The sequence below is a fragment of the Quercus suber genome, unplaced genomic scaffold (assembly GCF_002906115.3).
Source record: "Quercus suber isolate HL8 unplaced genomic scaffold, Cork oak 2.0 scaffold_194, whole genome shotgun sequence".
NCBI lineage: Eukaryota > Viridiplantae > Streptophyta > Magnoliopsida > Fagales > Fagaceae > Quercus > Quercus suber.
The window spans coordinates 229,458-283,505 of NW_027069652.1; the positions used below are offsets into that span (position 1 = coordinate 229,458).

General features: G+C 35.1%; 4 protein-coding genes, 1 long non-coding RNA gene and 1 other non-coding gene across 6 annotated transcripts; 2 read left to right on the top strand and 4 right to left on the bottom strand.

Moving 5' to 3' along the window:
* Window positions 1-13,970: 13,970 nt before the first annotated feature.
* Window positions 13,971-15,466, bottom strand: LOC136069864 (uncharacterized). The gene is made up of 2 exons (XR_010631066.1): window positions 15,399-15,466; window positions 13,971-14,298 (listed from the first exon to the last, which is right to left on the bottom strand). It is a non-coding gene; the product is annotated as an uncharacterized LOC136069864 (long non-coding RNA).
* Window positions 15,467-20,447: 4,981 nt separating this feature from the next.
* Window positions 20,448-21,750, top strand: LOC112029440 (F-box/kelch-repeat protein At5g43190). The gene has a single exon (XM_024062123.2). It carries the CDS (start codon window positions 20,484-20,486, stop codon window positions 21,720-21,722), a length of 1,239 nt encoding a protein of 412 aa, XP_023917891.2. The 5' UTR covers window positions 20,448-20,483; the 3' UTR covers window positions 21,723-21,750.
* A 2,538-nt stretch (window positions 21,751-24,288) lies between these two features.
* LOC112029441 (mitochondrial outer membrane protein porin 2) lies at window positions 24,289-28,518 on the bottom strand. Its single transcript, XM_024062124.2, has 6 exons — window positions 28,288-28,518; window positions 28,154-28,221; window positions 25,744-25,854; window positions 25,573-25,659; window positions 25,274-25,482; window positions 24,289-24,881 (listed from the first exon to the last, which is right to left on the bottom strand). Exons 1-6 carry the CDS (start codon window positions 28,337-28,339, stop codon window positions 24,575-24,577), a joined length of 834 nt encoding a protein of 277 aa, XP_023917892.1. The 5' UTR covers window positions 28,340-28,518; the 3' UTR covers window positions 24,289-24,574.
* On the bottom strand, window positions 28,515-28,588 carry TRNAT-AGU (transfer RNA threonine (anticodon AGU)). The gene has a single exon. It is a non-coding gene; the product is annotated as a tRNA-Thr (tRNA).
* Window positions 28,589-38,220: 9,632 nt separating this feature from the next.
* On the bottom strand, window positions 38,221-38,883 carry LOC112029416 (uncharacterized). The gene has a single exon (XM_024062097.1). The coding sequence runs from the start codon at window positions 38,881-38,883 to the stop codon at window positions 38,221-38,223; it is 663 nt and encodes a 220-aa protein (XP_023917865.1).
* Window positions 38,884-44,617: 5,734 nt separating this feature from the next.
* LOC112029428 (U-box domain-containing protein 4) lies at window positions 44,618-46,977 on the top strand. The gene is made up of 2 exons (XM_024062110.2): window positions 44,618-45,926; window positions 46,581-46,977. Exons 1-2 carry the CDS (start codon window positions 44,937-44,939, stop codon window positions 46,662-46,664), a joined length of 1,074 nt encoding a protein of 357 aa, XP_023917878.1. The 5' UTR covers window positions 44,618-44,936; the 3' UTR covers window positions 46,665-46,977.
* The last annotated feature ends 7,071 nt before the right edge of the window (window positions 46,978-54,048 follow it).

Here is a 54,048-nt window from a genome sequence, read left to right on the forward strand (position 1 = left end):
TTCTCAGCAGGTTCAACATGAATGAATCTAAACCAGTGAGCACACCCTTGGGTAGTCATTTCAAACTGAGCAAAGAACAGTCACCGAAGACAGAAGAAGAAAGGGACCATATGAGCAAGGTGCCCTATGCCTCAGCTATTGGCAGCTTGATGTATGCTATGGTGTGTACAAGGCCAGACATTGCACATGCAGTGGGAGTTGTGAGCAGATTCATGAGTAGGCCTGGAAAGCAACATTGGGAGGCAGTCAAGTGGATTCTGAGATATCTGAAGGGTTCATCAGATACATGTCTTTGCTTTACAGGTGCAAGTTTGAAGCTGCAAGGTTATGTAGATGCTGATTTTGCTGGTGATGTTGATAGTAGAAAGAGTACTACTGGGTTTGTATTTACTCTAGGTGGTACAGCTATATCATGGGCTTCAAATCTGCAAAAGATTGTTACTTTGTCTACTACAGAAACTGAGTATGTTGCAGCAACTGAAGCTGGAAAGGAGATGATTTGGCTACATGGTTTCTTAGATGAATTGGGTAAGAAGCAGGAGATGGGCATTCTACACAGTGACAGTCAGAGTGCAATCTTTCTTGCCAAAAATTCGGCTTTTCATTCAAAGTCGAAGCATATACAAACAAAATACCACTTTATCCGTTACCTTGTTGAAGATAAGTTGGTAACACTTGAGAAGATATGTGGATCTAAGAACCCAGCAGATATGTTGACTAAGGGTATCACTATTGAGAAGTTGAAGCTGTGTGCAGCTTCAATTGGTCTTCTAGCTTGAGGACAGGAGGATGAGTTGCAGGGATGAGGGATTGCTTTTGGAGGATAGCGGCTGATGTTGATGATTGAACTAGTCTCCAAGTGGGAGACTTGTTGGGCTTTGTGGAGCCTAGTTTATTTTTTGGCCTAGCCCATTATAACCCTGTAAGTAGGATATAAAAGCCGCTTTTATAATTAGGGTTTGTTATCACTATTGTTGTTGTGTTTTTAGGAAGAGAGAAAAACACTGTAGCCGCACTTTGTATTTTTTCCTTGATAATAGTGAAATCCCTGCAACTCCGTGGACGTAGGCAAATTGCCGAACCACGTAAATACTGTCTTGTGCGTGTGATTATTTTTCTTTGGCGTGTGTTTTCTCTATTTTTTATTGTTTCTCACAGGTTGGAATTTTGGTTAAATTCCCAACAATCTCGTGATTGAAAGGAGGTAGTGTAGTGTAGGACAGTACGTTGTAGGCAAAGGAGAGTTGAGCTCTTTTTTTACCTCTTTATTCTTTAATATTTTTTTTTTCTTGTTTAAAAAAAAGGTGAAGAAGACCTTTTAAAAGAGGAAGAAAGAGAGGAAAAAGCTAATTGAATAATGTGTAAAGAGAGAAGAGTTTAGGCTTTTTGGTAATGGTCCCAAAAAGAGTGCCAAAAAAAAAAAAAAAACTATCCTGCTACTAAATTGAGGGTTTGAGATTTGAAAGTGACATTTTAATGTCAATTAAACAAAATGAAATCGTGAGATCCAACTTCAGTGAGATCATCTCATGATTGAAAGTGTTAAATTAATGAGAATTTATACTTTGCACCTACCCTCTCAGGAGCTCATATGATCAATAAAGGTGTGTTGAGCTCATACATGTGAGTTGTGACACTTTAATAAGCTCACTGATGAATTGCTGAATCATGCTCTGTCCTAACTTAATCTATAAAAATTCATGATCTTTGTGGGGCTAAGAAACTCAGACACACATTAACAAACTAAAATGTCTAATTAATTGACTTGCACAATTTATTTATCATAAACATAAGGTAGAAATTTCACAATGGGAGGCCCAAATAACTTACTAAGAAGGCAAGAGTGAAGATGAACTATTCTAAGATACATAAACTGCTTTCCCGAGGTATAGAGAGTAAGCAAGAAAGCAAAAATACAACGTGGCTCTACTTAGCTTATCCAATTTTCTCTCTCTTGTTCTTTTCTAGGGTTTTCTCTTAATATCTCCCAACCCCTTCTTTGTTACAGCCTCCTCCCATTTTATTGGCATTTTTCATTCCTTTATCTCCCTGGCCTGCTTCCAGCCGAATTTTTGGGATACTTGTCACATCACCCCTTGGTTCTACCCCCTTTTATCATGAAATAGGATTTTTGTGGATGTTTGCACTGTTCAAGTTGTCCTATATACATTTAATATGGAAGAGATTAGGTAGAGAACCTCTCATTGACGCGGAGGTGACTGTCTCTGTGATCCTTATCCTTTCAGGGTGCTTCCCGAGGTGAATTTGGTGGAAGTGGCATCTCAGATTAAAAAGGGAATCAATTGCCCTCGGTCCTTCTCTTGTTTGCCAAAGGACCACCTATGCTCATTATTTCGGATAAGAGTTTCGATATTGGTGACTAACTCGAATCTCCACTGGAATTGTTCTAGGGAGTTACCCTTTACTCTTCAAACACTCTTGCTTCTATCCACATTGATGGGCCTCACCCATCTCTTCAAGTATGACCTTTTGAGCTTTTCGTCCTCGGCTCAGAATTAAGTTCCCCCCCCCCCTCCCCCCCCCTTCCCAATAATCTTGGTTTATTACTTTGAGTTTGAAGAAACAAATTAATCATGTTTCTTTGCCTTGGGTGATAAATGTTCTTGAAGAATCAACTTTAATTATGTGTTTACGCTATGGTGCTTTATGCTTCGACCGCGCGAAGCTCTCTTTAGTTTTTCTTTAGAATCTCATTAATGAGTATTTATAATAGTTAAATCTTAGATTAACAATACTTAAAATTATATATAGAATTTCTTTACTTGCACTTCAAGTGAGATTAAGAAATTACTTGTAATTCAAATATGATTAGATACTCCGATAAATAAAAGATTATATATATATATATATATATAAATATAAAAGAGGATTCACTATTTGATTTTCAACATTTTACGTACTAAAATATCCTCACACAAATTCTTAAACTCTTTGAAGTAAGTTGAATAATTTTAAATTTAAAAACACAAACTGGTTAAAAAAGTAATTCACTATTTTTAAAAGTGTTTCCAACTTTTAAGTTTTCAAACTTTTATCAAAATCCTAAAAATTAGAATATTATCTTTATCTCACTTTTAAACATTATTTCACTAAAGCTAAAAATAATAATTAATAAAAAAGTATTATTGCATGCACAAAGCACATGTGATGACTCTAGTATGCATATATATCGTTTTCTGTTGAGGCTTATTGTACAAACAAATGATATTTTTATTGTTAACTCGATTATTTGATGTGTAATACTAGTAAGGTGACCAAGCGTGCATTTGGGAATTGCGATAGTCTGCATTTGCCTTTTTTTTGGCTGGTCTCATGGCATTGTTAATGGACCAGCCAACACCAAAAACGAGTGAACAGTGTGTTTTGACTTTTAAAAAATATTTTGCAATAATGTTTTCAACAATAAGTTTTCAGTTTTCAGCAAAATAAGCTATAGGACTCAAGTAAAAGAGTTTCGCTTAAAAGACTATGATGATAGTATTTTATGGGCACTATTGTCGATGTTTTGTGGGCACGGTTTTTAATTGGTCCATTGGATTAATGGGTGCAAATGCAATCCCATATGTACGCATGAATTAATATATGCCATTGCGGGGATTTAGTAAGCTTTTTTTTTTTTTTTTTTTTCTCTCTCTCTCTCTCTCTAGGGTTCTCTATGTTAGTAATCCAAAAAATAATAATAAAAAATTTTTTTTTTTTTTTTTTTTTCTCTCTCTCTCTCTCTCTAGGGTTCTCTATGTTAGTAATCCAAAAAATAATAATAAAAAAAGGAACAATATGTGTTCAATATTACTAAAATAATATGAATTCAACTGTAGAAGTGGAGATTTCTAATTAGATGAGAGTAACTTCAAGGGTGAGAAGTGAAAGTATACTTAATGGTGTATTATCTTATGCAATAGTTTTGGATGCTTAAGAATGAAAGCTGAAAAAAGTAACTTTTAATCTCAACCATTGAATAAAAAATGTTAAATTAAAGTTAGAAAATGGAAATGGTAAAAATTTTGTGTAAGAAGAATAAAAGTAATTGCACTCGATGCAACACCTAAAATATTGCACTGGATCCAAATCCTACAAGAGCATACCAATGTGAATGTGATGTGGTTGTAATACAGTATCACTTAGACAATTAATGTAGCCGGGGAAAAAAAAACCTTGACAAATAGGATTTGCTCGTCTTTAGCTTTCAATCATTCTCACAGTTTTGAAGTCATCTGAAAGGAGGTAGTGTGGTGTTGTAGGACAATAGGTTGTAAGCAAGGAGAGCTGAGCTCTCTCTTTTTACTTCTTTGTTCTTTAATTTTTTTTTTTTATTACTTGTTTTATAAAAAGGTGAAGAAGATCTTTTAAAAAGAGGAAGAAAGAGAGGGAAAAGTTGGATTGATGTGTAAACAGAGAAGGGTTTACTCTTTTGGTAATAGTCCCAAAAAGAAAGAAAACAAACTATTCTGGTACTAAAGTGAGGGTTTGAAATTTTAAAGTGACATTTTAATGTATTCTAAACAGGATGAAATATTCAGATTCAACCTCAATGAGATCATCTCATGATTGAAATTGTTAAATCAATGAGAATCTTTTGTTTTCACCTAGCCTGTCAGGAGCTCATATAATCAACAAAGGTATGTCAAGCTCATACATGTGAGTTGTGACACTTTAATAAGCTCACTGATAAGCTGCTGAATCATGCTTTGCCCCATCTTAATTTATAAAAATTCATGATCTTAATTATCACTTTTAGTTTGAAGAAATAAATTAATCATGTCTCTTTGCCTTGGGTGATAAGTTTTCTTGAGGAATCAACTTAAATTATGTGTTTACACTGTAGTGTTCAATGCTTTGACCGCAAGAAGCTCTCTTTAGTTTTGTTTGATTCCTCAACCAAGAAGATGATGAGTTGGCTGTAGACAAAAAAAAAAAATGATGATGGGTTGAGCTTTGAAGCTCTTATCTACCCATTAGCTTGTTTGTAAATGCGATGGACTTTGAATGTTTACTTAACCCAATATTGGATCCATTTAACTTGCACAAGGTATGTGACTTTTAAATATTCAATAAGCCATTAGCCCGTTAAGAATGAAAAGAGAAGTTGCTCAATTTTGCTTAATGACTTTTTATTTTATTATTATTTCAATAGATATTTTGGCGAGAGATTTGAACTCTTTACATCTTGTCAAAAACACTAAGAAACACCAAATAACAAAATAATTGTGGACTTTGAACGTTTACTTGTTTATAAATGCAATGGACTTTGAACGTTTACTTAACCCAATATTGGATCCATTTAACTTGCACAAGGTATGTGGCTTTTAAATATTTAATAACCCATTAGCCCGTCAAGAATGAAAAGGGAAGACACTCAATTTTGCTCAGTGACTTTTTATTTTATTATTATTATTTCAATAGATAGATATTTTGGGGAGAGATTTGAACCCCTTAACATCTTGTCGAAAACACTAAAAAACACCAAATAACAAAATAATTGTGAGTTTCAGTTAACTCAAATAGTAAAGTTTTTGGTCATCGAATAAGATATTTGAAATTTATTCCTTGCATACATAAAAAATTAATTGATATTTTAATCTAATGATAAAGAGTCATTATTATAGAACCATTAAAATACTACTCTATCTATCAAATGTCAAAACAATTAGTAGGATCTTCCGCTTTATGTTTTTAAGTTGAGAACACAGTTTCTTAAGTTTGGTTACCGAATTTGGCTCTAGTCTCCATTGATAGTCTTCTTGTTCCATTACCTCGCTCCCATACCATGTACCAAAATTTAATGTGGTTTTGTATAGTAAATTACACTGTTTCTAGGAAACACTCCCAAATCAAATGTACCTTTGCAACACTACATTCCCAGTTTCCCACACCGCGTGAGTGGTAGTTTCAACCTTGTCCCTTGCTGGGAAAGTTTAACCGATTATTATTTTTTAGGTAATAATTAACTGATTATTGTTACTTATATTATCGGGATATTAAATTTGAATATCATTTAACAAAGATCGAGACGCATGCATTATTCGTACTCTTTTTTCTTTTTCTTTTTCATTTAACTGATTTTTTTAGGTAATAATTAACTTATTATTATTTTTTATGATTAATTAATTAATAATTAACTTATTATTGTTACTTATGTTATCGGGATATTAAATTTGAATATCATTTAACAAAGATCAGGACACATGCATTATTCAAATCACAAAAAAAAAAAAAAAAAAAAAATAAAAAAAAAAGGACACATGCATTATTCGTACTTTTTTTTCCCCTTCCTAAGGCATTGTCCTTGCTACTTTACTAGTATATTAGTTGAAAATTCATGCGATGCACGGTTTTAGAATAAAATATATGAACTATTTTATTAAAGAAAAGATGAATAATATATTAAAGTTCAAACTTATTGCGTATCTCTCACAAGTCACAACTAAAGATTTTATTTATTTATTTTAATTTTCTTTGCTCTCACACGCAGTAACTGTGCTCACTGCGGTTTCTTCTTCTTCTTCTTTTTCTTTTAGGGCTCATTTCATGCAACTCTCCTTGGATGCATTTTCTCATCTTCTTTCTTCACTTTTCAAGATCAAACAGAGTTTCACAAATTCTCATTCACACACACACACACACGTGTGTGTGCGTGTTTTCAAATTTTCTTATATAACATTTGTATTGTGAAATCTAATTTGTGAGACCCAACTAATTTGAAATATAATTAGTAGGGTAAGTGAAATACGGTTTTTTGACAATAATATTAATGAAAGAATGTATTCAAAGTAGTATTTATTAATTATATGTATATAAATAAAAATATTTTATTAATACTCTTGATATTATATTAGTAGTTAGCAAATTACTTTGAAAATTTTAGTAGAGTTTAAACTTTAAACCTTTACTGCCAATTAAACCCAACATTTTTCCTTTTCAGAGTCCTAGTCTCTTAAGATTCCTATAAAATCTATTTTCTCGTTTTCTTACGTTAATGGCTTCATTTTTTGAATCAATACATGTTTTGAAAAAGATGAACCTACATTTTTAGAGGATACGAATATTTGAATTATATACATTAAATTAGTTATAATTTAGTCTTGTAAGTCTAAAAATTTTTGGTGCATAAACGCTTGCAAGCCTCAAAATTTTTTTTGCTAATGTAAATTAAGCCAACCTTTTTCGTAATTTTTTTTTTGGACATGTTCATAAAATAGTGCATTTAATTATTAGGCATGTTTGTAGGCTGATTGTAATTTGTCAATGTCAACAATGATATAGGTTCTCTTGAGCAAATAGCAAAAATATAGAAGACGATTTTTTGAGAATGTATGTAAAGTAAATAAGAATGTGAAAAAAAAAGAGATAAAAATGTTTATTTATAATCTAAACATGAAAAAAAAAACTTATTTCATTTAAATCTTTTATATGGTCTCAAAGAGCAAAATCAATTTTCAATCTCACATAATTAATTTCATTTGATTTGTCAAATTAAAATATTTTTACCATTCCTACCTCTTCTTCTATAGTAGAGAGTTGTGCGTCAGGTACTTGATTTAACTCATTCGCTTTTTTGACAAACACTACACAATTTGCAATTTTATTGTCTCATCAACTTGCATTTCAAGCTTGTATTTGAAATATTATTAATTCCACTTACATCAATTAGTATTTTTTAAGTAATATTTTAAACTTGAGAAATATTAAACAAATAGAGTTATTTACATAATTAAATCATTATATATAATGAGATATATAATTAAATTCATATTTTAAGATCACTATCACATTTATATTTTAAAAGAAAATGATAATGATTAATACCTTGATGCTACCATTTAGAGCCTCATCTTTCTCAATTGAGATTGAGCAATGCACCCGAAAACTCCTGAAATACTCACTGTGGAGAACCTATCAAAACCCTTAAAAATATAAAGGATAATAATTATATACTATACTATATAATAAAATTTTGGCTTAGAAGCCGTGATTGAGCCAAGTGACTTCACAAAATTGTAGAAATTTTTTCTAAACTATGGTTGCACCCAGTAGTTTCACCAAATTACATCAATATTTTGAATAAAGATATTTTTTTAGATAGAGACAACAACTTATTTGTTCTTATCAATTTCTTTAGATAAAATAATAATAAGTGTTTTAACATGCAACATGCCATCTATAAACAACAACTTATTTACTCTTATAAATTACTTTAGATAAAGTAAAAGGGCCTCCAAAAAAAGAAAAGTAAAAAGGTTTACACCAAAAATCGATTGGTATCTTAATCTGATTATAAAGAGTTATCATCATAAATGGATGTTATAGATTGAAACGCTCTAATATATATATATATATATAAAGTAAAAGGGAAATGTTAATGAATGCCCTAGGGGCATTGGTTTAAAAACTACTTTTAAAAATGTTTTTTGAGAAAATGATAAAGCAATTAATGTTGCTAACAACTTTTTCTATTTCCCATAAAAATTGTGTTAAAACTTTCATAATATGGTTTATTAACAATTGCCCTAAATACACCTGTTAACATGACTCAAAGTAAAAATAAGTGTCTTAACAAAACATGCAACATACATTTTAAATAAAATAACAATAAGTATTTTTATAATAAAATTTGAACTTAGAAGCCATGATTGCGTCAAGGCTTCACTAAATTGCAACAATTTTTTCTAAGCTGTGGTTACAACAAATGGCTTCACCAAATTACAACATTATTTTGGATAAAAACAACTTATATGTTTTTATCAATTTCTTTGGATAAAATTATGAGAAGTGTTTTAACAAAACATGCAACATGCATCTATGTTTCAGTTGATAGAGACAACAACTTATTTGTTCTTATTAATTTCTTTAGATAAAGTAATAATAAATGTTTTAATAAAACATGCAACATGCATTTTAGATAAAATTACAATAAGCATTTTACAAAACATACAACATGCATTTTAGATAAAATAACAACAAGTGTTTTAACAAAAAATGCAATATGCATTTAAGTTTTAGTTGATAGAGACAATAACTTATTTGTTCTTGTCAATTTCGTTAGATAAAGTAATAATAAGTATTTTAACAAAACATGAAACATGCATCTAAGGCTGTGTTTGGCTCAATGTAAAATAATTTCAAAGTGTAAAATATTTTCAAGTATTTGGTCGCATCACAAAAAATGCATTGAAAAATATTTAGGTGTTTGGTTGTGTTCCTGAAAATCCTTTAGATCACATCTCTCACATTTTTTGACAATTACTCTCTTTTTAGAAACAAACACACATGTTAATGTCTTTTTCTTATTTTAAGAAACAGACACACATGTCACAAACAAGGAAGAGAGAATGGTCTTTCAAACACAAAGTCACCACAAGAAACTTCACTCAAAATCTAGTGTGACTTTGAAAGAAATGTGAGGCAAACTATAGTACACTAAACATATCATTTTAAGGAATATAGGCCAATTATCTTTCTTTTTTGAAAAACAAACATATATACATGAAAAAAAGAGTGAATGAGGTTGTAATATACAATGTACATTTGAGGGTAATGTGTATATTGAAAAATAAAGATAAAGATAAATTACAAATTGTATTTCGTTAAAAAAATTATAAATTGAATCCTCTAATTTAAACGTTTCTCATTTCCATTCCCTTGATAAAAAGATAATATGTTACTAGCCTTATTGCACGCGTTTCGCGTGAGCGTTGATTTTTTTTTTTTTTTTTTTTTTTTTAAATTTAAACAATAAAAACCTGTGTTTTTAGTTTTATATATAATTTTTATTTTGAGAATTTAATTTATAAATGGATAAAATAATTTGAAAATCAACAGTAGCTTGTGCAATGAAGCTTTTTTTTTTTTGGTTAATTTAAAAAAATCATGTTTTTATTTTATATATATCATTTTTATTTTGAAAATCTAATTTACAAGTGGGGCTGTCCACGAGTTGGGTTTATGCCCAACCCGAACTTGACCTGAATGACTTGGGTGGGTGAAAATATGACTCGAACCCGAACCAAACTATCTGGTCGGATTTTTCGGTTCAGGTCTCGTTGGTTTCGAGTTGTATCGGGTCGGTCTCGGGTTATATCACTGGGTCAAAATCTGGCCGGATCCACGAGATCTAGTCGGATTCATTGAGATCGGACCGAAATCTGGCCAGATCCATTGAGATCGAGCCTAGATTTGTCGGATAACGACGATATCTCGCCGGATCTCGAAGGATTTGGACCAGATTTGGACGGATCTCGATGAGATCTCGCCAGATTTGGTCCGGAATGCTTAATATATCGTTGGAAATGTTAAAGCTTTGGTTTGGGTCGAGTTTTATTGGTTTTGAAATGAAAACCTGACAACCAACCACTGGGGTCGGGTTAGAGAAATCGGAACCCGCATCTGATCGCTGGAGTCATTAAAGTAAGTGGCGGCAGGTCGGACACGGGGGTCCGCAGGTCGCATGGACGCCCCTATTTATAAGTAAATAAAGTAATTGGAAAATTTACAGTAAAGTGATCTTATTTTTTATGCAATGTTTTAATGGGAGTTAAAATTGTATTTTTACTGGATTGTCCTTTAGTTTTGTGTCTACTTAAATATAGGAGTGTAGGGGCATTTTTGAACAAAAAAAATGAGGAATCCAAATAGGGAAGGCCCCTTAAATATTGGTATAGATAACAAGAGACACCTTTGATGATAATAATTTTTATTCATATATGGTCCCTCACAATCACTTTTTGCATAGCGTGCAGTGTTTCTTTTGAGTAGGTCTGGTGGCACAACTTATGTCACAACTCGCCATGTGATGAGTTGTGATTGATGGAAGGGTGTCTCCACATGGACCCACCATCACCCTTCCACTAACCGAAACTTGTCACATGGGCGAGTTGTAGCACAAGTTGTGATACCAGACTTTTTCATTTCTTTTGCCTCTTCTTTTACTTTCCATGAACGTGTCTGACTTGTTATAGGTCAGGGTGCATGTTGTTTACACTGTATTCGTATAATGTGATGTGAGCTTCACAGTAGCTTTTATTTTATATATCCAAAATGTTAGGTGTGTGTTGCTTGAAGGTAAGTTAATTAACTGGGTTAAATTTCTAAAATTTTATATTTTTTTGGAATAAGTAATTTAAATTGATATCAAACTGGTTTTTAATCAACATAATATGATTTGAATTTATAACGCCTGTTCTATAATTATTATTTTTATCATCAAATTAAAATATGAATAATTTTTAGTATAAACAAGATTCAAACAAAAGTTCATTATTTGATTATAAAAAATTTTACCAATTAAAATAAATATTGATGACATATTGTATAGATTCCAAAGAATAAGCTACTATGTTACTCAGAGTGTGGATTTGTATTTTGAGAAAGTCTATAAATAAATAAATATATATATATATATATATGCACATATGCTAATGTTGTAAATTTTCAATCATATTGATACGTAAAAAATTGAGTGAGGCCGATCTCAAATAAAAACAGTAAAAAGCTTGTGAACTCTACGTAGCACTGCTTTTTTGTCTTTTACAAATGGTCTCCACCTGTGTGGCCATTACAGGCCCACAGGCCATAGCTGGACGGATCTACATTGATAATTTAGACTACAGTACGGGTTCTTGGCGTTTTAGGAATTCCCATTGTATAATGAATTGGGCCCAAATGTGAATGCTATTTCGGCGTTTTATGTACAACAACCGGAATATGGTAAAAAGTAAAAACCAAAATCTTGATGATTCAGATACAAATTTACCAAAAATAAAAATAAAATGGCTAAAAGTACAAAAGGTGTGAAATAATTGTGAGAAAGATGAATGATTTCTTTTAGTTAAATCATATATTATATGCTCTAATTTTGTTTAAAATAGAATTCAGTGCAATAAGTTTTATTCGTTCAATTTAGTTCTTTAATTTTTATTTTTATTCAATTCAATCATTTAATTCACTATATTAAATGGATGTTAAGTTCTTTATAAAAACGATGACATTTTGTTATTTTTGAAGTTCTTAAATTTAATAAATAATAATAATACTAATGCTAATAATTGGGAAAAAATAGAAATTGATATATTTTTAAAAAAATAAAAGAAGAAAGAAAGAAGGGGAAATTTGAGCAAAAGTCTTGCTTGCATTGCATTTTTAAAGATCTTCATCTCTAAAAGATTTAATATTGTAAACATCTGTACTCTAAAAAATGAAATTATTTTTTTGGATTTTTTTTTTTTTTTAAGATTGAAAATTATTCGGATGAAGCTTCAATTTTAGGGGAAAGAAAAATCAAACCTATTAAAAATAAAACCATTAACCGAAAAAAAAAAAATCAATCTAAATACAAAACTACTACACACAATCTAATCTCTAAAATTTCACAAAAACATCAAAATTCATTATCTTCAAACACTCCATAAAAAAATATATATATATATATATATTGTGGTTACAAATAAACTTAGCAAAATGATGATGGATTCAACCAAAATTTTTTATAAAAAAATATCTATTACTAAATTCTACCAAATACATAGATCTATAAACAATTTCACCAATTTTGAAGTCGAAAACTTCATCTACCACACTAGATCGAATTTGTTTGCTAGAGACAATCATGTTCAAACTTCAACAACGCAGTCATCTTTTATCACACTTTTCCTACAATCCTTAACTCTTGAATCCACACTTCTCACTGAATCCAACCAATTATCAAGCAAATAAATATCTTATGTCGGATATGCTCCACTTTGGATTTAGCTGTGGTATAAGCTTTAGAGAGCACTACCGCTCCAAGTTAAAGTGCCTTGATATAACTATTACTAAAGACAAATATAGAGTTCTTGATCTAACAACACCATTTTAATCAACGATGCTCCTCCAAGATGGTTTTACTCCTCCTCAACAAACTTTTAGTTCTTGCCACAAATCTCCTTATTGTCGCTTTTAATAAAGGTGTCTACATAATTCACAAAGGTACATTGAGGAAGATTGTCTTCAAGGAGAGAGAGAGAGAGAGAGAGAGAGAGAGAGAGATTAAAAATGAAAAAATATTATATTTTAAAACCAATTATTTAAAATAAAAATACAAAAAATGATTTTTCGATATTGAAAATCAATGAAAAATATAACTACATCGTTTATGAGGAGTCTAATGGCACGATTTTGACTAAAATGATGAAGGGAGTGAATAGAATAAAGTTGAAAGTTAAAGAACTTGATAGAATGTTACCAGATTAGGTTGAATTTTAAACAAAGTTTGAGCCCCTTTCTTTAGAATTGTTGTTTTATGTCGTTGTGGTTCGGTTCTTAGTGTTGAGATTTATTAAACATTAATAAAATAAGCTCTTATTGTTTATTTGAGACTAATAAATTATAGATTAGAACCTTTAATTTTGACTTGTTTTTAATTCAATCCTTTAAGTGTTTATTTTGTGGTGAATTGCATTAACATCCTCTAAACTTTATATTGTTGCATTTAGACCCCTTGAACTATTTTTTTTTTTCCACAAATTAAATACAGTATTACTGTGCTTATACCAAATAGACCCCTTCTATCAATATTCCCTCAATATACCAACAAAGACAAAATGCAGGCATTTTTTTGCCAAATAGCATAATTTTAGGAAAAAAAAATTAGGAGAAACACATGTCACAATTTAGTGAGCATTGTGAGGAACGTTCCAAGTAAAGGAATGCACAACTCACAAGCAATTTGCACCAATAAAGAAGGTTGTCAAAAACAAGAAAGCAAGTTGAACTTTGTGGGCATCTTTCCATTGAACGATGATATAGTTGCACATTATGTACATGGACTGAAATCATGTTTTCAAAACACAATTTCAGTTGTATGTATAGTTATGTGCAAAAATAATGTTTGCTATTTCCCAAACTTGAGCAGGAAATTATTGCATAGGCATGCAACCAATGCAGCTTAGAAAGAAATTGGGTTCATGCACATCATGAAATCTAGAATAGAGGGAAATGGCAATAATGCAGTTAGTAAATTATGTACTGGCCCTCCTCAACTAGGGACACAATTACAAAACAAAAGAAAAGGCTGAACAGAAAGAAACACTGTTCAAGTAGGGTTATAAGGCCAAACAAATACACCTTTGAAACAACAAAAAAGGTTGTAGCATCTGTGCCAACCCTTATTCATGCATGTGCATCTTGCTTCCTGTGTAAGCTTATTCAGGCTTTCGGCATGTAATGATAGCAAATTAATTAGATCCTTCTTAAATCCTTCTATCATCAATGGCATTGCCAGTGCTCCTTTTATGGTTTTCCATCCTGATACACTCGAAATTAGGCACAAATTTAGCTTACCCCTTAGCACAAACTACAAAATTGGATTAACTGAAAGCTAATGCTTTTGTACCAAAACAAAATAGTGACCAAGGGCAGAACACATATTGCAAAATTATATGGTAGGAATTGTCTCAAATACGTATTTTGAATTGGTTAACTATTATTTCAGTTTTCTTAGGTGGAAATCGATTCTATTCATTGTTAAATAAAATATAACTGATATTGCTTATCAAAAAATAATGTTATATTCCTTATTCACCAAAGAATAAGTAGTAAAACATAATTATATATATATATATATAGGTTTAATGGCTTTGGTCAAGAATTTCTTTCATATAAGGAGAGCGAAAACTCATAGAAGAATATAAGTGAGTTTTCTTAAAATGTAGATTAATAATTATGTTGGGTGGAAAAAAAAGATTCTTGCATGTGTTGGTTGTGAGTTTGTTTGTTTTGTTAGGTTGTGAACATCATGATGTGTATTAGAGTTTTGGTCTATGAAAGTGTTAAATTTGTGAGTTAGTGTGGTATATAACTATATAATTTGATAGTTGGGAATGTGGAAATTAAACTCTAGATGTATTCTTTAGAAACACCAAGAAACATTAATTGAGTTACTGAACTCTTAATAGTTTGTGAGTTAATATTCAATCTTCTTTTTACGTGTGTCGGGATTGGGCTTGTATTGAGAGTTATTGTAATCCATATCATTTGACATAGATTATGGCATAACACATGGATGTAAGCATAAAGTTGGTCAAAACGTTTTAACTATTCATCATCTGTGTTAATGTTTTTATTTCTTATTTTACGCAAATGTGCTTTGTTAAACTCAAATTCCAATAAACTGGTACTGGAGCCAACTTTGTTAGTAAAGTTTAAAATTGTTAATAAGCAATGGTGTTTTCTGTACCAATTCCGTTTTAAAGTTATTTATATATAATAAAAGAAATGTTAGTGATACGCTCAAGTGTTGTTACTCCTATCATAATTATGACCTTGTGAGTTGTAAAAATATTTTTATAAATTTTGTGTCTATTGTTGCTCTAAATTTTAACTACCACAAGAATTGTCAAGCTTACCACTTCGTAACAGTGATGTGAGACCCTTCCATGTCAATGCTGACCGAATCACAGCCGGCCAAAACGGACACATACTCAGACCAATTTTTGCCTTAATATCCTGCCAAGACAAACTAGGAAATTATTGTCGTCACATGTACATAATTGAAGTTTTCCAATGACAAGATACAACTTTAAATGAGCTGTCAAAAGTACTTGCAAGTTGCCACTTGATCAATACGAGAACTCAAAAGTAGGTTTGAAAGTATTTTGTTTCTTATCAACTTTAGCCTTGATTTGAAGAGTTAAATAAATGATTTGGGCTCCAATACTAGTGTTCATGCCCTTCTTGTCGTACCAATTTGGTTCGCAACAATAATGCTAGTACTTCACATTCACATTTTGACACAACTATCTTACATGGTAGATATTTGTTAGTATATATGAACCTATTTTTTTTTTTTCACTAAACCAATTTGTCATGTAAGACAATTGATAAAGTATGTGGTGCTAGATTATTAGATTGAAATTACCTGGAGAGAGAGGGACTGCAGTAATTTTGACATATTCAACATGATAACACCATGCAGGAAGATAAAAGGAATCACATATCTTGTTCAAAAGTTATTTCTCCACGGCTGCAAAGATTCCTCAGTAGGAGACAGATCCCTATGACACCATGTTACTATTATTATCGTGCCTCCTGGGGCTGTAACTCGAGCCAACTCATAACAAACTGCCATCAGAGAGAGAGACAGAGAGAGAGAGACAGACAGTTGAAATCCAACATAAATTTGGAAAGAAATTTCAGGCATAAACTGGCTTCCAAGTCAAAACTAAAGGCATTGAAAAGAACTTATTGAGATGGAACTATTAAAGCACAAAGAACTTTGCTTTGTCAGGCATGTGTTCACCATTCTCCATGGACCACACCAGATCAAATTGCCCATCAGGAAATGGATGGTTTTTAATAAATATGTGTGTTCACTGTTCACCAAGTTTTGATCTGATGATAGCTAGAAACATAGAAGAAAAAGAGATGCCAAAAAAAGAGTAGTTTTGGTGACACAACTATTTGCATAANTAATGTGTAATGAATGCCCTAGGGGCATTGGTTTAAAAACTACTTTTAAAAATGTTTTTTTGAGAAAATGATAAAGCAATTAATGTTGCTAACAACTTTTTCTATTTCCCATAAAAATTGTGTTAAAACTTTCATAATATGGTTTATTAACAATTGCCCTAAATACACCTGTTAACATGACTCAAAGTAAAAATAAGTGTCTTAACAAAACATGCAACATACATTTTAAATAAAATAACAATAAGTATTTTTATAATAAAATTTGAACTTAGAAGCCATGATTGCGTCAAGGCTTCACTAAATTGCAACAATTTTTTCTAAGCTGTGGTTACAACAAATGGCTTCACCAAATTACAACATTATTTTGGATAAAAACAACTTATATGTTTTTATCAATTTCTTTGGATAAAATTATGAGAAGTGTTTTAACAAAACATGCAACATGCATCTATGTTTCAGTTGATAGAGACAACAACTTATTTGTTCTTATTAATTTCTTTAGATAAAGTAATAATAAATGTTTTAATAAAACATGCAACATGCATTTTAGATAAAATTACAATAAGCATTTTAACAAAACATACAACATGCATTTTAGATAAAATAACAACAAGTGTTTTAACAAAAAATGCAATATGCATTTAAGTTTTAGTTGATAGAGACAATAACTTATTTGTTCTTGTCAATTTCGTTAGATAAAGTAATAATAAGTATTTTAACAAAACATGAAACATGCATCTAAGGCTGTGTTTGGCTCAATGTAAAATAATTTCAAAGTGTAAAATATTTTCAAGTATTTGGTCGCATCACAAAAAATGCATTGAAAAATATTTCAAGGTGTTTGGTTGTGTTCCTGAAAATCCTTTAGAAATCACATTCTCTCACATTTTCTCAGCTTCCAAACAAATATTATAATAGGAAATCCGAATATATAAACCAAATCAACAAAGAACATAACAAAAAAAAAATAAAAATCAATCTTTCTAAAAAATAAGCACCAATCATGGGAGAGGGAGAGGGAGAGATGGATTGAGAGAAAGAGAGAGGTAAGGACCACTGATCGGTGGGTGGGTCTACAGGAGGCGAGATCGGCGAGTGGATTTGATGGCGGTGAGATTGGCAGGTGGGTTTAAAGGAGGCGACAGCGACAAGATCAGTTTGTAGATCGGAGATCATGTTAGCTTTTCAGCCTTTGTTCGTCAGAGAGAATGAGAGAGGAAGAGAGAAGAGAAAGGGCTTCCTTGATTGGCGATGTAGATCTATAGCGACAATGATGACAGTCCAATTGGGTTGATGCATGAACCTGCGGTGCAATTGACCGGCGATTTTTATAGGTCAAGGGGCCTTATTTTACAGTCAAATGAAAATATTTTCAGTTTGATCGTATTTTATATGTGCAACCAAACACGTATAAGGTGTAAAATATTTTCCTAAATCCATTTACACCTGAAACAAACACAACTTAAGTTTCAATTGATAGAGACAACAATTTATTTGTTCTTATCAATTTCTTTAAATAAAGTAACAATAAGTGTTTTTATAAAACATGCAACATACATATAACGCTCCATTTGTTTTGAAGTAAAACATTTTAAAACATAAAATATTTTACATGTAAACATCTTCAAGTGTTTGGTATGACAAGTAAAATTTTTCAAGCAAACTACCAAAACCAATGGCTCAACACCAAAGTCGGTTGTGCTAGAGGTCCAATGACTGAACCACTGGAACTTGTAGCAAGAGCGGTTGCTTCGGTGATTGAACTGCTGACACCGATCGCCGATGCAACGACTCTAGCCATTGAACCATTGGCACCGATCTCTAGTGCATAGTCACCATACACCGAATCACCGGCACTGGTCGCAGAGTGGAGTAACCAAACCAATGACATCAACCACCGGAGCAGAGTTACCTGCCATCGAATTGTTAACCTAGTGACCAAATGGGGGAGGGGAAGCAATTGTATGTTTTTGGAAAACGTTTTACCAAATTTTCAAAGGTGAAACATTTTATAATTTTTTTTATAGAAGATTTTACGGTCAACGAAAAATATTTTACAAATTTGACTATATTTTACCTACAAACTAACACCTAAAAAATGGGAAAACATTTTTTGAAAAATATTTTACTTCAAAAAAAATGAAATTTAAGTTTTAGAAATTTAAATCCTACTCAAAATAAAAATCTATTATCAAAATTTCAAAATGTATATATATTCACTAATGGTTTTTCCGTAGAATCCCTCTTATACCCCATGTTTTTTTTTTCAAGTTGCAACTTATGCATATGTATTTGTATTGGAAGGATATACATGTTGTATAGATTCATAGGAATTGATAAATTTATATGATACTTAGGAAATGCTGTTATAGTGAGGAAATGCCATTATAGTTAACTTCTCAAAAAAAAAAAAGATTGATTTTATCTCAATAATAATAATAATATAAAAGAGGATTATACATAAATATAACTCTCCAACTCAACGTGTCTAAATCTTCCTAGTTCTAAGCCTAATTTTTATTAATTTTTTTTTATTTATGGACGGTTTTTTTTTTCTTTTCTTCTTAACTTTGGAGAGGTAGGATTGATTGGCCTTGCAATAACACGTTGTCAATGAAAAAAAACGATATAGTAGTAGTTGATAAGAACAAATAAGTTATTTTTATCTAAAAAGTAGTTATTTTTATCTAAAAATTTATTGCTTTTATCCAAAAATTTGTTGCAATTTGGTACCACCACTAGGCATAATCACAACTTTTAAGTCCAACTTTTATTCTAATTTTTTTATAATCGGTTTCTTTTCTTAACTTATATACAGTTTATTTTCTTCACTTTGGAAATGTAGGATTGGTTGGCCTTGCAATAACATGTCATCAATAGAAAAATGGTAAAATAGTAGTTGATAAGGATAAATAAGTTGTTTTTATCTAACACTTTGTTGAAATTTCGTGCCACCACTTGCTGCAACCACAACTTTTAAACTCTAACTTAGTCATTTAATGCAACCACTTTGCGCAACCATAATTTTTAAGCTTAATTTTTATTATGTAGTATATGATATGATTTTGAGAGAAAAAATAGTATTAATATTAAGTACTAACTCCAAATAAAATATTCTAACACCCAACCCAAAAGAAGTGTCCTTATAAATTTTATTTTCGATGAATTAAGATTTTATTTTTATTTTTTAAAGAATCGATGACTTAAAATATTATTAAACCAACGAAAATGACAACTGCGTAATAGCAGGTCTATTTACAAGTTTTCTTTATACCAACCATGTCCATTTGAAGGGTTTTTCTCTAAAAGCGACTTATTGTGTATTAAATTTAAGAAGAAAAAAAATTGTCTTGATGTGGATTGGTAAGAGAATTTCAGAGACTTATATAGATCCGCTTATGATCCATGCGAATCTCATTAGGATCAGCCTGAATAAAATTCCAAATATAGATTGAATTAATGAGATAAGTAAATAAATAAATCATGCTAAAAAAATAAAAATAAAAATAAAAAACTAAAAGCTTTTAAGCTCTTTTTCTCGGTCATTACTTAATTTAGCTTTTGGATCCTTTGATTTAGGGGATTGCCCTGATGATTTTGTTAATATAATTATGGAGGAGGTTGGCCATTTTGTGTAAGGCTGTGCCTTCGTTGTTTGTCTTGAAGTATATAGTAAAGTAGTGTATTTTATCTTATATTTACGATGAATCTCACCATTTCATTATAAATGATGAAAAAATACTATTTATCGTGCTCTAAATAAACCTAAAAATTACTCAGTTTTTGTTTTTTTAGCTTCAATAAAGTTTTTTAAAAACTGCTTGATACATGTGTTTAAATATATAATTTTAATTCTTAAATAATATTACGCCTTTTTTTATGTACATATATTTAAAAAAAAAATTAAATGCTGTTTTTTAAATACAGTACCGCATTTATCAAAAAAAATAAAAGCTTTTAAGCTCAGAAAAGTAGTACAGGTGACAAGTTAGAGAAACCTAACAACTGTTGCAACACAGTCAATGTTTTCCAATACAAAAGGAAGAGTTGAACAAACTACAAAGAACAGGTTCTCAAAAGAGAAAAAGAAAAACGTCAAAAACCTACAAAGCACAAGTTCCAGTTCCAGTTCCAGTGCCAGTTCCAGTTTCAACAAGCAATTAGCAATGACCAAACCAGATATGGATCCTGAAATATGGAGCCGAATGCCTGAAGAACTTCTCGAGAAAATCCTATCTCTTCTTCCTCTAAAGGCCTTCTTGAATCTGAGATCAACCTGTAAGAATTTCAAGTCCCTTATATTCTCTCCATCTTTTATATCTAGACACTCTTCTGGTTCTTCTTTGCCTTTTTCTTCGTTTCTTTTGCTGTCTCATCCTCAGTGTTACAATCAATTCCCTTTGTATGACTCTGGCCTTGGAGCCTGGCGCAGCGTAGCTCTTTCCCACTCTGATTTGCTACCAGCAGCATCTAAAGCACCTTCTTTCTCTCTTCTCTCAATCTCCAATGGACTATTTTGTTTCTCTCTTCCCAGCTCGTCCTCTTTTCTTGTGTGCAATCTTTTGGCCAGGACCTCAAGAATCATCAAGTTCCCAGCTTTCCCTTTTGCTTTTGAGCTTCTCACTTTGGTTTCCACGCCTGTTGGGTGCAAATTATTCATGCTCTCAACTGGGTCCTCTTCGAATTTTTCTGCTTTTGTTTATGACTCAAATGATCCGTCTTGGAGAAAATTCGATGGCTTTGATCCGATTCTGAGTGATAATTATCACCAGGAGGGTGTTTCCTTTAATGGGTGTTTGTACTTTTCGACCCGAGAGCCATTTTCAGTGGTGAGTTTTGATTTGGAGAGTGGGAAATGGGAGACGCTTAATAGTGAATTGCCTGGGGATCTCACTTTTGTGAGGTTGGTTTCTGGTGAAGGGAAATTGTATATGATTGGTGGAGTTGGGAGCAATGGGATCTCGAGGGCTATCAAGATGTGGGAATTGGACCAAGCAAGGAATTGGGAGGAGGTGGAGAATTTGCCAGAGATGATCTGTAGGAAATTCTTGTCTGTTTGTTACCATAATTATGAGCATGTTTATTGCTTTTGGCATCAGGGGATGATCTGTGTTTGTTGCAATACATGGCCTGAGATTTTGTATTACAAAATGTCAAGGAGGACTTGGCATTGGCTGCCCAAATGCCCTTCTTTGCCTGTCAAATGTAATTGTGGCTTCAGGTGGTTTTCTTTTGTTCCAGCATTGTATGCTCCAGTTTGACAGGCATTTTCTCCTTGTCTTTTGCTTTCACTTCTGTATTTTATTTGATGGTTTTCACTTTTGTTTATTAATAAAGTGTGTGATTGTCATTTGTTTAACTTAAAAAAATTTCCTTTTNGATCCGATTCTGAGTGATAATTATCACTAGGAGGGTGTTTCCTTTAATGGGTGTTTGTACTTTTCGACCCGAGAGCCATTTTCAGTGGTGAGTTTTGATTTGGAGAGTGGGAAATGGGAGACGCTTAATAGTGAATTGCCTGGGGATCTCACTTTTGTGAGGTTGGTTTCTGGTGAAGGGAAATTGTATATGATTGGTGGAGTTGGGAGCAATGGGATCTCGAGGGCTATCAAGATGTGGGAATTGGACCAAGCAAGGAATTGGGAGGAGGTGGAGAATTTGCCAGAGATGATCTGTAGGAAATTCTTGTCTGTTTGTTACCATAATTATGAGCATGTTTATTGCTTTTGGCATCAGGGGATGATCTGTGTTTGTTGCAATACATGGCCTGAGATTTTGTATTACAAAATGTCAAGGAGGACTTGGCATTGGCTGCCCAAATGCCCTTCTTTGCCTGTCAAATGTAATTGTGGCTTCAGGTGGTTTTCTTTTGTTCCAGCATTGTATGCTCCAGTTTGACAGGCATTTTCTCCTTGTCTTTTGCTTTCACTTCTGTATTTTATTTGATGGTTTTCACTTTTGTTTATATAATAAAGTGTGATAGATATGTCATTTGTTAATAGAGCTTTGAAAAAAATCCCTTTGTTTCAGATTGGATTCTGTTTTACAGAAATCAGTTTTTTATGATTCTAGACTAATTTTTTGGTTACTGGATTGGGATTTCAGGCCCACCCCAAAAAAAAAAGAAAAAAAGAATACCAACCATAAAACAAGAATAAAATTTAGTTACAATTCCTTGAGAAAGATCATATATTTTTGTGTTGCATAGGTTAATGCAACCATGATTGAATTTAACCAGAGAATTTGAGCATTCACATCGGGTTGTTAAAAAATTTGTCACCTTACCTTCTAAAACAATACTTTATTTATTTTACGGTATAATTTCACAAGTCACTTACATCTTAATTTTTATTTTACTATATAACTTATTAAAATAATATAATCCTACCGCATCGCTGTGAATGTGAGAGAGAGAGAGAGAATGAGTGTGAGAAGTTAATAAAATAAACAATTTTAAGTATAGCAACAATGATCAGTAATGTCTAAAAATACAAATTTAATGTAGCTTAATTGTTAAATATTTTAAATATAGCAATCGTCGAGGGAAATGCTTGTCTTTTGGGTCTTGGAGGCTAAAATAGCAATTTGGGACCCCAATGCTAATGCACCTTAAACACTAAATTTTTGGCCCCTTTTTGTAGTCCATAGTAAATTTTGTGTGCAAAATATAAAAACTGTTGTTTTGGAGATTAAGGTTTTTGATGTCGTTTTTAAGTGAGAAAAATTATATTGCCGCACTTTGTATTTTTTCCTGAGAACAGTGAAATCCTTGCAAGTCCGTGAGCGTAGGCAAATTGTCGAACCATGTAAATATCGTTTTGTGTGTGATTATTTTTTCTTTGACGTATATTTTTCTCTATTTTTGCATCTCACGGGCTTGAGAATTTCATACATATTCCCATCACTTTCTTCCCATTAGTTGTTACATGTCATTTCGGATTAAGGCTTATCTTAATCTGTTTTCTCCTGCAATAATTATGGCTATTATCTTGGAATTTGTTCGCATTTACCAGTCACCCGGGTGGACTTGGAAACCCGTCTATTATTTGCTGTAAGTTCATATATACCGCAACTGATAAATATCTAACAAAATTAGAATTCAAAGTCGAGCATTCTAGAAAAGCAGGCCAACTTTACATGACTAATCCTTTTTTTACACCATTTCTAATAGGCCATGAAGATAGAAATTTGTAAGCGTCCTTTATTCCAAATCTATAGACTTATAAACAGAGGACTTTTCAAAGACGTCTTGGCCAATCAGAGACAACTCTGAAGCTTATAGTTGTGGAATATTTTAACTCAGAAAGAAAATCAAAGAAAAACCTGCATTTCACCATCCATTCATTTTGTGCTAAATAATTGAGTGTCCCTCTCACGCGTCATTCATGACTACGTTTTCAGCTTGAGCTAGGATAATAATATAACAACAACTACAAATATAATAACAACAGCAATAATAGTTAAATGAGAGCTTCCTAAGATCAAACTAACCGGCAAGATAACCCAAGAACTCGACTGGGGCTGTCTGTTTCAACTTTCAATCAATCCAATGACAAACATGAGTAACAGATTTGACTTTTATTCATGTTATTACCTCATCATTCTATCTTTAAGCCTCAAGTAACAGATTTTCCTGTTAATGGTCTTTGAAATTTTTTATTAGGTCATCCCTGCATTAAAGTTCAAAGCATTTTGTTTCTTTTTAGCTAAGCGAGAGATTGACATTTACAAGAGAATTATAGGCCCAAACCGAGAAGGTAACATGCCACATCCCAGTCACTTTTGATGGAATCCAGGCAATTGTTTATTGCATCAACAATTTGATGATAGTAAAAGACGAAGAATCAAATATATTCTTCCACAATAAGTTGAATAAGAACTATTCCAATGCAAGATGACAAGCAAATTCCTCACGAGAGAGAGATAGAGAGAGAGCTGGAAAAAAAGGGAGGGTATGAAAATTGTGACTCAAGCATCTAATTGAGCCATCAAGAAAACAAAAATATCTATAACACTAGTAATTCAATCTTTTCATTCTGAACCACATCAACAAATCATAACTGTACGAAACTAATCAAATTGCAATACCCCTATCTCAAATCAATATATCAGTTCAAGGCTTCAGAGAGAGTGCCAACCCAAACTTGGGGTTTTTCTCTAAGGCTTTGGTGTCAAATGCACCAGAAATTGTTAGGGAGGACTTGCGTGTAAGTTCATGTCGTAAAAGAGCCCCAAGATTACCGTGGTTGTTGAGCTTTGTCTTCACTACCGTGTGACGATCAACCACATACGAACATCCAACTGTTAAAGTGTTCTCATTAGAGGAGAACCTTCTACTAACCTCTCCCACTACAGCTCCTCCATTTAGCTTTTTTAGATGGTGCAAGTATGACACCCTTAATGAATCTCCTTTGTCCGCCCTGCAAAAAGAAATGAGAGCAGTCATCTACCACACCATAAAACCTGACTGGCTTCCAAGTTGTGCTCTAATATATTTTAAATTTAAAATATAAGTACAAATAGTGTTATTTGGTGTCATTACATTTAAGCACATTCTAATGCTATAACATAAATATAGAAAATATCCATAGAAATGTGGTCTCCTTAGTCCTATACTATAACCCAAGTTCCCTTCCAAGTTATTTCAAATTCTGGAAGTAATTACAAACCATATATATGGATCACTTTAAAAAAATGCATCAAGGGTTAAATTGTTAGTGGAAAATTTTCAGTTAATGACCTCACAGATTGACTTAACACTTAACAGAACTACTCAAACAATGAATTTGGCTCAGTAAAACAGGGAACTTACAATATAACTGAAGCTGTGGAATCTGGCTTTGCCAAGCTCACACCAGCATTATACTTTGCAAAGTTGCCAGAAGCTGTCAAGTACCTAGCTTCAGCTCCGAAGGCAATGCTGGGGGTACCAATGGTAGCCGAAAAATCTACAGAAGGGGACTGGTTGAAACGAACAGCTGTAGTGAAAGTCGCATGTTCATTAAGATACTGAACCTCTAACTGCCAAAGAAAGGATGTACAGCTATAAAATCTTTAGAGTTGCAGAAATTGTGTATTCACATCCTGTCCACATGCCAAGGAAATTGGTACCTTGCCAGACTTGTAATCAGGAAATTTTAATGAAGCAATAGTTTTTGTGGATGGAAGGATATCTGTCACAGTGAAGGTTGTTGAGACCTGCTAAACCAAAGAGGCTATTATTAGAAACAACACAAATTGTAATTCAAATTTTGAAGAGAGAAAGAAGGTGAGGATAAATACATTTGATGCTGTATCAACTTTGACATCAAGTGCAGCATTCTTATGTTTGTATTGTGCTCCTACGTCACCAGAAGAGAGACTTCCCTTCTTTGCCACAGTTGAACGAAGGGCCTGGAGTTAAAGAAATAAGATAATCACTATCAACTGATATCAATGCAAAAGGGGATATTAGAAAGTAACACATTCAAGGTATGACTCTAGTTAATGTAAAGCTCAAGGAAAATACAATGTAACAGTTATCTAAAGTAGGAAATCTTTAAGCACATTAAATAGACACAATTCACAATTAAAGTTATGCAAATCCACAACTGAATAGTGTTTACTAAGAACATTATTTGACCAACAATCTCATTACATGATTTTGGAGATGTAATTCCCAGAACCAGCCCAGAATAGCTTTAGAACAATATCAATTAAAAGAAAATGTCAGACAGAGTGGACAATCTGATCATCTATTCTTTTCAACAAACATAATAATTTGTCGAACCCATTCATTGTAGCCAGAGAACATAAATTTTCTGCACTAAGCATTGATCAAACCAATTCAAAGTGAGCAACATCAAAAGCTTTGCTATTTAACTGATACAGTTTGGAAATGCGCTATTTTATTTGTAGTTCACACTAACCATCAAATTTTATAATGATGCACTCTTTCCCCTATCAAAGTGACTATATGTGCACAACCAACCTAACTGCCTGTTGAAGACCCAATTATCATATACGCAAAATTGAAACCATGACAACCACATCCTTCAAAGTTAAAATGTTCAAGAATCTTTTCATTCTGAACCACATGGCCACAAAGTTTTTATCCATTTAACAATATCTAGGGCCACAATATATTTTCTCAAAGCCTCTTTTTTTTTGGGGGGGGGGGGGTGGTTGTGTTGGGGAACTTCATCTTCTACATAAACCTCATTTGAATTCCTGTTTAGTGATTTATATAACAATTCCTCACAGGGTAAACCCTAAAAAAGTGAGTTTTTTTTTTGTTTCTGTGAATGTTAGTACCTACCCCACTCCCCTTGTCCTACCCCCAACCCGGTCCCCCCTCCTAACCAAAAAAAAAACTAGTTAAAAACCAAGTATATTTTGAAAAAACATAGCTTATCTAACAGGTAGGCACTAAAAATGTTAGTTATTTGTTTCTGTGAATGTTATTACCTACCCCACTCCCCTTCCACCCCCAACCACCGAAAAGAAAAACTAGTTAAACCAAGTCTATTTTGAAAATTCATGGCATATCTAACATGATTCAGACTATTGGATATATGAGCTATAAATATGTATATATATATATACATACACACCTTTTTTGGGGCAAAATTACATTATAAACTCTATTTTAGGGCTGGATTCAAATCAAACCTTGAACTTTTGAAATCATATTAATTTTTTTTTTTTTTTTTTTAATTTTAAAACCCAATTAAATCTGAAAATCAAACCCCCAAATCAAATCCAAAACAGTCCAGGGCTTAAAAGTTCAGGGTTCAGTTTGAAAGAAACTGTAATGCATAAGCAACAGTCTTAAACTTTAGGGTTTAATTTAGAATTTATGAAACGATAGGGTTTAATTTGTAAGTTTGTAACTACACCTGAAATATAAAGTTTAAAAATGTAATTTAACCACTTTTTTAAAGAACGACATCAATGCATAGATACATGCATACATATAATATTCTAATCAGTAAATCACCCAATTTGCTTTCAGTGGTAGCATTAGCAATGTGGCCCCATGAACTTTTTTTGATAAGTCGATAATTGATGTGAGAGGATTTGAACACTAAATGTCTCCATTGGAAACACCATGAGGTGCCAATTAAGCTACAAGGCTCTGGTGGCCCCATGAACTTTGACCAAATACTTATTCAATAATACTCATATGTTAGTCTTGCCATTTTTTTTAAAAAAAAGTTCTTAGTACTGAAATTCATACTCATTTCCAAATTCCACTCTTCTCTCAGTCTCTCTATTCAAATCATAAGATCAATAAGTTTTGGCCACAATGGAAATGGGAAATGGGCGATTCAAACTAGTGACCTTCCCTTCTTAAGTGGTTGCAAACAAAAAAGGCTCCATGATGTCCCAGAAAAACAATTCAGGACCCATGAATACAATTCACATAAATCCAGTAACGTTGTAATAACCAGACAGTCATAAGCATGACCAAAGCAACGAAAATCCAACAGACACTCAAATGTACTAAACCAAAGATGAACAATATCAAAAAAATTCTGTAACCACAACATGTATATACTAACAATCAAATAATCGGGTTAACAATTAAAACCAAAGAAAAAAATTGGCAGCGATCAAGAACAATAGTAATTCATATAAGAAACATGTTAAAAATAACATCTTTTTGAGAAAAATGAAAGATTGAGATGAATAGAGGAGGAAGTGGGTGTACCAGTCCTGAGTCACTTTTGGAGGAGATAGTAAATTTCAGGTCAGAGCCATAGTCCTTGTTGAGCAAGTCTGCAATTCAGAGCTAATATAACTAACTTGTAACGCCATTAGAGAGAGAGAGAGAGAGAGATAAACCTTTGGCTTTCTTGCCAATATCGGTGAAGAGTGAAGGTCCCTTGGTCGCCATATTTGCAGAGAGAGAGAGGAAAATGGGTTTTGGGTTTAAAGAGGGTTTTTGTACACAGAGTCTTGGGTTTATATAAACCCTTAATTTTGATTTCGGCTTTCAGGGTTTAACAAAAAACAAGAAACAAAAAAGAGTTCTTACAACGAAAGAAACATTTCAAAAACAAAAAAAGATTTGCTCTCGTTGAGAGTCGAACTCAAGACCTCCCGCTTACTAAACGGGTGCTCTAACCAACTGAGCTACGAGAGCTTTTGATAGTTATCAATTATTATATATATGTAGGTAGGTAATTGTTAAGAATTTGCTATCCAGTGCAAACAAATTTCAGCTGAAAATGAATATTTTTTTTTTGCAAAATGATAAGACCACAACATGCTAACTTGGCAAATCATGAATGGTAAAGTAAAATAAAAGTGGTGGATCCACAACTTCACCCTCACAACTTGTCACGTGAGCAAGTTGTGGTAAAAATTATGATTCTAGTGTTACTCTTATTTATGAGATAATGTTCCCACTTATTTGTTTAGTGATGTTTCAGACTGGGTTAGCTGAAATTCACCAACATGAATTGAACCCTTTAAATTGATGACTATAATTTTATTTTATTTTTAATAAAATGATTGAATTGATGACATTATAGTTAACACAATGCACCGTACTGCAAATCCACCTAAAATCTAATAAATAAGGTGGACCTGAAGATCAAAGGTTGCTTCTTAATTTGATGACAGCCAGCTTGTGATTCTGATTATTGCATTCCGAAGAAACTAAAAACCCGGAGGCTGTTGCTTCCAGTACCTCTCAAAGCTTTCATAATTCATATAGGCTGCTCTCATCTTCTTGGCAAGTGCCTAATCGCAATAAGTCATATACTTATACCTATTCCTATTGTGATACATTGTTCGAATATACTTTTTCTTTTTTCTTTTTTGAGAAGTTTGTTCGAATATACTTGTATTTATTAATTGTGCTTCTTCTTCTTCATACTTTTCGTTCTTTTTCTTTATGCGCTTCGTCACATTTTAATTTTTTTGTGCCCGTTTGATATAACTTCTTCTTCTTCCTTTTTTTTTTTTTTTACTACATAAAAATGAATGTTTGAATAAATTTACCTAAAACAAAAGAAAGTAAAGTTATATATATAAAATAAAATAAAAAGTGTGTTCTGAATTCAAACCAATTTGTTGAATTTTCATATAAGACAAATTCAAACAACAAATCAGGAAATGGTTAATAATAAATTGGAAATAGTTCTTGCACATGGGAAAATGAGGACTTTGAAACATTTTAATTTGTACAAAGTTGATCTTCCGTTGAGAAATGTATTACTAACTAGCTTTTTTTAAGGGCAGTGGCCTAGTTTTTATTTCACATACATCTACTCTATGATTTTTTTTTTTTTTTTTTTAATTTCATGATTCTTTCATATTTTAAGTTTTGAATATTAAAGCTGGTAAGAATATTCCGGTTAGGACTAAGGAATAAAAGTCGGCTTTTATGGAGGAAAAATGTGTCAGGGTTAAGTGTGAAGGCTGTGACATGAAAAATAAATTTCTTTGGTTAGTTGGGAACTACCCATTTGACATTAACAGCTACTTTTTTCCATTGGGTAGTGAGTACCCATTCTTTTATTTGGCATTATAAATTATAATCTTCTGTGGAAAATGCTTGAATTTATTAAAATATTTCATGGATTTTACTAGATAGAAATATTTTTCTAGACAACAAAATGTCATGACTACTGATGAATTCTGTTATATCAGTGGGCTGAAAGTCTCGGATGTTGACGATTTTTTAATAAGTCCTGAGAAAATAAACACAGAATCAGAGGAGAACAGTGGAAGCCGGCCAAGAATCCTCCGATGGCAAAGTTAGTCTTTCTGTAATTCCAAAAATGTTGGAAGTATCTGAATGTCTTACCCTCTCATTGGCGATCGTTTATATAGCATGTAGGCAATGGTTACTTATTTGATAACCGTTCCTATTGCTGAGTAGTACGAAAGATTCGGAGGTAACTTCCATAACTGCCACGGAAGTTACATTATTTGGGTATGTCCTTCACAATGGTTGGATTTGGCTTACAATGGTTCAACTATTCTCACGCCTGGTGAAAATACGCTCGTCTAAGGCTCAAGGTGCTCATAACACAACAACCTCGCCCGTCCTTCAAGGACGGACGGATGAGGTCACTATGGACGAGCACGAGGTAACTTCCTTCCTTCTCTTTGGACGACATGTATGGACGAGACATGACTCAGTGGATTTTTTTTGGATTTTTGTTACACCATCTGTTGCCCCCTCGTCCATATGGGTCGTCTAAAGGGAAAGAGGTGACCTTGCGTTACTTGGGTGAGTCTAACTGGTGTTAATGTGCCACGTGTCACCATTTCAATGGTAGTCGGTCTCATCGATTCATTTTTTTGAGACGAAGACTATGTGTCATCATTTGATTGGTTGTGTCGTTTCATATGTTTAGGTCAACCATCTATAAATAGTGGAATGCCTCCACTGCCCTCCACACTTCTAAGATTTTCCTTCTTTGACATTCATCGTCTAGAGCCTCGTCTAGGAGTTTCCTTGCGTCCATAGTTTATGTTCGTCCTAGAGCTAGGTATTCCCTCTTTCCTCGTCTTTTAGGTTTCCAAAATTTTCTTTTCAAAAAATGTCAGAAATAACTATCTCCTCGTCTAGCAATAGTACAGAGAAAGCTATAGACGAGTATTATGACGAGAGTAGTGATAGCTCTAGTGACACCAGTAATAGTAGTGGGGGAAACACCACGGACGAGGAATATGTCTCAGGGGTCCCTGGGCTTCCCTTAGAAGTAGTACAAAAACAACTTAGAAAAACTTCAGGGTCCCAGGCAAGCACCTTGTCCTTCATCCCTCCGTCTAGTCCTCTGGATGAGACAGAGATAACTGTGTATAGTTGTGCTGTAGATATTCCTTCCAAGACGGACGAGGAGAGACTAAACAACCTTAAGGAATGGTACCAAATTCCGGACGAGTTTAATCCTAGATTGCCCGTTCGTGGAGAGTGGTGTTGTAATCCTTATTTTGGGATAGGTGTATATGAGGCTTACCTTCTAGAAGGTCTTAGGTTTCCTTTAAATGCTTTTACTAGAGAGTTGTTAGTTAAATTAGGTTTAGGTGTATGTCAATTTAACCCAAATGCATGGAGATTGATTATCTCTATGCAAATTTTGTGGAGGGAAGTATTTGGAGGGGACCGTCCTATTACTGTGGACGAGTTCCTCTACTGTTACAAACCTTCAGAAATTCATCAATCCCCTGGCTTTTATCAATTCACGGCCAGAGGTAAAGATTGTAGACTGGTGAAATCCTTGGCCTCGTCTGACAGAAAATGGAAGATGGAGTTTTTCTTCGTCTCTGGATTTTGGGCTGGAAATCCTGTAGACATTGGCCGGGATACATTTGGTCATTTTACTAGGGACCTAGGGAACCTTCGTTCTGAGGGTAAGTCCCTTAGCTTTCCCTCTCTTCTTTTTTGTTTATTATTATTATTATTTAACCTCCCCTTGTTTCATTACAGCCGTTGAACGACCTTCCTTGAGCAAGCTGTATCGTGACTGAGTCCACAGGACTCTTCTACACATAGACAGTGATTTTCATTCTTTGGTTAATCTTAGAAGACTTGCCAAGTGGGGGTTAGGCCTTGACATAGCACTTGCACACGAAATTACTGTGAGAAAAAGTAAGTTTCAAACACAAACATTCCTTGCATCTTTTATTTTTATTTTCATTTATGCCAAAGAAAACTTTCTTCCCCTTTTTTCTTTATAGGAATGGCAACCATGAGAGGAAACAAAGGAAAAGAAGTAAGTGGTGAGGGGGTTCGTCTTGAGCCTGAGCTTCAAGCTCGTCCGTTGGCTGGAGATAAGAGGAAGACTTTATCCAAAAACTTAGATTTAGAAAATCTTCCTAGTAGACGTGGCAAGAAAACCAAGCATGGCTTTTCCCAAGTAGTCAAACATACTCCTCCGTCGTCCCACCAGCCTGCCAAAGTATTTGATGTTGACTCGTTTACTCCTGTTGAGACCACTCCGTCCAAGACTCCACCGTCTAAAACAACTGTGTCAACATCGTCTCAACCTTCCCGAAAGGTCCCTTCAAATATTATTGAAAATGAAGACCTGGCCTGGGAACGTTTCAAGAATGCTGTTTCTGACGAAGATATAAACGTTTGCTATGACATGTCCCTTAAAGATTTTGAACACTCTGGTGTCCATGACCTTTTCAAGGTAACATTTATACTTTGTCTTGACTAAAAATTTTCACTCTCCTTCTCTCTCTTTTTTTTCTTTACACTTTTATTTTTATTTTTATTTTTTTAATAGGGCATGTCAAAGTTTATAGCAGCGTCAAGACAGGCCACAGGGTTGGACAAGATGAGGATCTTGTTAGAGACGAGGATTCAGGAGTTGAAGGATGAGGCTAAGCAATGGGCTGAAGTGGCTACCAAAACCACGAATGAGGTGAAGGAGTTGAAAGCTTTGGTTGAGGATTTGAAGGCTAATGCTGTGGAAAAAGATGCTCGTCTTGAGGACCTACAGAAAAAGAGCGACGGGCATAGTATTCTTCTCTCCAAGGCGAAGGAAGATGCAGTGGCTGAATTCAAGGCATCCAAACAATATACTGATGTTTTGGACACTAATTATGCAGCAGGGTTTGAAGATTTCAGGATGGATGCTATGGAAAAATTCCCTAGTGTAGACTTTAGCTCCATTGTACTTAATCTGAATGCTGCCACCACTAGTTCTCTCTTTCACCTCGGCTCTGAGGACGCCAATATAAAGGATGATGCCACGACCCTGCCTCAAGACGACCCTAATGTTGATGCTCCAGTTTAAAGCATTTCAATATTTTATGTTCTCATTTCATTTTGTATTTTTATGTAATCCAAGCACATTAGGCTCGTCCATGTTTAAGGATGAGTTTTTATAAAACTAAGTTTTAATTTTGTAAGGGTGTTTGGACGTTTCTCGTCCGCCCTTGAAACAATTGAATGAATGCTATTTCTCTTATATATGCATGGACGAGAGTCTTTATTTTCATATACAAGATTCCTTGTTTAGCTCGTCCACATTTCATATATATGCTTGAACCATTTTTATTGGAATTTTACTAAGTGTAGTTTATCCAGGTGAAATGGCAATTATCAGCATTACCCGTCCTTAGGTTTGGCTGATTCTCACGTTTAATGATGGTAAGACTTTATGTTTTTCTCATCCATGCGCTGGAACATTTTTGGCGTCCATCAGCTGAAACATTTTTGGTGCATGAACAATTTGTAAATACTCGTCTATACATTTTCTCGTCCATGGCCTGGATTTGCACGTCTTACTTTGTCCATCATATGGATGAATATGCCTTGGGCATTGAGATTTGCTCAAGGTATATGGTTTTACCTCATCCTTTACTTTGGACGAGCACGTCTTGAGTTCATTTAGACAAGCTAACGTTACATCTCTGCGTGCAAAGATTTTTTTCGTTTTTGAGCTTTTTTGTCTTCTCATGGGTTGATTTGTACATAAGTAACATGGTAGTGATTCACACAACATTATGTACATTGCATAAATATTGTTCACAAACGAGGCATACACTTAGAAGTTCATGCCTTTTTAGGAAAATAAATACAAACCAAACCATAACTTCGTCCATAACTTTAATATGATAATAACAAAGCAACACTAAAAACAAGTAAATAAACTTATGTATATAAGTATACAAATGGTCTTCACACTCGTCCAGGCTGGCCTTTTTATTGGTAGTTCCTCCTCAGGTGCTCAACATTCCAAGAATGCTCCAATTTCCTCCCGTCTAAGGTCTCCAAGTAGTAGGATCCTTGCCTTTTACAATTAACAACTTTGTAGGAACCTTCCCAATTAGGACCTAGTTTCCCATGAGCTGGGTTCTTTGTTGCCAAAGATACCTTTTTCAGGACGAGGTCTCTTATGTCGAATCGCTTTGACTTCACCATTGCATCATATTGCCTAGCCATAAGGTTTTTGTACCTTGGCATCCTTTGTTCAGCATTCATCCTCACCTCATCTATTAGATCGAGATTCAAACGAAGTTGCTCTTCGTTATCTTTGTTCTGATAGGTTGTCACCCTGTGATTGGCCATGCGCACTTCTACAGGTATGACTGCTTCAGTTCCATAGGCTAGCTTGAAAGGAGTTTCTCTTGTCGGAGTTCTTACTGTCGTCTTATATGCCCACAGAACACCTGTTAACTCTTCTGGCCATACTCCATTTCCCCCCTCAAGCCAAGTCTTGATTATTTTTAACAAGGATTGGTTTGCTACTTCAGCCTAGCCATTTACATGTGGATGGGCTGGGGAGGAGTAGTGATTCTAAATCCCAATGTGGATGCAAAAATCTTTGAAGAGTGCATCGTCAAATTGTCGTCCATTGTTGGATATCAGCACTCAGGCACTCCAAACCTGCACACAATGTTCTTCCATATGAAATTCTTGACATTTTGTTGTGTGATATTAGCTAAGGGTTCTGCCTCTACTCACTTGGTGAAACAATCAATACCAACCACGAGGAACTTCATTTGCCTTACACTTAGTGGCAAAGGACCCAGTATGTCTAGTCCCCATTACGCAAAGGGCCATGGGGCCGTCATTGGGGTTAGATACTCCGATGGTTGCCTGGGAATATTGCTAAATCGTTGGCATTGATCGCAGATCTTAACATAAGCTTTTGCATCAGCTTGCATATTTAGCCAGTAGTATCCTGTATGGACGACTTTGTGAACGAGTGGTCTGGCTCCCGAAAGATTGTCACACATCCCTTCATGGATTTCTCTCAAAATGTAGTTTGCTTCATCGGGAGCCAAACACCTAAGATAAGGATGTGAAAAGCCTCTTTTGTACAACACCTCGTCCATAAGTACGTACCTGGCCGACCTTACCCTTAACTTTCTAGTTTCGTCTCTATCTTCTGGAAGTTGTCCGTCTTTTAAATATGATATAATTGGAGTCATCCAATTTCCTTTGCTCTCCACTTGTTGTAATTCTGAGATGTCTATACTTGGCATATACTGAATTTCATCAAACTTGTCCACGGCTTCATTCGCTGAGGCTTCCTTCGCTAAGGCATCAGCTTCCATGTTCTCCTCCCTTGGAATTTGAACAAAGTTAGCTTCCTCAAATTTTCTCATAAGGTGCATCACCTTATTGAGGTACTTCTTCATTCGTTCTTCCTTAACCTCATACATCCCTCTCACTTGGCCTATGACTAACTGAGAATCTCCTAAGACAACTATGGACTTCGCTTCGACAGACTTAGCCAACTCCAGACCTTTAAGGAGTGCTCCATATTCGACTTCATTATTAGTAGCTTGGTACTGCAAGCGAACCCTGTGTTTTAGTTTATCCCCATCTGGAGATTGTAGAACCACACCTATTCCCCCTGCATGCTGTGTAGATGAACCATCCACATGGACGATCCATTTCTTGTCTTCTATCTCTCTTATATCGTCACGGATTGGGGTAAACTCCGTAATGAAGTCTGCTAGTGCCTGAGCTTTTATGGCATGCCTTGGTTGGTACTTTATGTCGAACTCATTGAGCTCGATAGCTCATTGAATCAATCGTCCTGCAGCTTCCAACTTGTTCATTGCCGTCTTGAGCGGATGATCCGTCATGACGTTGATGACATGAGTTTCGAAGTAATGCCTTAGTTTCCTGGAGGATGTTATTAGCGCGAGAGCTAGCTTTTCTATCGTTGGATATCGTCCTTCCGTTCCCCTCAAGGCTTTGCTGGTATAGTAAACTGGCATTTGTACTTTTCTTTCCTCCCTTATCAATACTAAGCTCACGGCATGAGGGGTCACTGCCAAGTATAAGAATAATTCTTCACCCATCACAGAAGGACTCAGCAACAGAGCCGTAATGAGGTATGTCTTCAAGTCTTGAAAGGCTCTTTGGCACTCGTTCGTCCACTCGAATGCCTTTTTCAGAATCTTGAAAAATGGCAAGCACTTGTCAGTAGCTTTAAAAACAAACTTGTTGAGGGCAGTAACTCACCCGATAAGAGACTGAACTTCTTTGACACTCCGCGGAGGCTTCATATCTAGAATTGCTTTAATCTTTTCCGGATTCGCCTCTATTCCTTTATGTGAAACCATGAATCCAAGGAATTTTCCTGAGGCTACTCCGAAGGCGCATTTGTTCGGGTTCAACTTCATACTGTAACGTCTGAGTGTGTCAAAGGTCTCTTGCAAGTCATCCAGTTGTTTTTCATCGTCCAGGCTTTTCACTAACATGTCATCCACATAAACTTCTACGTTTCGTCCGATCTGAGGATGAAACATGTGGTTAACCAGTCGCTGATATGTTGCCACAGCATTTTTCAAGCCAAAGGGCATTACTTCATAACAGAATAAGCCTTGGCTAGTTACGAAGGAAGTCTTCTCCTGGTCAACCTCGTCCATCCTTATCTGGTTGTATCCTGAGAAAGCATCTATGAAACTAAGTAATTTGTGGCCTACAGTAGAATCTACTAGTTGATCAATGCGCGGTAACAGATAACTGTCCTTGGGGTAAACCTTGTTTAAGTCGGTAAAATTCACACACATCCGTGACTTGCCGTTTGCCTTTTTTACCATTACTACGTTGGCCAACCAGTCTGGATAGTACACTTCCCGTATAAACTTCACCGCTATTAGTTTCTGAACTTCATCTTTAATAGCATTATCTCTCTCATGGGCGAACACTCTTCTCTTTTGTCGTATTGGCTTGGAGGAAGGACACACATTTAGTCGGTGGGTGATGACATTGGGATCTATACCTGGCATATCCTCATGACTCCAGGCAAATACATCAATATTTTTCCTCAAAAACTAGACGAGGTCTTTTTTAACTTCTTCTTCTAGATCTGCGCCAATCCTAGTACATCTTTCAGGATTGCTATCATCCAAGGAAACATCTTCTAACACTTCAATGGGTTCGGCCACAATTCTCCTTTCCTCAATGCTCATCGTCTGCTGCTGCTCGTCCAGGGCGAGCATAGCCAAATAACACTCCTTTGCTGCCAATTGGTCTCCCTGCACTTGTCCTACCCCATGCTCCATGGGGAACTTGACTGACAGGTGGTAAGTGGACGTGACTGCCTTCCAACTATTCAGAGTTGGTCTTCCAATTATGGCATTATAAGAAGATGAGCAATCTGCCACAAGTAAGCTTACATCTTTGGTTACCTGCTACGGATATGTCCCCACTACCACTGGCAACGTGACAGTGCCAACAGGTTGTACCATCATTCCTCTGAAACCCAGTAGAGGTGAGTGTACTGGACGGAGCTGGTCTCGTCCAACCTTTATTTGCTGAAAATCTGGATAATATAGAATGTCTGCTGAGCTCCCATTATCTATCAACACCCTTCTATTTGTGTAGTCAGCAATAACTAAGGTGATGACAATAGCATCATCGTGAGGGTGGTGAATTCCCTTAGCATCTTTGGATGACTGTCCGGTCAAACTTCCTCCTATGATTACTCTTACCTCGCCCAGTGATGGTCGTGATGATTCCTCTACCTTCCCCTTCAATTTCTCATCCTTATGGTCTCGTCCAAGGAAATTTCTCAACTTCCCTTGCCTTATGAGATTCTCAATCTGCTGCTTTAAATCAAAACACCCGTCCGTGTCATGCCCGTGGTCTCTATGGAAGCGACAGTACTTGTTCCTACTGTGCTTGTTGGGATCTCCCTTCATTTTCTCAGGCCACTTCAAGGATGGATTGTCCTTGATTTGTATAAGAACTTGCTCAAGTGGCACGTTCAAAGGGGTATATTGTTGATTCCGCACTGAAGAACCTGGCTTCTTATTATCTCAGTCCTTTTTATCTTCTGTTCATCTCTTTCTTGGACGACGACCCTTTTCAGAGTGACGAGCAGGGTTTGTTTCCATTCTTTCAGCTCTCTTCCTCTTCTTTGCTATGACCGCGTCTTCTGCGTTCATGAAATTTTGAGCGAAGTGGACGAGTTCAACCATGGATTGAGGTTCTTTTTTATAAAGTTTGTGTATGAACAAGTCAGAGTTAACCCTGTTATGGGAAGCTGCCAACAGTAGCTTGTCATCTTCCACGTCCACGGTCAAGGCCTCCCTGTTGAAGTGCGTGATGAAGGAACGCAGGCTTTCAATCTCTCCTTGCTCTATAGTCAACAAGCTGGATGAGGAACGCTTGTGCCTCTGCCCTCCGATAAAATTATTAACGAACAACTTGCTTAACTCCTCGAAGGATGTCACTATGTTAGGAGATATTTTGCGTAACCACACTCGTGCAGGTCCTTTGAGGGTAGTAGGGAAAGCTTTGCACATTATTTCATCCGAAATCCCTTGAAGGTGCATGGTAGTTTTGAAGATGGCAATATGATCAAAAGGATCCCGCGTCCCATCATATGAATCTAATGAGGGCATCTTGAACTTGGGTGGCAAAGGGTGAGCATTGATGGAAGCCATGAAGGGGGAATCAGTCCTGTGAACCAAATCTTTTACAGGGTTCGTTTTCCTCATATTCTCATCTCATCCATAACTCTTTTCATTTGGTCCATTTCCCTCTCCAAATAAGCTACCCTCCATGGAGCGGTACCTCTTGACTGGTTTTCAGGTTCAACATTCCTTCCATCTTCTTAATTCTGGGCCTATCCTTCAGTGTCTCATTCGTGACGCTACCTCCTTAAATTAAGTTGTCTGACCAACTCCTGGTTCTGGCGGGTTAACTCCGCCATAGCAGCGGCCATGGATTGCACGTGTTGGACAGGAGATGGGTGCATGGTAGGCACCAACTGACGGTCGCGATGAGGGTTACTGGAGGCGTCCCTGCTCTGTTGAGGGCCTAGACTAGTGGCCGTTGAGCATGTGGGCAACGGTTACTTATTTGATAATCGTTCCTATTGCTAAGTAGTACGAAAGATTCAGAGGTAACTTTCATAACTGCCATAGAAGTTAACTTATTTGGATATGCCTTTCACAACGGTTGGATTTGACTTACAATGGTTCAACTATTTTCACGCCTGGTGAAAGTACGCTCGTCTAAGGCTCAAGGTGTTCAGGACACAACAACCTCGTCTGTCCTTCAAGGACAGACGGATGAGGTCTCTATGGACGAGCACGGGGTAACTTCCTTCCTTCTCTTTGGACGACATGTATTTTGGTTTCTTTTTTTTCCTTTTGGTTGATGTTAACAAGGAGTCCAATGAGTTTTGTCTATTGAGAAGCAAAACCCATGTCACTTGCTTTGCATTCTTGCCTCTACTTTTCTTTACAGGATTGAAGGCAGAGACTTGACATCAATCTCCACAACTAAGAAATTTGGATTCTCCATTGTGACTACCACTGGGTTTCCTTTGCAGGTATCTTTTGCCCACCATTTAGAAAAGTCCAATCTTGGAGACATTAAAATTTGGAACTTGGAACCTCAAACTGAAAAAGTAACACAAAAATTAAGAACCTTTGAAGAAAATTTTTTTTAGAATCCAGATATCAAAATTGAGAAATGATCAAAACCCTTTTGAGAAACCAGCTAAGAATATAGAAACCAATAGAAGCAGATGAACACTTGAAGATGAAGATGACGTGAGGATGTGTCTGTAACTGGGGCGAAGAGGATGAAGATGAATGTATGAGACGTCAACCACATAGAGAAGAGAAAAAAAAGAACCCTTGAAAGCCTTGAAGGTTGCGGCAAGAGACAAAACTCATTGGACTCCTTGTTAACGTCAACCACGTGGAGAAGAGGAAAAAAAAGAAACCAAAAGCCAGAAACAGAGAGAAGAACAAAAGCTGTTGGAAGGAAAAAAGAAAAAAGAAAAAGAAAGGGATTTTAACGTTAACGTCAGTAACATGAGTGTTAAAGTCATGTGGCGTTTGGTACGGAGGAATCCACGTTACTCCTGACATCCAGATTCCTAGGAATCACATTCCTAAGAATGTAGCTATTCCTATGTTTGGTTTATTCTCAAAAATCTTAAATGAATTATTTATTTTTCTCATTCTATCCTTAGATTTGAATGTGAACTACTAAGTCATTTAAAAAAAATGATTAAAATTGTCAATTTATAAAAAAATACAATTTCCTTTAACCTTGGAAATCTAGATTCCCACCTGTTTTAAAGGGAATCCACATTCCTACTGAGAGGGGTTTAAGGGGGGAATCTAGATTCTCCTAGCATCTGATTCCTTAACATGATTTGCAACTAAATATGGGAATCTTTAAACATTCCTAGGAATCCTAAAACATTATCCCGTACCAAACGCCACATCAGAGTTATCTCATTTAATAAGAGAGATCAGTTGTCCAAGTTTTATTGGTGAAGCATGAAATGAAGCACAATTGATGAGACAGAAGATTTGGACTCAACAAAAATGTATAACTAAAAGAGACGTAGCTCTCTTTTCTTTTCTTTTTTCTTTTTTTTAGTGAATAATAGTCGTAGCTTCTTGGTCTGGTCCAAATGTCCATTACTAGTTAGTCTAATTCTATTGGTGGTGCTCACTTCTTCTTGCATTATTTTACATGCGACATTATCTCCCAAAGTAGATGCGGAATGAGTTTAATATTCACTGATTTACAGGTACGGCAGTTATCGTTGTGTTTAAAAAATTAACTGAAAACTTTTTTGGAACTTTAATTTCATTATTTATGTACATTAAACTATGTACTTGTTAGCCAATCAATTTTAGGTTAGGTCTATGTTCAGAATTAAATTTGCATTTGCGTTTTGTTGCTACATCAAACTCTATATAAAAAACCTCACTTATTTGGTGAGCTGCAGTTGCTGTGAGTAAAAACTGCAGTACTGTTATCATGGACCGTCCTGTATGAAAATGCATATATGGAAGGCAGTACAATGGGACTGTCCTACAAATTACAATCAATGGATTTGAAAATTATTCCATAAAAAAAAATAAATAAATAAAAAGGATAAGAAAAAAAAAAAATTGGAAGACCACAAATGAGTAACAGGTTAGATGATGTAGCACAACACTTTTTCTTCACAATTGTAATGTAGTATGTAGAAAGTTCAATTCATATTAGCGAGTGCATTTCTCCCTTTAACCTAAAATTTTATAAAATTTATTGCAAACTTTATAGCATCAAATTAGGTACACGGTAACACCCTGTTTGATGCCTCTCCAACATTACGATGAAGCTCACATCATATATATCATATTAAAGTTGAAGCATAATTATAATCAAAATCAAATCCAAATTAATTTTGATTTGCAATAAATTTGATATCACAACAAATTCCACAACTTACCACGTGGTGAGTTTTGAGAGGTAGAGAAATTATCTATCACTCACGACTTGCGACATGACAAAAGTTGTGGTAGTAGACTTTTTGTTATAATTGTAGTCAAATTTTGTACTATATGTCTAATTTTTGTTATGCCAAGCATGAAAGCCAATGAGACTACAATAATAAAAAATATTTAACCATTTGCACCCAAAAACAGGGCACCGTGGAAGATATCAGAGACGTGCAAGTAAAGAAGAGATGAAATATCTAGGGAAAGTAATCATCACCTCCACATTCAATGCACTGCACCAACTCAGTTGACTAGGGATGGCAATTTAGATCCGACTCGCGGATACCCAGCCTGGCCTGACCCTAATGGGCCGAATTATACCAGGCTCGATAAAGAATAGGGTTTGGTATGAGTTAAAAAAAAAAAAAAAAAAAACCCGAAGTGGGTCCAGTTCGGGTCCAGGTTTTATCAAAAAAAAAAAACCTGAAACCCGACCCGGATAAGACTCGGTTATATATATATATATAATTACTAAATTACCCTTACATATATATAGTTAAAAACCCTAAACTTTTCTATTCCTCTCCTCATTTCAGCTCACACCTCCGCCTCTCCCTCTTCATGTCTTAGCTCTCTCACACAGATGGCCACAAGCCCACAACACACACGACCACAAGCCCACAAGCAAACTAAGCAGTCAAGCACAAGCACAGTCCTCTGCCCTTCTCATCTTCCTCACTCATGGCCACAACTACAAGCGTGACACGGCCTCACTCCACCTCATTCTCCATTTTTTTTCTTTTTTCTTTTTTCTTTTTTTCTTTTTTCTGGGTTCAGTTCGCCTCAATCATGTGAGTTTGTGTTTGTGTTTATGATTTCTGAAAGGGAAAAGTGAAGATCATAGATCTGAAATTTGTATTTGGTTTGTGATTTTGAAAGGGAAAATCGTAGATCTGAAATCTGTGTTTGTGATTTCTGTGTTTATGTTTGTGATTGTGTTTGGATTTGTGTTTGTGTTTGTGATTTTTTGCCGAAAAATCATAAATCAAAATTTTTGTTTCTGATTTTAGGCTAGGCTGGTCATGAGGGATGGGCCAGCGAGGCTCGGCGAGGGCGGGTTCGGGTCCCCAAAAAAAATATCCGTTTAGTAAACGAGCTGGGTCCGGCCTGCGGGTCGGGTCCGGGTATGAAAAAACCTGGCCTGAACTTGACCCGTTGCCATTCTTACAGTTGACCACATGAATTAGGAAATTACACCTGAACAGTAGTTTCACAACTCACAACACCCTTACCACCTCCAGCATAGTCTTGATGGGACAAGCATCCCAATTGCTGCCCAGAAACATACAGATGGAGGCCTCAGATGCGATAGGAGGGACTATATAAAGGAAATGAATCCCTCCAAGAAAGGGGTTGGACAATAGAACTTAAATTAGAAGGAAGAGAGCATCAACTTATACCAAGACTTATGCAAATTGTATATGAACACTGCCTCCTCAGCCAAGGCCGAGGAAGTGTTTTATACCTGTTTTGTGTTACTCTCTATCATATTTCGAGCCTTAACTCCATTAATTTCATATCTGGATCGCATAGAGCATTATAGTTAACCTATCAAGCCATTCTCTCTTAAATTAATTGTATTGGGCCAAAAATACTTAGGGGGTGTTTGGTAAGTGTTTTTAAACAACAATTTTTAGTTTTTAAACAATATTTTACGCATTTCAACGTACTTTTTTACTCACACGTATTTCCATAAATATTTTTAAACAATAATTTTTAATTTTTAAACACATATATCAAATGAGCCCTTAGCATCACTATCCTATGTAGGCTTGGGACTGTTTTTGAGTTCTTACATCTATAATCTTTTCTTTTTTCTTTTCTTTTTTTGGGATAAACCTATAATCTAATATTTTTATTTGTCTTTGCATGCTTCATAAAGTAGTATGAAGAATTTATTATTTATGCTACCACTAGGTAGCTTCTTTTTTTTTTTATGCAAACCACTAGGTAGCTTTTAATAAATCACTGATCAAAAGTTTTGACTAGTTATTGTCGCTAACTGCAGCAGACAAGATCATTTGGTCTCTAGCTAGTTTGATAAATAATTTTAAAACTATCGTGTAAAAGTTAAATTAAAATAATGTATTTATTTAATTAATTTAGTATGTAATTGACTTTTTACTCGCAATTGTTGTTTCTAATATACACCAAATTTAGCCCCACATTAAAAAAAAAAAAAAAAATTGAATAACTATTAATCTTATGGCTTCTAGCCTTTTGAGTACTTGGTACACCAAATGACGCCTTCACGAGTTAGATGGCTCGCTAAACCATAGGTAATTAAGATTGATAAATAACATTCGGTTCTCTTATATGATTGACCGACAAAAGAGATTCAAAATTATTGACTAAGTTTAAAAATATTTCTTTTAAATTTATTGCCTTTTTTTTTTTTATAGAAAGTTTAAATTTATTGCTTTAAACCTTAAATTTGAGAAGGAATACCCCGATAAGTACCAATATAGCCAATTATGAGACAAAAACTCCAAGATACCTTAAGCAATTTCACACACAAACATAAATACATGTAGTACATATATGTGCATTGTGTGGTAGTACATGACTATATTCGGCTTACTTTGTAAGTATGTATGATCACCTGCACCGGGCGTGGCCTGAGCTGTAGATGCTCATGATCGAGGGCAGCATGTGCAGCAGATTCAGCACGATACGATAAACAAAATAACTAACATCAGACAACATATACATTTACGTGGCACAATAGCTAACAAGCGGGAGTACCGAAGAGTACCACACTACTGTTTACTGTGCCAAATCCATTCTTTTTTTTTTTTCCTTTTTTAGTCCAAAATTGAAAAATCCAAAATCAGTACTATTTTCATACAAAGAGCAAGAATAAAAAGAAAAAGAAAAAAAGACCCAGTCAGTCAGTCAGTCCACTACTCCATTACACAACTCAGCTTCGAAAATGCCTTTTCATCGTAGAGCGAAACTTCTTTGCACGCGTTTAAAGAGAAACTTTCGCACGTGCTCTGACCACTAGGGAAGAGAGATCTTGATACGGTCAGTATTCGTTGTACGTGTCACCCCATGGCCTAACGCCTTTGTCCGTGTGTGTGTGTGTGTGTGTTTCTCGCTTCTCTCTCCAATTCCCTCTCATATATAATTATCTCTAACTTTGCTTCTCTTTTTTCACTCCCCAATCTAAACCCGAATATTACAACTTCACAATCCGGATCCTCCTTTTGACCCGAATTTTACTGATGCTCTGATAATAGGAATTCTCAGCCATGGAAACCGAGAATCGGCCGAGTTATTCGTACATGGGGAGGAATTTCAGTGAATTGAGTGATTTGAGTGTTAACGAGGACTCTTCAGCTTTTAGCGAATGTAACAGCGATAGATCCGGCGAGTTTCCGACGACTTCTTCGCAGAGCCGGCAGCTTGTCATGGCCTGCGCGTCGGAGAACTCGGACGAGTTGATCCGACAACTCGTCTCTGACCTCCAGTCCTGTTCGATTGAGGAGCAAAAGCAAGCGGCCTTGGAGATCAGACTCATCGCGAAGAACAAGCCGGAAAACCGGCTCAAAATCGCGAAATCCGGCGCGGTTAAGCCGTTAATCTCGCTGATTTCCTCGGCCGATCCTCAGCTCCAAGAGTACGGCGTCACGGCGATTTTGAATCTCTCGCTCTGCGACGAGAACAAGGAGGTCATAGCCTCCTCCGGCGCGATTAAGCCACTGGTTCGAGCTCTGAGACTGGGAACTCCGACGGCGAAAGAGAACTCGGCTTGCGCTCTGCTTCGACTCTCTCAAGTAGACGAGAACAAATCCGCAATCGGACGGTCAGGAGCGATTCCGCTGCTGGTGAATCTTCTAGAAAGCGGCGGTATTCGCGGGAAAAAGGACGCGTCGACGGCTCTGTACTCTTTGTGCTCCGTAAAGGAAAACAAGATCAGAGCCGTCCAAGCTGGAATCATGAAGCCGTTGGTGGAATTAATGGCTGATTTCGGGTCGAACATGGTGGACAAGTCAGCGTACGTACTGAGCCTACTGGTTTCAGTAGCGGACGCGAGAACGGCCTTGGTTGAAGAAGGTGGAATTCCCGTGTTGGTCGAGATTGTAGAGGTCGGTTCCCAGAGGCAAAAGGAGATCGCGGTGGCGATATTGTTACAGGTCTGTGAGGACAGTGTGGTGTACCGTACTATGGTGGCTCGCGAAGGAGCGATTCCTCCCCTCGTGGCCTTGTCTCAGTCCGGCACCAATCGCGCCAAGCAAAAGGTAAGAGAGAATGCTATGCTTACGTCTCATGACTCGTCGCCGCTGACGTGGCTCCGCACGGCACGGCACGGCACGGCACGGCATTTTTAATTTTAATTTTTTTAAATTTTATTTTCAAAATTACTTGCATGGATATGGGTCTTTTGAGTATTTTCGCTATTGCCATTTTCATGGAAATTTACAAGAACCATGTTTTGCCACGTCAGTTGCCTAGCGACCTCGACCTGTTTTTTTTTTCTTGTTAGACTGTCTTTTTCTTTAAGTTTCTTTATTGATAATTTTTTTTTTTAAATTATAAATGGGACACATTTAGGGTTCATTGGTCCGAGTGATAACCTACACTTGGAGGGGTCAAGTTTCATCAATTAAGGCTTGTGCTCAGTGTGTCAACTTTTACACTCATAGGCACATGTTCGCGTCCTAACGAATCCAATCCAAACTCTTCCCATAATAAAATACCAATTTCTTATGTTAAAAAGGAAAAAGTTGGGACAGAATAAGTGTTTTTTCAGTGGAGTTGTTATTATAACAATCACATCTATCTTATTTGTTTTTCTTAATATTAATCATGTTATTAAGTTTTTTTTATAGCATGTTTTATATGATGGGATGGAGGTTTTATTTATCATTTTGTGTGTGACTTTATGGGGACAGGCGGAGACATTGATAGAGCTTCTACGGCAACCGAGATCCGGCAACGTCGCTGCCACTGCCAAAACGTCCGCGGTGTCAGTATAAGAGGCCCCACAAATTCTTGCGCTTTGTACACAAACGGTTGAAAAGAGTAACGCAGGAAGAGAGAGAAACCCAAAAAAAAAAAAAATGTAAATATCTGTGTAACGTGAGGCTTGTAAAGATTGTGATAAAAAAAAAAAAAAAAAAGAGATCTGAGTTTGGTTTCTATTTCGGTTTGATCTGTTTCTTCTTTTTTTTTTTTTTGGATTTGAAAATGCCTCAGTGTAAATTTTATTTGGTGTGATTTCATCTTGCATTTCGATTTGAATAGTTGAAATTAAATAATTTGAAAATAATATATAACAATTTTGAGTTATGAGGATTTTGCCTCAATAAATGTACTTGCAATATTGTGGATTTGAATTTCTAATATTTTATCAAAACAACAACAAAATATTATGGATTTAGATAAATATATCCACTCCTCAATTTCATCTGAAGAAAAAAAGTGGTAAAATTTTCCTCCAAATGAGATTAGAATAACCCGTAGACCATAGTAATCATTTTCGTTTATTTCATTATATGACTCATTATCTAAACTAATCAAAAATTGTGTATCTAAAATTAAACATGTACACTCGTACTCATTAACCTATTTAAACCCTATTACTTTTGTTATCAATGTGATTATTAACGACATTGGTGACTTAATTAAGTATCAATAAAATTATCCAAGGAAGGAAAAAAAAAAAAAAAAAAAAAACACTTATCCAAGACCTTTTAACTTATAATTTGAACTGAAAAGATGTGAGTTCGTTTTGTCTTAATGAAGAGGACTTTTGGCTTATCAAAGCTAAGATTTTGAATTAAACTACAACAATTATCAAAGTAATTGACAAGTAACAACTAAATCGATGGAAAACACTAAACTACAAAATAAAAGGAAATTAAAATGATCCATAAATCTGAAAATCTAAGGATCTTAATAAGTTGCAAACTACATTGCATAAAGAAAAAGAATAGCAATTTTTTTTTTTTTGGTGCAGAAAAAGAATAGCAATTACAATTGAACTACTTAATTGCATTAATGTCTTACGTCATACCCTAAACTAGAGTTTGACAAATAAAATAACAAGTGAGAGATGTGTTGAATGTGTGTCTTGCTTTAAGAAATGAGTTTTTTGTTTATACTTGAGGTCTTTATGGTTATTGATGATTACTCTTGCCATGTGGTGCTTCATCCTTAATTTTATAACACTTGTCGGTTAAATCAAGTATGATATCTTTTGCATGTGGTGCTTCATGCTTCAATTATTCTTTTGCATTTTGTTGCTACCACTTTATCTATGCATTTTAAATATGTTGTGTACTTAATATTCCTCTTTTACACGTGTTAATCACGTACAACACCACTTGTAATTGCCTTGAACATTCTTTTTGAAAATTAAACATATCACCAACAAAAGGTATGATTAATAGGGAATTACAATCCATGTTTGTCTAATTCGTACACAAATTTTGACTTGTCTGCCATCCTAAATCTCTAGCATCCTTTGTGATACTATGTCTGTGATTTGAACCCTACATCTTTGCCTTTTACTATCTATCTATCCAAAAAATAAATTACTACTTGAAGAACAATTATGTCCATGATATTTTGAAAAGTCCAAATAGTTCTCTTAGAAAAATTTGATCCAACTTTTTAGGTAATGGATTGATAAAATTTTCCATTAAAGGTAAACATGTTTTTTATTTTTTTAAACGGATACATGTACCTAAAATTAAATTCAAGAAGTGACAAAAGCATAATGGACAGGTGTAAGAACAGACTGCCACACAAACTAAAATGATTACTAACCACTCCTTATTCCTTTAGGCGACAAATGAACAGCAAATATCAAAGTTCAAATGGGATAAAAGAACAAAAAAAAAAAAAACGATTTTAAAAATAAAAGATGAGGAATTTTGAATCTTTTCGGCCCATGTGTTTAGCGTGGGAAAGCCAATAGATTGGGTTAAGAAAAGGGAGTCGTAAGCAAATTTTTGTTCGTGTTAAGTAAAATACCAACCTTCGATCTTCTTTTGAAGGCTTGAATTTGAAAGTTGAAACCATCAATTCATCTACCGACTGTCCTATAAATCAGTTATTGATTGCAGTTATAGTCGTTTAGCCCAACAATCTTTATGTCAGTGTCTGGGTCCCTTCTTTGACGGCCAATGTCCTATCTTTATCTCCAATTTCTCTCTCTCTCTATCTGTACATTTTTTTCTCTAATATTCGTGGATTTTCAAATAAAATGGTGACAGGTAGCAATTGCTTTGATTATTTGTAACGAATATTTTGAATTTCGAAATTCGAAGTACTCAATTATTGGCATTCCCTTGATTTACTAACAATTTGTATACCTATTATCACGGAATGATGTTGTGTGGTTGAGAGCAGTAAAAAATATCAAGAGAAAGGAATCTATTGGAATATTCTATAAAAAATAGGACGGTTTTTTCTCTCTTATTGATAATCACAATCTTAACAACATCGTGAGTTCACCATACTTGGGTGGTAGGCTTCTAGTTCGGGACGTGACGGAAACTTAAAGGTCTAAGATTTAATTCATAATACTACTGGGTCAAAAGGTTTTTAGAGTATTTCATAGTAGTTTAGAGAGTAAAATAATTTGACTGAAGGTTAAGACACCATTTCCTTAAATTGAAAAAGGAAAAAAATTATTAGTTTTTTGAAATATTTGTTACTTTTAGGGTGCAGGATTAGCAAGTATTTGTTATAAGGTGATAACGCAAAAAATCAACAGTTGAACACCTCGTCGTAGTGGATGGACGATGCCGAGAATGGGGTTAGGGTGCGGGATTAGCAAGTATTTGTTATAGGGTGATAATGCAAAAAATCAACAGTTGAACACCTCGTCGTAGTGGATGGACAATGCTGAGAATGGGGTCGTCTCTGTGGATAAGAATCCTGCGAAGTGAACTAAGGAGAAGAGAAACACGCCGGTGTGGCGTCAACCGAACCGCCTCTGATGCTTAAGTTAGTAAGGGAGAAGGATTCTAGAGAAAAAAAAAAGAGTTGAGAGTGACTTCGTAGAGTATTTGTTTTTACCTTTCGCTTCTGTCATCTTCTCTTTTATAGTTGTATGCCTCATTAATGGACAATGATGTGCTGCATTTATACTCAACGGTTAGTGCGTTACAGAATTTTTGTGTGGAGGCCACAACTCATTTTGTGACCATTGGTTCGTCAGTTACGTTTTATCATCAATGATCGTAATAAATGCGTAACGTCTTCTCTGGGTGAATAACGACCTTTGTATAATGACGACCATAAATTTTTGGTTCATCAGCTGCCCCCTTTGTTCGTTATCTCGTCTTTTAGACAAGATAAGAACAAATTCGTCTGACACTTCGTATTCCATGTGCTATGACAGTTTGATGTTTGGGTGGTTGAGTGCCACATGTATTTTGCTGAACCATACTCTAGCTGCTCCCTTCACTGTTGTCAGGAATGCCCTACACATCACTTCATCTGGGGTCATCTGTAATAGCATCAGCATCTTGAATGATTCAATGTGATCCAAGGGATCTTTGGAATCACCATATGACTCCAACTATGGGAGACAGAATTTTGGTGGGAGGGGACGGTTCAATACTTCAGTAGTGAAGGGAGAGTCCGTCCTTCAAATCATCCTATCCAAATTTTCTCCACCTTTGTCCTTCATAGCACTTTTTAGTTCGTCCACCTCCTTCCTCTTTTTGCGAAGCTCATTCTCCACCCTAATGGAATCATCTCCTGAAATTCTGTCTCACCTATTGGCTTCAGAATTTGATTCTTATTCATTCTGGTTTTCACCTGTTCGCCAATGTTCTACGTTTTAAACTCCATCGTCTTTCGTAGCTCTTCATTCTGGCGAATTTGCTTTTCTATATTTGCTAAAAGGGCTTGGATTTGTTGTTGTTGCACAGCATCTTGCTAAGGTCCAGTTTTTGCTTCCATCTCGTACTTCGAGGAACTATTTTGTCACTGAAAAATATGGCTTGAATGATTAGCATCCCCACAAACGGTGCCAAACTGATGATGCAAAAAATCAACAATTGAGCTCCTCGTCGTAGCGGATGGATAATGCTGAGAATGGGGTCGTCTCCGTGGATGAGAATACTGCAAAATGAACTAAGGTGAAGTGTAACACGTCGGTGTGGCATCAACCAAACCACCTCCAATGCTTAAGTCGGTAAGGGAGAAGGATTCTAGAGGAAAAAAAAAATGTGTTAAGAGTGATTTCGTTGAGTATTTATGCGTACCTTTGGCTTATGTTATCTTCTCTTTTATAGTTCCATGCCTCATTAGTGGGCAATAATGTGCTACATTTATGCTCAACAGCAAGTGCGTTACAGAATCATGTCTGGGGCCACAGCTCATTCTGTGACCGTTAGTCCGTCAGTTACGTTTTGTCATCAATGGTCATAATAAATGTGTAACGTCTTCTCTGGGTGAATGACAACCTTTGTATAATGACGACCATAAATTTCTGGTTCATCATAGGGAAACTCTAACAAGCCAGCAACAATTAAATGGTGAATAAACCCTTCATTTTACTCGATCATTTTGGGTGATGCGATACAAATTTCGCCATTGTTCGACTTAAATGGATAATATCACTATATTAGGTTCTTAGATTGATGGTTGAATGCAATAAATTCATTGAGTAGGGGGTGACAACTAAATAGTGAGAGAGATTAGTAAAAAAAGGTCTAACAATGGATTAAGAGAGTTTGGTTTTTCCGGTTGCAAATATGTGGTCAATGGTGTCAAATTTGTGGTCGTTAATGCCGTATATTTTCCAATGGTAGGGAAGGGGATGGAGGCACGCGCACACCAATATATAGATAATTGTCAAGTTTGAAGGTCGAAAACCCACTGTCGATCGCCAATTCTACGAAAATTATTTGTTTGCTATTGCGTTGAGTCCAATCGAACTACTGTGTTAGATTTTCCAGTTTTGTGAGCAGCTCTAATTAGTCCCCATCACATGGGTGTCAAAATCAGTAATTTACATTTCTTTTCTTTCTAAAACATAGAGGCTTCATAGATATAAAATGTTGGTTTGGTAATTGGTATAGATGTATAGTTTATTTATTAGCTTGCTAGAAAAATAACATGGACAAAAGTACCGTTGTACCCAAAAAAAAATGTGATACATTTTAAAAAGTTGTATATAAACAAATAAGCTCTCTCTGCACGCGCATGTACACAATCAAATTTTATAACAAGCCGTCACACACATGCGGCATGCCCATGTAAAAAAGCTACATTGCCAAAATAAAAGAGCAATACAAAAAATGTTTAAAAAGTAAAAGTGAAAAAAATCGACTCCATAAAATAAAGAGACACGTCTTATACTTAATAATAACTACTCCAATTAAGATTCACCTAGGCAACAAATACACAGTCATTAAAAACAAATACAATAATTTGAATATATTTATATAAATCAAACAAGTTGAAAAAGAAATTAATACTCGTAACTCTGGAAGACTTGTTACATAGAAAGGTTTTTATTTTTTGATTGACCTCAAGTCACAAGAATGAGCTAGATGACAATTTTATCTTGGGCCAACATTCGAATTTCGGGGGACCAAGAAATTATATTATTTTTATATATAAAAAAAATTTAATTTAAAATTTTTGGGGAGAGGATAGGGGAGGGATTCTTGGCTGACCGGATGTTTGTAATTTTCAGAAGAATTATTGCTTCAAAGTTCAAACACAAGCCTAAAACATTGTTCTAGAGCCTAGAGGTTTTGATTTTTAGCAAAACCATCACTCTTTATTTGTATATGTTGGCACTATTTGCTCCTTTCAACAGAATCAACACTAGTTAGGCAAGATAGAGGTTGTGGTCGAGATGACGTACCAAAATACTACCACTTTGGCATTTCCTCAACTTGTAAAAAAAAAAAAATTGAAAACTCGTAAACTTTAAAGGCTACCCGATTGTTAGGTCAATTATACACCATTATTTAAAAGAGAAGTGATAGAAAATTACTCTATTTCATGCTTTATGTCATTTTATACGTCTAGGAGTGCCTTCACTCAATGTTAGGACAAATCGTACTTTCAAAAGTCGAAGTAAATGGACTTCCGCGTCAAGTCTTCAAAATAGAGATTACCCATTTCATGCATTGATACAGTTTCGTTTTCAAAGGTTTGTCACGGCATTCACAACTAAAATTTTTAGCTTTTAACATCTCAAAACATCAAGCATCATTTTATAAAACATCCGACATCAATATTCTTTTTAAGAGTGCCTCCACTCAATGTTAAGACAAATTGTACTTTCGAAAGTAAAAGTAAATGGACTTCCATGTCAAGTCTTCAAAATAGAGATTACCCATTTCATGTGTTGATACAATTTTGTTTTCAAAGGTTTGTTAGAGCATTCATAATGATGAAGTTAAAATTTTTAGCTTTTAGCATTTTAAAAACTCATTTTATCTATTTTAATACATCACTTTATAAAATATCCGACATCAATATTATTTCTAGGAGTGTCTCCACTCAATGTTAAGACAAATTGTACTTTTGAAAGTAAATGGAGTTCCATGTCAAGTCTTGAAAATAGGGATTACCCATTTCATGCACTGGTTCAATTTCGTTGTCAAAGTATTTGCTAGAGCACTCACAATAGTGAAGCTAAAAGTTTTAGCTTTTAGTATCTCCAAAAACTCACTAATCTATTTTAACATACCACTTTATAATACATCCAACATCAATAGTTCTATTTTTTCAGCACTTCATTTAAATATTCTTTCTTTATTATTTTTATTCTTTCTTTATTCATCATCCATTTCTCTCTCTCTCTCTCTCTCTCTCCTTTGAAGCAATAACAATTGGCAAGAACAACCACCACGCATAGTCCACTGCCAGTAAAACCAACCGCCACAACCCACGTCCATAAACTCATTTTCTCAAAAAAAAAATTTCATATCAAACCCACCAAAAACCATTGCAACTATAATTTTTTTTTTTAATAATAATAAGAAAACCACCACAACCACCAACCACCACCACATCATAACCCAACAACCCGAATCAACCAAAAACCACCACACAAACTTAGTGACACATCGACCCAAACCCAATGACCCACCGACCTAACCACCACAGGCCAATCAATGGCCCACCACATTTATAGTAACCCATGGCATGATCCACCACCACAACCCAATCAACGATCCACCACCATTGCAATACCCCACAACTCGACTAACAACCCCTCACCACTGCTACAACCCAAAGCCTGATTAGAACCCATCGCAACCACAACAAGCCAATTAGAGAGAAGGACGAGAGAGAAAGTGAGGATTCAGAGAGAGAGAGAGAGAGAGAGAGAGAGAGAGAGAGAGAGAGAGAGAGAGAGAGAGAGAGAGAGGGGGG

Excerpts from the sequence above, each read along its gene's own strand:
- LOC112029440 (XM_024062123.2), top strand. The coding sequence starts at position 20,484 with ATGTTTTCCAATACAAAAGGAAGAGTTGAACAAACTACAAAGAACAGG.
- LOC112029441 (XM_024062124.2), bottom strand. The coding sequence starts at position 28,339 with ATGGCGACCAAGGGACCTTCACTCTTCACCGATATTGGCAAGAAAGCC. Across the intron at positions 28,222-28,287 it reads TATTGGCAAGAAAGCCAAAG|ACTTGCTCAACAAGGACTAT; the intron begins GTTTATCTCTCT and ends TCTGAATTGCAG. Across the intron at positions 24,882-25,273 it reads TCCACAGCTTCAGTTATATT|GGCGGACAAAGGAGATTCAT; the intron begins GTAAGTTCCCTG and ends TTCTTTTTGCAG.
- LOC112029416 (XM_024062097.1), bottom strand. The coding sequence starts at position 38,883 with ATGAGGAAAACGAACCCTGTAAAAGATTTGGTTCACAGGACTGATTCC.
- LOC112029428 (XM_024062110.2), top strand. The coding sequence starts at position 44,937 with ATGGAAACCGAGAATCGGCCGAGTTATTCGTACATGGGGAGGAATTTC. Across the intron at positions 45,927-46,580 it reads CCAATCGCGCCAAGCAAAAG|GCGGAGACATTGATAGAGCT; the intron begins GTAAGAGAGAAT and ends TTATGGGGACAG.